General features: G+C 35.9%; 1 protein-coding gene, 1 long non-coding RNA gene and 1 pseudogene across 4 annotated transcripts; 2 read left to right on the top strand and 1 right to left on the bottom strand.

Moving 5' to 3' along the window:
* Window positions 1-234: 234 nt before the first annotated feature.
* LOC118680458 (uncharacterized) lies at window positions 235-1,719 on the bottom strand. 2 transcript variants are annotated; one of them, XR_004975986.2, is made up of 2 exons: window positions 1,487-1,719; window positions 235-1,313 (listed from the first exon to the last, which is right to left on the bottom strand). It is a non-coding gene; the product is annotated as an uncharacterized lncRNA (long non-coding RNA). The 2 variants fall into 2 exon arrangements; XR_004975985.2 differs by having other exon boundaries at window positions 235-1,318.
* A 1,855-nt stretch (window positions 1,720-3,574) lies between these two features.
* Window positions 3,575-17,452, top strand: FASN1 (Fatty acid synthase 1). Of its 2 annotated transcripts, none has more exons than XM_014241818.3 (7): window positions 3,575-3,754; window positions 3,897-4,113; window positions 9,338-9,753; window positions 9,819-13,949; window positions 14,010-16,528; window positions 16,610-16,705; window positions 16,777-17,452. In XM_014241818.3, exons 3-7 carry the CDS (start codon window positions 9,534-9,536, stop codon window positions 17,032-17,034), a joined length of 7,224 nt encoding a protein of 2,407 aa, XP_014097293.1. In that variant the 5' UTR covers window positions 3,575-3,754; window positions 3,897-4,113; window positions 9,338-9,533; the 3' UTR covers window positions 17,035-17,452. The 2 variants fall into 2 exon arrangements, with proteins under 2 accessions (XP_014097293.1, XP_014097294.1); XM_014241819.3 differs by having other exon boundaries at window positions 3,575-3,744.
* A 2,584-nt stretch (window positions 17,453-20,036) lies between these two features.
* LOC138856406 (uncharacterized) lies at window positions 20,037-21,003 on the top strand (annotated as a pseudogene).
* The last annotated feature ends 51,086 nt before the right edge of the window (window positions 21,004-72,089 follow it).

Consider the following 72,089-nt stretch of genomic DNA (forward strand, 5'->3'; position numbering starts at 1 on the left):
GCTCATATAAAACTATTTATAGTGATGAACTTTATCAGAAGCACGTGGTGGTTCAGAGAGGAGACAATAGAGAGAAGGAATATTAGTCCCGGTGGTATCACAATGGACCTCCTATGGGCCTAGGTGCGTCGTCAGACATCCACTCTTCCTACTTACCCAACTACCTAACATTGGATGTTATGTTTATTTAATATCCGAACTATCTGTCTTTCAGTTGAAACAAAAACATTATGGTTACACCTACTTGTAAACCGCCCAATATATTTTTAGATTTTGATGGTTTATATCATAGATTTCATATTATTTACCGAACACTGGGTACACTTTCATACCCAAGAAAATAACTATTAATACTTAACTAATTACACTATATGTAACTTGTACGAGGATACATTTAGAGTATTTAAAGAATAAGACATTTTTATTTAAAAAAGTTATTAAAATGATGTCAAAGTATTGATTTTCTTAGTTTTAAATATTTATTGAAGTATTAATTTATATAATATATTTTCCCCGGAAGTTATAGTAATAAACTACCCCAAATCAAATATTGTAGTTATAAACTACTTACTACTACTATTTATATAAAAGTATACATTGAAGTTATCTGTCGGTCTTACAGTAATTTGTGATTAGTGTAATTAAAAAAGATAAAACTGATCTAAGATATGTAAAACAAATTACTAATATTATTATTAATTAAACATATTTTCAATATTCTCGTGGATATGTACTAGTCTAATTTTTGTTACTTTATACCATACAAATTCTTGTTTTCAATTTAAAGGAAATAATTGTGATTGAAAATAGTTTACCATCAAACATTCAAACCAAAACTAATTAATTTTAGGTATACCTAAAACTGTTTTAAATCACATATCGAGATCGACAATATTACGGATATTATTACTTTGAAGTTTTTCTCACCGCCAAACTGAATTGATGCCAGATACATGCTATATATGTATCGTTTGTCAAACTTCAGGAGTAAAATAGTAAACAAATATCAAAAAAAAAAAACATACACAAATATGTATGTCAGAGAATTTACCTTCTATTATATACATACATATACTCATGCTTATCATATACATAAGTATATGCGAACAGATAATGCACTTACAATTTACTATTAATTAAATCGTTTACTTGTCGCGTGTCAATTTTAACTCAGCTACATGTTCCGATTCGGAGCATATATATGTTTTGATAATACTATTGTATTACTTTTTTGACCTTGATGCTTTTTGATTTTTTCGCTAACAATCCGCTATCTCCTTTTCCAAATCCATTTTAACGTTTCGCCCAGAAATCTGACCTTGAAAAAAAATTTCATTTACATGAAAAATAGGTGATCCTTGTATAAAATTAATAAATAAATAATTTCTTCTTTAAAGTATATCGTAATAATCTGTATATGTGTGCTTAACATTGGCATTAAAGTAGCCCTACAATAAATTGCTGATGGGTACCCCAATACACTCACATTTGTTAGATTAATGATTCTTGAGGATTGAAGAACTCTAAACACTCTAGTGATCAAGTTGTTGTTATTTTATTCGATTTTGACTTCGGGCGGCACCCGCTTTTCAATTGGTTCTGCATATTTACGAATGGTTGTTGCTCCCGACGTAGATGCGGATAACACACACACATTAAAAAAATATTATACGCATAGTGTCAAAACTATTTTTCTTTATATGTACAAACATATTTGATTCACGATAAATTTTTCACCTCAAAATGAAAAAATGCGTATACACTAGTTTAATCAATACTTGACAGGCGACGGTTAAAAATAGTTCAACCATTTCATGAAAATTTTTTTTTTAATATAAAAGTTCTATGTTTCTATTATACATAAGTAACAGAATCCCATAGAATCAAAGTATTTAGTTATTTATTACTCTTAATTAATAGCTGCATTACTCTCTAAGTTCGGTCTTTTGCAAACTTCAGTTGCTTTTTGCACGGTTTTCAGTTTTTTTTATTAAAATCAATATTATACATACAAGCGTATGCATATGTAAATAATGCCTGATACTCATATACTTTGAAATGCATATGCATATTTGAACCATTCTAACGATGGTTTGAATTATCCTCAGAATATTTTTCTTTTTAATGTGCTTATAATGGCACTTTATGAATATGCATGAATTAGAAATTGTAAATAGTTTATAGTATGTCATACATAATTCCTTATTCGGATTTTAAGTCCATTTTAACATATGTATGTATGTATGTACATAGTATGTAAGTGTATACTATGTTATCTGAGAGTTTTTAGTACATATGTATATATGTACATATAAATTTATATTGTTAAAAAAAATTATTTGGTTTTCTCAGCTCATCCAATATGAACAGCAGAAAGTAAAGAATGAATTAATAATTAAGAGTAAAGAAGATTCGATAAAGATTTTTTCTCTTACTTACCGTTGGGTGTTTGTTCTTGTTCTCTCATAAACACAAACATAATACATTTGTTAATATACATACATGCATATAAAATATAGGTATTCTATGTATGTATATGCAAGTACTTGTTTACTTAAGTTTATTATAACAACAAATGTGATTATTGTGAAAAAATTTATTGGCAAGAATATTCAACAAATGAATATGTTAAATTTTTTTTATTAATTTTTTACATGTTTATTGAAAACTACAGTTTCTAGAGTACGCTAGTCTGTAGATTTGTAAAAAGAGATACTTAAAATTGAGGCATTGTACTAATTTTTCTCTTACGTGAACAACAAACAGCTGAACATAAATCCCAGAGTAGCTTCTTTGACTTGGGCTTAAAAGAAAGCTCTTGCTCGTTCAATCAGTTATGGATTTTGGTTGGTTCCGCGGATGAGGTGATTCGACTTATTATTGTGGAAGCATGTATGTGTACTAAGTAGCGAGAGAGCGTTTTTAAGGGATGTATTTAACGCTTCGTTTAGTGGTACAGATATACATACATACATATATGTATGTACATTGTGCAGCGAGTTAGAGAACATTTTTTCTTTTCTATTGTATTACTTTAATTATACAAATGAATATTCTATACGGTTTTATAATGCAGTTTTATATATTTTGTTAGATTGTTACAATTATATATATATAATATATATATTTATTCAAATGACTTCAAATTACCACTTTTGTTGATTATTTTATGCGAAAATCACTAATACAGCTGTTGTGGAAAAGTAGTAAAGTGTTTAAACGTTTATAACAGGCATTAAAATATACTACCAAATATAATATGATGCAGTCTTTAACAAGTAACGGGGTAACTACTCCCCTTCGGTATGGATATTGGATAAATAGACCTATAGGTCTGTGCTAGTGTTTTAAAGCAAACTCTGTACAATCGAAATCTACAGACAAATAAATGCTTTTGTACATGTCTTTAAAATATTAGTAATCTTGCTCCACTGTAAATGTCACCTCTATGAAAGAGTATTTATTTCGTTTTCATTGTATACGATACGAGTCGATGTTGAATAGTGAAACGTCACTATTTCGCACATTGTCGCTGGGATCTCCCAGTCGTCCACCAACTGTTAAATGCAGGCAAGCATTCGCAAATCAGAAACAGTCTTCATTGACAATTCACAACGTCAAGACTTTCCTTTTAGCTACAGTCGGCTTTGAACTTGGCGAATAGAATTTTAAATTTTACTTGTATAATTTTGTCAGTGCTGGAAATACTTGAATGTAATACAAACGGAAATTTTCCATTTAACGGTGAATAAAAGTGGGTGTGCTGAAATCAATAATTTAAACGTTTTTTTTGTATACAGCGACCAAAAGAACTGGAAATATCTGTTCATTTTGATCCATAAAACTGTTTAAGTGTCCATTTGCATTGAAGTTTAATAAAATTTTTCAATTTCAAGGATTTTCGTCCGGCTTTGGTTAATTTGGAGAAAAACTATTTTAAATATAGAAAGGAATGCATTGCGGTTTTAGTGGTGTCACAATATATTGAATAACACATCGTAGAGTAACGGAATATCCCAAAGCACTTAACTTGGAAAGTGTATTGAGAACATATCATACAAAACAACGAGCATCAGAAGGAAAGGACATTTCTCACGAATTAACTGCATTTCGGTATGTACCTCAATATAAAGTTGTATATGTATGGTAAGGAAAATAACTTCAAAGTAAATACACAAGGGTTTAAATATATTCATCTTATGTATATGCATAAGAAAATACATTTTTTTTTAAATAAGTCACTTCTATGTACTTACATACGAACGCTTGTATGTATGCACTTATACTCATTTAATCTTTGCATTTATAATGTTTATCTTTTATTTGTTCCCCTATAAAAACGATTACAGTAAACTACTCTGCATTCAAAAAGCTGCTAATTAGCTACTATTTTCCGTTAAAAGTAAATTTATTATGTCAATATTTAATAATAACAAAAAAATTGTTTAAAGCCAAAGCTCCATCTTTTAAAAGTTCCATAATTTAATGGATTACATGCCTATATATATATATATATATATACAGTTACAAACATAAGTGTATATTATATGTGTATGCATATGTATTTGCCTTATTGTATTTAAGTATCCCATCTGGTATTTATTTCCTTGGCCGATATCTGTTATATATATTTAAAAGGATAACCCAATACAACACTTCAAATATGGCTTCTAAGTTTATCTAGATAATTTATAATTGATGAACTTTGATTTACTGTACTGTAGGTCTTCCTTTCAGCAAATATTATGTAGCATAACCATGTTCTTATGTATGGATGGGTATATTGTGTATATATACATAGCATATGCTTTTACAATCAAATGATAAGATGAAATGGCACGTTCAAAAATTTTTTGCCGTATGCAGTGTGATTCTTGAACAAATATATAAGCATACTTAATTTCATGCCTACGTACATACCTATGTATGTATCGCAACAAAGTAGAGAATAAATTGAAGAATTAAACAAGCTCTAAAATAAATGTAAATTCGATTTGTAAAAAACAACTGCTTAATTTACTTCGCCCTTCTTAACATACATACATATGCATATTATGTATTACGTAGGCACTATTACGATTTCTTTGGCGCCGCGATCTTAAGGTATGGACTGATAGAGGAGGTCCTTAGGATCAAAGATGTATGTACTTATATCTGCCTCAGATTTATAGTTCGAGATATTTATATTTAACGTTCAATAATTGTAAAAGTAATGCACGCTATTTTACTGTGTTTAACACACTCTGCACACCCTTTTCAATTTATATATTTGCAATTACACTGTATACATTGAAATATATCCAAAATATGGATTTATTGTTTGTTTTTTAAGAAAATAAACGTACTTTAAAAACAAGTAAGGAAGGGCTAAGTTCGGATGTAACCGAACATTTTATACTCTCGCAAAGTCAAATAGTATACTCGTTTGAGATTTCTTTGTGGATTGACTGATATTTTCGGTAGAAGGTCAACTATAGGTCCACATATTTAGTACTTAGGGGCTTAAACAGTTTTGGTTCGATTTAGACAATTTTTGGCCACAAGGTGGCATACTTTAATCGCATTATTATTCACGCAAAGTTTTATCCCGATACAGTCATTGTTGCCTTATTTGCATAGTGGAAAGTGAAAGAATCAGATGGAACTTAAAATGGTGTCAATAGAAGTCCTAAAAACATTTGCTTCCAGTGAATTTTGTTATTATAGCATTAGCGGTGCCCCTCCCTAATGTGATCCTGTGTACCAAATAAGAGTCTTGTATCTTATTGCGGAGCTTAGTTATGGCAATTTATGCGTTTTGTGGGCGTGGCAGTGGTCCGATTACGCCCATCTGCAATACCAACCGTCTCACGGTACCAAGAAACATGTCTACCAAGTTTCATAAAGATATCTCAATTTTTACTCAAGTTAGAGCTTGCACGGACGGACAGACAGTCACCCGGATTTCAACTCGTCTCTTCATCCTGATCATTTATATATATATAACCCTATATCTAACTCGATTAATTTTAGCTGATACAAACAACCGTTAGGTGAACAAATTTGTGTATTTACATTTATGATACATTAAAGATAAGTAATATAATATTTCGCACCGAATTCCTTTCAGCACTAGCGGGCTTCGGCCGCGCTTAAAAAAAATAACCCTGGTCGGTCCAATACCGGGGTGTCCATAGTTCTTTTGCGTCGAACTTATTTCTGTACAAATGTATTAATTTTTCCATTACGTATACATAGTATGTATGTAGGTTTTAATTTCCTTTTTTTTTTTAAAACCTTTGTATTTATTTGAGAGTAAATTGAAATTATTTATAAAAATATGTTTTCCCAAAAGAATCTTAAATTTAAATGCGCACTCAACAGACAACGACACATTGTTAAAAAGTTTAAATGTTCATGACAACATTTAATATACATTCACCTCGATTAGTGGACAGATAGCGGGATTGTGTTCTATAGGATTCACCTTTGGAATAACACATGAAGAAACATTGTACTTACATATGTACATGTGTTTAAATAAGCAAAAAAATTCCTATTTGTAATTTATATAATCAAAATCGTAATACTGTTTCGAATATGTCACATGAAGTTTTATTTTAATTAAGTATATTCGGACTAGGGTTTTTAAGGTGAATAAGGTGGTAATTTGAATTAAATATGCCTTTGGTTACTTACTAAATACTTATTTACAGCCTAGTTGCCTTGGTTTGATTATTGGTTAGCATACTTAAATGTACTTGTATGTATATATTTATACACAATATTATGTTTGATTATTGATAATCTATACATATGTACAATATACATATGTACATTTAAATAAATTTATATATGTGGAATGTATGCCCAATATATATACTAGATGTAAATATGTATATTTTTTGTATATATTTATAATGCAACTTGTTAAATATACATATATACTCAAAATAAAACCGTATACTAGCTGAGTGTCATTAGGTAAACTTTCAACTGCCCCAGCAAAATAAGTATAATGTTAACCTTCACTTCTACTAGAATGATTTTACCGAGCATTATGACTATATAAGTATGTATGTATAAACATTTTGGGAAGAAAGTGAATAGATTACGTTTTCGGAACTCATTCTAATGAAATACTACTAACTAAGGGGACACATTCTAATTACTTAATTGGTTTCTATTTTGAATTGATTACAATAATTGCTATTGCTAAAAAACATAATTTCTATCAGACAATGTCGACTTTTTTGTGTACCTTACTTATATCGATTTTATTTTATTGTTCTACACACAACCTTCTAACTGTGTGTCATGCATCGTCGTAATTGATTACACATTGTCACTTCCGATGGCGTAAACATGTTATTAGGTCTATCTATATTTCTAAATCCTTACACAGGCTATCAGAGTAAATCAAAGAAAAGCTAAATCCAAAATCACATTTTACATCTTAAAATCTTTGACAGCATTTGTAGTGCCTGGAGCTTTGAAGGGCTTACATATGTATGTACATATACAAGTCAATATTATGGTTATTAGCCTTAATTATGTAGATACATACATATGTACATAATATGTATGTATTTCTGCGTTACAGGGTTTTAAGTTCCACGCCTGTTATCATCCTTCAGACGGATCATGTACGAAAACATTTTTTCGTATTACTACTTTCCTTTTATATACAATATGACCGCATGAAATACTTTGCTAACAATTTGTTAAAATAAAAAAAATAGTTTTGCTATATACATACATATGTACTTATATGAATTTGCGTTTATAAAATTATTTTAAATTGTAGCAAATTCGACATAGATACATAAATATTTAGGTAAGATTATATGCATAATGAAATTTGAAAAAAAAACATCAAACTTACTAGATTAAAATAAATACGCTTTCCCCAACCCAACTATTCGTAATACAATTATCACTAAAACCATCAATGAACTTGAAATCACGCCACCTTATCTCACTTAAAAAAGAGAAAAGTAAAACTACAGAGAACAGCGAAAGAGAGAATTACTAGCAGGGGAAACAAATAAAAGAAAAAAGCTTTCATGCGTTAGATGACGAATAAACATTCTCTTGAGTAAGAGGCACACGAACTCGTGGTCTGATAATGCGTGGTCAATTTTTTTGTGTGGTAGTTATGAGCGTTATTACTACAATACATCGCCGGTAGGTATAAGGATTATTGTTTATTTAAAAATTTAAATTACTTTTAAATAAATATTGTGTGGAAAAAATCCAAAAACCTATAATTTTACTTTTATATTCATATATATGTACATACATACGCATACAGGTATAAAACTGCAAAATGCTTGAAATTTATTTAATATATAAATATATAAATTTATATATGCATACATATGTACATGTGCAACCCATATGTATGTTCATACATACATATGACCGTTATTTAACAGTACATTTAGGAAAACAATGTATAAATAAATATATCCCATTTAGAACTACATACATATGTATGTATTTCCTCACCAATTTGAATAATTTTTCTCTTTGTGTTTGCTTATTATTAGACATCATACGATTTTATTGTCGATTTTAATATACCGATACAAACAAACAAATTTATTGTAAGTTAATAATTTTCATTTTTGTTTCACATACTACAAAAAAATAGAAAAGTAAAATAAATATTGAAGTTAAAGTTAATGTTCGAAGTGTACTATTTGTACATTTTGTTATAATAACAATGTTCATAGGTACACTTTATAAATATGAATATAAGTAGCTATATAAGTATGTACATATAGTCGTATGAATCAAAACATAAGTACATATGGAGGTACGAATTCTATTTCAAACTATTAAAAAAAAGAGATATTATACTTTTACCCTCATCGATCTCACTGAAATATATAACAAGCTGGAGAGCATTTGAAGTAAACGCAAGAATCACCTGATTTTGGATTTGTATACCAATGTTTTTGTTAGACATGCGGCGGCAAACACGCCATTCTGTTTATACTTAATATCTACATTTACACATTTATAGACAAGCATGCATGCATGCACATTCTCGTACATAAAATTCCTCTTAGTATATAAATATATTCGCTCTTAGTTTCTCATCTCTCTTTTAACACATTTCATCTGTAATTTATTGATACAGTAAACCTCATAAATAAAGACCCTTTGTGGTTGAGGTAATTCTAGTCAAATGCTGTGAATTGTTTCTTAGGTGATACGTAATAGTGTTAATATATTATATATGTACATATATTGATATACTTACAAAGTATGTTTAAGAGATAAATATTGATAAATAAAATTACCAGACTAGTTTTTATTATAATTTAACTAAGAGGATTTGTACTTTTAGTTCCATCAAGCTGATACAAAACACCAGTAAAAATAATACTTCTAAAACTGGTGCTGTTAACAACATACCAGCGTCATTACAAAAAAAAGGAAACTCGCGTTCAAATCGTCGAAAAAGACGCAATAAACATCAGCAAAATTCTGCAGAATCAACTTGTTCACAACAATCGAAAGAGCATATAGTAATAGCTCACGAAATGCCTGCCCGTTTTGCCGAAGACGTTATAACCGACAATGAGCGTAGTGTTCCTTTGAATTTAGGTGGACACTACGACCATCATTCAGCTTTAAATGACGATATCGTAATAACTGGGTTTTCTGGCAGACTCCCTGAGAGCTCTAGCATTGAGGAGTTTAAACGAAACCTCTATGATGGTGTGGATTTGGTCAATGATGATCCAAGACGTTGGGAACGAGGTAACGTAACAAGGTTTAAAACATTATTTTTGCTATGTTAGTTTTTTTCATATTCTGAATTGCAGGTCTTTATGGTTTACCTGATAGAATCGGAAAAATCAAAGCTGAAGATTTGGAAGTTTTCGACCAACAATTTTTCAGTGTCTCTGCAAAACAAGCTGAATGCATGGATCCTCAAATGCGTATGTTGCTTGAAGCTACATACGAAGCTATTATAGATGCGGGTCTCAATCCTGCAGAGTTACGTGGTTCTCGCACCGGAGTTTATATTGGCGTTTCTAATTCTGAAACCGAGAATCATTGGTGTGCAAATGCAGATCGAGTAAATGGATACGGTTTGACAGGTTGTGCACGAGCAATGTTTGCAAATCGCATTTCATACACATTTGATTTCAAGGGTCCAAGTTTCGCAGTTGATACGGCCTGCTCTAGTTCATTATATGCACTATCTCATGCCTTTACGGATATGCGCGCTGGAAGATGTGATGCAGCCATAGTCTGTGGTTCTAATTTGATTTTGAAACCAGAGATGTCATTGCAGTTTAAGCGGTTAAATATGTTAAGTGATAGTGGTATGTGCAAAGCTTTTGATGCTACAGGAGCTGGTTACGTACGTTCCGATGGATTGGTAGTATTGCTTTTACAAAGAACATCAGTGGCAAAGCGAGTTTACGCATCGATTTTGAACGCTCGAACAAACACTGATGGTTTTAAGGAACAGGGTATCACTTTTCCTGACGGACGTATGCAAAATCGCTTAATTCGTGAAAGCTATGAGGAAATTAACTTGGATCCTAATGAAGTCATATATGTTGAAGCGCATGGTACTGGTACCAAGGTTGGAGATCCACAGGAAGTTAATTCGATTACAGATTTTTTTTGCAAAAATCGTCCAACTCCATTATTAATTGGTTCTGTAAAATCGAATATGGGACACTCAGAACCCGCCTCAGGTGTTTGCTCAATTGCTAAAATTTTAATTGCTATGGAAGAAGGCGTAATTCCTGCAAACTTACATTATAGTGAACCGAACCCTGATTTATACGGTTTGAGCGACGAACGACTGAAGGTAGTCGACAAAAATCTTCCCTGGAACGGTGGCATTATTGGACTTAATTCTTTTGGTTTTGGGGGAGCTAATGCGCACATTATTCTCAAATCAAATCCGAAACCAAAAACTATTACTCCTCGGGATGGTCCACCAAAACTGGTTATATGTTCCGGTCGAACAATGGACGCTGTTCAAGACCTGCTTGAAGACGCTGCCACACATCGTGACGATGATGAGTATTTAGCTCTAATCAACGGCATACATACTAAGCCTATCTCGCTTCATTATTATCGTGGATATGATGTGCTAACCTCTAAGGGTTCTGTGCAGCGGGAAATAGTAGAGTGTTCTGATGAAAACCGTCCTATTTGGTTTGTCTATTCTGGTATGGGCAGTCAATGGGGAAGTATGGCTAAAGATCTCCTCCAATTTGATGTGTTCAATAAATCAATTCATCGGTGTGCAGAAATTTTGCGTCCTGAAGGCATTGATCTACTGGAAATTCTAACACGTTCTACTGACGAAAAATTTGCAGACATCGTTAGTTCATTTGTTTCAATTACGACTATGCAAGTTGCTCTCACCGATTTGTTATCTTCACTTGGTATCCACTCCGCCGGTATTGTTGGTCATTCCGTTGGTGAGCTTGGTTGTGCATATGCAGATGGTGCTTTGAGCGCTGAACAAGCTGTTTTGGCTACATATTATCGAGGACGCGCAATTACAGAATCAAATTTACCCAAAGGTAAGATGGCTGCCGTAGGACTAGCCTGGGATGATGCTCACAAACGTGTACCATCTGATTGCTATCCAGTTTGCCACAATAATCAAGATAATTGTACGATTGCTGGTCCGGGCGACTCCATTGATACGCTAGTAGCACAACTAAACTCTGAAGGAGTATTCGCCAAGGCTGTTAGTTCATCTGGTTTCGCCTTTCATAGTAAATATATTGCTGGCGCAGCACCAAAACTAAGGCAAATGTTGGAGAAAATTATTCCAACGGCTAAAAATCGCTCTCCACGTTGGGTAAGCAGTAGTATCCCAGAAAGTGCTTGGAACACGCCTGTAGCCAAGCAGTCATCAGCAGCTTATCATGTAAACAATATGCTTTCACCTGTCCTTTTCTACGAAGCTCTACTGCATATTCCAGCAAACGCCGTTTGCATTGAGATAGCACCTCATGGCTTATTGCAAGCCATCCTCAAGCGAGCTCTTGGTCGTGACGTTTTAAATATTAGTCTTGTAAAACGAGGTCATCCGAATAATGCGGAATTCCTTTTGACCAATATTGGCAAATTATATGCAGCTGGGGGGCAACCACAGATACAAAATTTAGTACGGCCGATTTCCTACCCTGTTGGGCGTGGAACCCCTATGTTGAATTCAAAAATCGGATGGGATCATTCTCAGAGATGGGTAGTGCCAAAATATGGAGCTGCGAAATCTTCAGGCGATACAGTTATCGAAATTGATTTGTCAAGTGATGACGATTCATTCATTGTGGGTCATACAATTGACGGGCGTATCTTGTTCCCTGCCACTGGTTATATGACTTTAGCTTGGATGACATTCGCAAAAATGCGTGGTGTCGAATTCAATAAGACATCTGTAGTTATGGAGGATTTGATATTCCATCGTGCAACTATTCTAAACAAAGAAAATGTTACTAAATTTGGCATTAACTTTTTCGATGGCACTGGAGCTTTTGAAATTTGTGAAGGCGGCAGCTTAGCCATGTCGGGAAAAATTAAAATCGTCGATAATATTACTTTGGAAGAATTGCCTTTGAAATCACTCTCCCCTCAGTCTGTTGCCAGAGAATTGGTAGCAAATGACGTGTACAAGGAATTGCGTCTGCGTGGCTATGATTACGGAGGTATTTTCCGTGGAATTATCTCATCAGATATCTCTTCTCGTACTGGTAAATTACAATGGGTGGATAACTGGATTAGTTTCATGGATACAATGTTGCAGTTCAGTATTTTGAGTAAGGATTTGCGTGAACTTTACCTACCTACTCGTATTGAAAAAGCAGTAATTAATCCAGCCAAACATATAGAGATTTTATCACAATTATCAGAAGAAGATCTTATAAAAGTTGGCGTACCTGTCTATATGTACAGCGACATTAATGTCATAAAAAGTGGAGGAGTTGAGTTCCGTGGGCTGAAAGCTTCATTAGCACAGAAACGACCAAATGCGCAAAAACCTCCAACATTAGAGCGCTACACATTTGTTGAGAATTCCGGAAACGCTGGGGCTCATGCTCTTTCTGTAGCTTTGCAAATTGTCATTGAAAATGCGGAACGTTCTTTTAAAATCAAGGGAGTGGAACTCGCAAATGGACGCAGTCCCGACTCTTTGGTGGCTGGAAAGCTAGTGCAGTTGATTGAAGGGGAACCTGCTGTTGCTGCTGATGTAGCTGTGGCCACTGCAAGCAAGGATGAGGACAGCATTAAAACAGCTTTCAGTGATTTTGGTATTCGAGTGATTTCGAAAAATGTGACCAAGGAACCAGTTGAGCAAAACTGTAACTTCTTATTTGGTAGTGACGTACTATCCCGCCCTGATACTGCGGTATTGGAGAATAGTATTGCAAGTATCAAAGAAAATGGATTTCTAATTTTTGACGAAAACGTGAATTCTTACAAGAAATCTGGGTCGGAGTTATTGACCAAATATGGTTTTGTTGTCGTTCAAGAATTATCCAAAAGTGATTCTAGGATTCTTATAGTATCAAGGCGTGCCATAGATTTGCACAAACGAAAATCAGAAATTATTAATGTAACGGACAAAAACTTTGGTTGGTTAGAGAAATTGAAACTTGCACTTTCGAACGCAGCAGAAGATGAGAAGTATATATATATTGTCAGCCAAGGGGAAGAACTTTTTGGAGCTGTTGGCTTAACAACATGTGTCACTTACGAAAATGGTGGTAAATATGTTAGAACCGTCTTCATTCAAGATGCTAACGCCGAAAAGTTCTCTTTGACTTCTCAATTTTATTACGAACAACTACGTAAAGATTTAACTTCAAATGTACTTAAACATGGTAACTGGGGTACATTCCGACATTTGAAATTGGAAAAAGAACTTGCAACATTGCAGGTGGAACACGCTTATGTAAATGCGCTTGTAAAAGGTTAGTAAAAATATTCATAATTTACAATATAGCATTGATTAATAATTGTAACGTATTTAGGTGATCTCGCATCATTAAAATGGATCGAGGCGTCGACTTCTCAAAATGTGAAAAATGAAAGCTTGGAGCTGTGCTCTGTTTATTATGCCCCATTAAACTTCCGGGATGTTATGTTAAGCTCGGGAAAATTATCCGCTGATGCTCTTCCTGGTGATTTGGCACAACAGGATTGTGTGCTCGGTCTTGAATTTTCCGGAAGGGATTCTTTCGGTAGACGAATTATGGCAATGGTACCTGCAAAATCTTTAGCAACCACATGTTTGGCTAGTAAGAATATGATGTGGGAAGTCCCCTCAAACTGGACCATGGAAGAAGCATCTACTGTGCCGTGCGTATATTCTACAGTTTATTATGCGTTAATTGTACGAGGAGAAATGAAAAAGGGAGAAAAGATATTAATACATGCTGGTTCTGGTGGAGTAGGCCAAGCTGCTATTTCGGTTGCGCTGCATCATGGTTTGACCGTTTTTACTACTGTAGGTAGTCAAGAAAAACGTGATTTCTTGAAACAACGATTCCCCAAGCTCGAAAATCGTTTTATTGGTAACTCACGTGATACATCTTTCGAACAATTGATTATGAGGGAAACACAAGGCAAGGGTGTTGACTTAGTTCTTAATTCACTTTCCGAAGAAAAATTACAAGCTTCTGTCCGTTGTTTGGGTATTAATGGACGCTTTTTGGAAATTGGAAAGTTCGATCTTAGCAATAATAGCCCTCTTGGTATGTCAGTATTCCTGAGGAACACATCATTCCATGGTATTTTGTTGGACAGTGTAATGGAGGGAGAAGAGGAAATGCAGAACCGTGTTGTCTCCTTAGTTGCTGAAGGTATTATAAATGGGGCAGTGCGTCCACTGCCCACATCAGTCTTTAATGAATTGCAGGTAGAACAAGCTTTCCGTTTCATGGCCTCTGGAAGACATATCGGCAAAGTCGTTATAAAAGTTCGTGATGAAGAACCTGGCAAACAGACATTAAAACCAAGTTCACGACTAGTTAACGCAATTCCACGTACCTATATGCATCCAGAAAAGAGTTATATACTTGTAGGAGGATTGGGAGGCTTTGGTTTGGAGCTCACTCATTGGATGGTTTTACGCGGAGCTAAATATATTGTTTTAACTTCAAGATCGGGTATCAAAACCGGATACCAGACGCTTATGGTACGCCGATGGGAGGACCGTGGAGTTAAAGTGGTTGTGGATACTAATGACGTTACAACTTCTGAAGGCTGCAAGAAATTATTGCAAAATGCAAAAAAGCTAGCACTGGTTGGCGGAATATTTAATTTGGCTGCTGTACTACGAGATGCTCTAATTGAAGATCTAACTGCTGAAGACTACCAAACTGTTTGCAAACCCAAAATTGATGGTACAAAATACCTGGATTTGCACTCTCGTACACTTTGCCCTGAATTGGACTATTTTGTGTGTTTCTCTAGTGTTTCATGCGGCCGTGGAAATGTTGGTCAATCCAATTATGGTTTGGCAAACTCCGCTATGGAACGCATCTGCGAAAAACGGCGAGCTAATGGACTTCCTGGCTTAGCCATACAATGGGGAGCAATAGGTGACACAGGACTAGTATTAGAGGGATTAGGAGATAATGATACTATTATTGGAGGTACACTGCCACAACGTATGAATTCTTGTCTTCAAACAATCGATCTATTCTTGCAACAACCACATCCAGTCCTGGCCTCAATGGTTGTGGCGGAGAAACGGAGTAATGATCCATCTGGTGGTGTAAGTATAGTAGCCGCCATCGCCAACATTTTGGGACTGCGGGATGTAAAAAATATCCAAGATTCTGCGTCGCTCGCTGATCTCGGCATGGATTCATTGATGAGTTCTGAAATTAAACAGACCTTAGAACGTTGCTTCGATATAGTACTATCACCGCAAGAAATTCGAGCATTAACGTTCGGAGAATTAAAACAACTGGATGGTGGCGTTGGCGAAAGGTCTGCTTCAGCAGCTAGCTCAGCTGAAGCTCGCTCACCAACACCTATTGGTGATGGAACGCAAGTAGTTTTTGTAACAGAACTAATGCCGTCTGAGGCTATTATCCGCCTAAAATCAGCTGCACCATCAAACTCAACGAAAAGGCCAATTTTCTTTGTTTCTCCTATTGAAGGTTTTGTGGACGCCTTGAAGGAAGTGGCAGAACGTATGGATTGCCCCGTCTATGGACTGCAATGCACAGCTGATGCGGAACAGGATTCTATTGAATCCTTGGCGAAATTTTATATAAAACATATACGTAAAGTCCAACCTAAAGGTCCATATTCAATTGCTGGGTATTCATTTGGCGCAACCGTTGCTTTTGCTATGGCTGTTGAGCTGGAGCAGAACAAAGAAGAAATCAAATTAGTGTTAATAGATGGTGCACCTAAGTATGTAAACTGGTACACAAAAGCCTTCAAGAAGCGTTATAATACATCCGATGATGAGGATCAGAATCAAGCGTTTGCTTTGGCATATTTTGGCGTTGTTGCAGCTAACACCGGTTATAGTGTAAGTAGTTGGAATTAAGAAAATTGAAGACAAATTCCACTACATATAATTTTTGATTATTATAAATATTTTACCTATTAGATGGCAAAACTACTCGTGGATATTCCAACGTTTGAAGGCAAAGTGGAGAAGTGTGCGGAAATTGTAGCGGACGAAATTGATAAGCCAATTGAATTGGTATATAATTTCCCTTCCATATATATGAATCTCCTTATTTTTTTTTATTACACAATATTTTTGAATTTTAGGTAAAAGCGGCAGCCGCCTCGTTTTACTACAAACTGGCTGCATCTGATAAATATTCTGTAACGCATAATTTGCAATGTGACGTAACATTGATTAAGCCAACTGAAAATTATTCAAAGTTGGAAATTGATTATGGCTTAAATGAAGCATGCGATGGCAAAGTTGATGTTCTAATTGTAGAAGGTAACCATCGTACCATTTTGCTGGATGAAGAACCGTTGCAAACAATCGAGGCATCGTTGAAGCGTCTCTTGAATTAGTAGATTAAAACAATAGCCAACACTTTTATTATAACTATGCCACTATGCTTATTTTAGACATTTTATAGGTCATTCACTAAATGTTAAACTATTTTCCTTCGCAACTTATTAGTAATTAAAACTTTAGTCAAATCTTAATGAATTGCTTTTGGTAATTACACAGACTCAAATACACTGAAGGCATGTAAAAATCATAAATTATAATACATTTTCTAGTAATATTGATATTAGCAAGCCTTCACATACATATACATATATGTACATGCGGGAGCGTAAAAATGAATAAAAGCATAATGACTACATATAGTTTTAAAAAAGCTAATGAAGATGTAAACTATGTATGTACTTGGATATTTTTGCATTTTGTTAGTCTCGAATGAAGTAACATAGTTAAATAAAATTGTAATTTATAAACATATGTTTGTAGGAACATTACTCTCTTATTTACTCATGATATACATTAATATTTGATAAGATATATGCAATTTAGTTCTGAAACATTCCTTAAACTAATGCTATTTAATAATTTTCTTATAATATGTAAATATAATTTGGCGACAATAACATATATGCACTTTAATATTACATAAGAAAACTTGTATGACTTCAGCCCAGGTTTTCATCGCGTACCGTACGCGCGGAATTTTGAGTGATATTCTTCACAAATCGGACAGCGTTATTGTCTCTAAAAAGGTATGTATTAAGTAAGGCTAGACGAATCATAGCAAATTTTCCATCTATCTTTGAATCTCGTTCCACGCTGACATGGATAACCATCCTTGACCAGTGGAAAATCTTTAGGTACAAAAATGCCTACCAAATCGACAAAACTACAAAATTTTCTTATCACCAAAACATTGGGCTTTATTTCACTCCAAATTTGTAAAAATATGTACATACACATAAACCTTAGAGGTCTATTAAATTTAATAGAATGCACACCCTTTTCTCGAGGAGATTGCCGGCAGGTGTCTTATTACGAAGTAAGCTCTTAGGCTCAGCGAAAAGTATATGAAGACGTCTGAAAAAAGACCTGATTCCATACCTCCTAGGGATATGTGGATGGGAAGGAGTTGCTGGAGAAGAGCTGCAGTAAGCTTTTTCACGGATGGGTCGGAGCTAGGCGGGAAGGTTTTTTGAGGTGGAGTTTTCTGCAAGAAGCTCTCCGTCAATGTTAGCTATAGGCTACCGGACCACTAGTGTTTTTTAAGCCGAAGCAATGCTTCAAGTTGGCGGTTCTCGTACTGCTAGGAAGTGGAGCCGCTTTCAGGGCGGTGAGCAATTACTCCCACAGCAAAACGGCTATACTCGCAGTGAGCTCGCTAACTGTGCGCGAAAGGTTTGGCAAGAAATATCTGTAATCACTAGAAATAGCATCAAGCAGCTTCAACATCAGATTCACTTGGGTGTCTGCTCATAGTGATTCAATGGACCTCGCGAGCGGTTGGAAGGCACTGGTCGACAACTAACTCCTGTATGACTGCGAGATCGTTGTGACCTAGAGTAGAGCACAGGAGATCTACTGAACTACTTGCCCTTAGCAATCTCTTCTTGCCGCAATAAAAGGGGTTTTTACTGGACACGGTCCGTTTGCACCCATGCGGTGAGACTAAAAATCTTGCCGGACGCTAGTTTTCAAAGTTGTATGGTGAAGGGAGGCACTTTTTCCTCCATTGTCCAGCCCTTGCAAGACTGAGGTTGAAGCATTTCGGCAAACCCACCTTCGGTGAACCAGGAGATATAGCCGTAATTGACATTAGCCGTCTCAACAAATTCGTGATTGTCTCAAAGCGCTTTGCCAAACTGTAAGAGTCTTATGATCTATTATATTGGAGTTTTAGGAACCAATACAGAAATGCGCGAGTATATCAAATTCTTGACACTTTACATCTCAATTTTACAGTTCAACGTAAAACACTAATGGAATTGTACTTAAGTCATTTTGTACACATTGAGCTGACAAGATAGTATCCAATTTTGAGCCATCAAATCTAAAGAGTATCTTTCATGGGCATCTCTTTATCTCTGCCCAACTCGTCTCTCACTGGAAATGAGAGCGGAATTGATAAACGTCAAAACCTACTGAACTCAAGCAACTGTCAAAGTTCAGTAGGTCTGACGTTTAGCAATTGGTAAAAGAGGGACGGCCAGATTGAAATCCTGCAAAATTGTTATTCGAATGGAGACATTTTTCATATTTTGCTCTTCATTTGTAACGGCCGTTATTTCGAAGAATAACATAAGAAAAATAGCACGCAGCTTGTGTACATGTAAGTATATTTTAATTTTTATTAAATAAATTAGCATTTATTTAATAATTTTTAGCTTTATTTTACAGCCGAAATGCCAAAAGTGAATTGGAAGAAGTGTGTTGCTGGCTGCAGCGAGGAAGGACGTACATTCAATTTTCCGAATGAGGGAACGGATCTCGAACGGTCAGTAAATCAAAAAATCAGTTAATTAAATAGTGCAAAAAGTGTGTTAAATGTGTGATAATATTCCCAAAAAGTGTTTAAAAAAGTTTAAATAATTGTAAAAAGTGTTAAAATATAATTCGATAGTTTTCGATATATTAAAATTTAAAAAATTAATTTTTTGAAGTAACGACTGTGCGCATATCATAAATTATTTTGGATGTGCTATTAAAAATACAATTTAAATTGTAGTTCTGCATATATTTAAGTGCAAAAGTGATCAAAAAAGTTTTTAAAAATAATTGTAACAAGTGTTAAAATATGAGGTTCGATAGTTTACGATTTATCTAAATTTAATTCTAAAATTATTTTGAAGTAACGACTTATCGTTGAATATTTATGATAATTATAAAATAACTATCTAAATTAAATATCGGTACGTCTTTATTAAAATAAAAGTTTACTTGTTTTGCCATTTTTTGCACTATTATAATTATATATATTTTATATTATATTATTTTATAACTTACGTATATAATTTTTTTTCTTTTAATAGGCGTAAATGTTATCTCAGACGTTTAGGTGTTTCTGAAAGATTTAATGAAGAAACACCTAAACACATTTTTGCATGTGAACGACATTTTTCCGAAAAAATGCGCCACGCAAAAAAATTGCGTCCGAGGGCCGTTCCCGACATTAATTTAATTGTTGAGCCTACATTTAACGCCTCAAATTCTTTTTTTGAAAACCCCATAGAACTGGGTTTTGAAGATTTCGCTCCCCAAATGGAAGAATCTGCCTCAAATGCAAACGGTGCAGCGAGGCAGCTTCTTCCGCTTTTAGAAAGGGAAGACTGCGAAATAATTTTAGAGCCTCTTCCATTTCTTGAGGAGGAACTATTAAATAGTACCGATAAAGCCGCGCAAACAGGTAGGGGTCTGACAGCAGGGACAGATAGGAAGAAGAAATTGAGGGAAGAGAATAGGATTTTAAAAGTAAAATTAGATGAAAAAGAAGTTTAAAGGCTCAATTGGTCCAAATGGCCACTGAATTAGAAAGATGTAGGGAAATGTTAAGAAGTGGTTCATTTAGGGAAGAGTCAGATCCTCTTGAGATAGTTTGCAGCAAAGTTCCTCCTCAGTTAGGTGCTTGTATTAGAAGTAGTTTTATAAATAGTAATCGCCGTAACCACGGTCGGCGTTATGATAATTTTCTTAAAACGATAGCTTTGGGTGTATTTTTTTTGTCGCCAGTTGCTTATCGTCACTTAAAGCACCAGTTAGATTTTCCCTCCAAAAGTACTTTGGAAAATTTTGTTACCGACTGGCCTCGTTTCCCAGGTTGCACCCAAAGCAGCATAAAATCGTTAGAGATTAGGAGTAGGGGATTCTCTTTTGAACAAAAGTTCGTGTCGATTTCATGCGATGAAATGTCATTGAAATGTCATTTGCAGTATGATAGGAAATTTGATAGGATAATAGGTATTGAAGATTATGGTGATGAAAATCGCACTTCGAGATTGACAAAAGTGGCAACAAAGGTTTTATCGATTTAAAATATTTCACAAATCTAAAATATTTTTCCGTGGCTCGCAAAAATCTTCGTCAATATGTAGGCATGTTCATGTAAAAACATACATACCTACAATGATTTGTGGGCAAAGCTGTTAGAGCTTCAAGGGAAGCGATGACAATCGGCGAGCGTTCGTTTATTTTTCGGCACATCTCGGATTTTCTACCAACAACACAATGTTGTGACGCTTTGTCGTCGCGTCAGTCCTTCGGCAGATTGACTCTTTGACATAAAAGCAAAGAACGTGAGCTTCGATCATTGGTTGACCGTGTCATATCTACATACATATGTTGTTTGTAGACAAATTTACAAATATTTTTACACATGATATGAAAATGCCGACGGCAAAACACAATTCTGTACTTTTATGACTCCATAATGGTGTCAAGCACTTGAATTATTTTAAGAAATATATCAAAATACCTATGTTTAAATTATTATTAATAACTCACAAGAAAGTAAAAATGAATTAACATAAAATAATTTAAAATCGGTCGCTTCTGGTAAAGGAAACTGTGAGCTGCCTTTAGAACCTGATGCTACAGTAATTTCAGAACATAGTAATAATGTTCTACTTAATGTGTGCAATGATTTACTTTAGAACGACCTTTCATGGCAGGATTTTCAAGGCTTACCACGGCCTGAACACTTCCTCATTAGATCAATTTCTTTAGATAGTACTTTAGAAATTAACTTTTTAAAAGAAAATGCTTTTAGTTATTTTTGCGGCTATCTTTATTTAAAATTTTTCAAAATGCACTAATGCTCCCTTCCATTACCTTATTTAGGAGATGAAATTCCTTTGGACGAATTCATCTTCATTTATCAAAATCAAATAGACAAATGCAATTTAGTGAAGCCGCCTCAGAAGTTTGTTGCATTTGTAAAAGTCTTGGAAACAAAATTTTTAGAATTCGATAGTAATTGTCATAAGATAGGAATAGGAGACATTCTTTTTAATGAAATGATGAACAAAAGCAAAAAACAAAAGATAACAATTCACAGATTAATCCATATAAAATAAAATATCACCTATACAATAAAATATTTAGTAATATAAAAATATACATATATACATATGCCTACATTTAAACCCCAAATTCTAATTTTACTTAAAAAAAAATTGAATTATAATTTTAGAGCCTCTTTGTTCTAGCCTATCTGTTTAAAAAACTTGTTTGGTATAATATTGTATATTAAGTTCACTTATTGTAACCACTAAAAAATAAATATAAAAACCTATAGGTGTGAAACACACAAAATTTTATTTTTAAAATTAGGGATAGAAAGGTCTTTATTTAAAAATTTTATTATAAAATAAATTCTTATTCGAATGAAAAGGGCTATAACTATTTTCGGGTCACAATTTTCACAACACAAAAAGGGCCTAACATCTTTCATTTTATTAAAAAGAATGTCTCCTATTCCTATTTTATGGCAATTACTATCGAATTCTTCTAAAAATTTTGTTTCCAAGACTTTTACAAATGCAACAAACTCCTGAGGCGGCTTAACTAAATTGCATTTGTCTATTTGATTTTGATATATGAAGATGAATTCGTCCGAAGGAATTTCATCTCCTAAATAAGGTAAGGGAAGGGAGCATGAGTGCATTTTGAAAATTTTTAAATAAAGATAGCCGCAAAAATAACTAAAAGCATTTTCTTTTAAAAAGTTAATTTCTAAAGTACTATCTAAAGAAATTGATCTAATGAGGAAGTGTTCAGGCCGTGGTAAGCCTTGAAAATCCTGCCAAGAAAGGTCGTTCTAAAGTAAATCATTGCACACATTAAGTAGAACATTATTACTATGTTCTGAAATTACTGTAGCATCAGGTTCTAAAGGCAGCTCACAGTTTCCTTTACCAGAAGCGACCGTTTTTAAATTATTTTATGTTAATTCATTTTTACTTTCTTGTGAGTTATTAATAATAATTCAAACATAGGTATTTTGATATATTTCTTAAAATAATTCAAGTGCTTGACACCATTATGGAGTCATAAAAGTACAGAATTGTGTTTTGCCGTCGGCATTTTCATATCATGTGTAAAAATATTTGTAAATTTGTCTACAAACAACATATGTATGTAGATATGACACGGTCAACCAATGATCGAAGCTCACGTTCTTTGCTTTTATGTCAAAGAGTCAATCTGCCGAAGGACTGACGCGACGACAAAGCGTCACAACATTGTGTTGTTGGTAGAAAATCCGAGATATGCCGAAAAATAAACGAACGCTGGCCGATTGTCATCGCTTCCCTTGAAGCTCTAACAGCTTTGCCCACAAATCATTGTAGGTATGTATGTTTTTATATGAACATGCCTACATATTGACGAAGATTTTTGCGAGCCACGGAAAAATATTTTAGATTTGTGAAATATTTTAAATCGATAAAACCTTTGTCGCCACTTTTGTCATTGATTTCTGTGTTTGCAGGGTTGTTACTTTTCTCTTCTAGAGGGAACATCAGAAATATGTTCAATTTATCATTTCTAGCTTTTGCCATCGTCGCGAAAAGACGCTTGTGGGCAAACGCATGCTCGGGGGGATGTGTAAGGCGTTTGCTTTTATGAATGAAACGACTTAGCTTATTGATTGTGCGCCAGCGTTCATGAATGAAAATGTTGTTGGTATGTGATTTACTACAAATTTAGGATTTGTCAATTTGGTTGCCATATTGATTTCTGGTGCTAATGTTATTTGAGACAATTGTTGTTTTTGTACAACAATGTTTGTTCTTTGCCTATTGGCTGACGTACTTACATTTGTACACTTAAATGTATGTAGATTTGTGTATGCATTACTTATTTTGCGCGGTCATACGCATATTTCTACATACATACTTCCATATAGAGCAGTGCGCTCACATGTTTTTATTGATAATTGATAATATTAGGTTGGCCGTTATCTCCCTTCCGCTTTTTTGTCTTTTGAATTTCGCGGCTATGTACAAAGCGCTACAGAGCTCTTATCTGGCAACACTATACATAATTTGAAAGGTCTTGACATAACCTACAAAACAACGCTATGCATGATTAGTTTTGATATTGCGTTCAACAATTATAGACGTGTAAACATGGAGTTCACTAACGCCGAAATTCGCGCTATTTTAAAGTTTTCCTTCGTTAAAGGCAAATCCGCTAGAGAAACGTTCCGTGACATTAATGGTGTTTTGGGGGATGGTACTCTATCACTTCGAACCACGGAGGAATGGTTTCGACGATTCTGGTAACCGGAAGGCGATTTTGGTATCTAGTTTAGCCGAGAAGACACCGCCGCCTACTCGGTTATCCAGCTTGGAACCATCCGTATAGAAGCTTATCCCTGCTTCCTTGTCCACTACATCCCTTTCCCACTCCTCTCTGGAGGGGAAGGCAATATTGAGGACCGGATTTAGGTTCAGCTCCCTAGGATTGCGAAAATCCGTAGTTATGGGAAGAAACGGGAACTTCCTAAGTATCATAGAATGCCCCTTGTTGCTGGCGACTAATAGGGAGGATTCCCTCAGTCTCAGAGCTGACTTCGCTGCCATTTGCTTGCAATACAAATCTGTTGGCAGCAAATGTAAAATTATGTTCTGTTATGTAGTTCTGAGAGCTCCACTGATGCAAATACTAGCTGCTCTTTGTATACTTTCCATGCTTCTAATCGCATATTTCTTTCCTGTTATTGGCCACCATACATTGCTGTGTACAGCCAGTGAGCCACCCGAGGTGTCAGTCGCCACCTGGGCCCCACCATTCTTTTACATGTGTAAAGCGCTGTAGCAGCTTTCTTTACCCTCGCTTCCAAGTTTTGTTTCCAAGAAAGCTTCCTGTCCAAAATTAGTCCCAAGTAGGTTGCTTTATCTCCTATCGTTAGCCTGGTGCCATTTAAAAATGGCGGCGTGATTTCGGGAGTACTGTGTTTCTTAGTGAACAATACTAGTTCTGTCTTGCTAGCATTTAAATTCAGTCCGCATGATACGGCCCATCGATTAATCTCGTTTAATATTGTCTGCATAAGACTAGCGAGGGTGTTCGGGAACTTGCCCCTAACCGAGACTGCCACATCATCAGCGTAGGCCACAACATGTACCCCCTTCTTTTCTAGATCCACAAGCATTTTATTCATTGTCAGGACCCAGAGAAGTGGGGATAATACGCCTCCTTGGGGTGTACCCCTTCGGACAGATCTGTGCATCGTTGAAGCTCCCAGCGTTGAAATAATTGACCTGCCCAAGAGCATCTGTTCAATTAATTTCCGGAGAGGCTCAGATATGCCCAGATCTTTAAGCGCGCTCAATATGGCCTTCGGCTGGATGTTGTTGAAGGCACCTTCTATGTCTAGGAAGGCTACGAGGGTGTATTCTTTTATTTCCAGAGACTTTTCAATCTCTGCTACCACTGAGCTTAATGCCGTTTCTGTGGATCTATTCTTCGAGTACGCATGCTGCGAAACTGCCATTTTTCTTGGGTTTAGTATGTCCTTTATATGTATTTCTATTAGTCTTTCCAGCGTTTTTAAAAGAAATGATGAAAGACTAATTGGTCTAAAATCCTTTGGATTAATATGTGAGCTTTTGCCAGCTTCTGGGATATATATCACCTTAACTTCCCTCCATATCGAGGGAGTATAGTTCAATTTCAGTGCCCCTCTAAACATGGTTGTTATCCAGTTTGTTGTGTAGCTCAGGGACTGCTGTAACTGAGCCGGGAATAAACCGTCTGGTCCCGGCGTTTTATAAGGCTTGAAGCTGCCTATTGCCCAATAAACATTGTCATCTGACACTATGTCTATTGTCGATGTCATTACAAAAAGATTTCCACGAATTTCTTTTTGCTTTTCTTACCTCCTTTTTGTATGCCCGAAGGTGGTTATGATAGTTATCCCACTCTATATCTTCTTGGGATAGTTTGGCAAAATTGAATTGCTTCCTGCAATTTTTCTGCATGTTCTTAAGTATTGGGGACCATCAAGGAGGTCTAATTCTTCCCCTACTGTTTGTTAATGGACAAGCTACCTCTAGTGCTTGACGACAAGAATCTGTGAATCGTTTAACGAGGATGTCTAGGTCCTATTTCTTTTCCGGTTGGAATGGTGGAATCATAGGCTTTTTTAGCTCCTGCATGTGCATCTGCCAGTTCGTTTTCCTATGATTCCTAAATATCTCTTTCCTAACTACATTTTCTTCAATTATACATTCAATGTAACGGTGGTCTGTGAAGGAGTGTTCTTCCAATACCCTCCAATGTGTTATTTTATCCACCAGTTCTTCCGATACCAGTGTTATATCTAATACTTCCTGTCGGTTTCTGGTTATAAATGTTGGCGTACTACCTTTGTTACATAACAAAAGCTTACTTCCTATTAAATAATTAAAGAGCAACTCACCCCTTTCATTAATATCCTTGCTTCCCCATAGAGTATGGTGCGCATTGGAGTCGCACCGAAGTATAATCGAACACTTGGATGCTTCGGCGTCTCATACCAGCTCTTTGAACAGCTGCGATGGTACTGCTACCTCGTCGTACGGCATGTAGCATGATGCCAGCCGGTATTTCTTCTTGCCGTCTCCCAGCTTACCACCGTAGTGTCGTTACTACTGTAACTGTGTAATAAAAAGACATTAAGCTTTTTGCTAGCCAATATACATGTCCTAGGCTTAACTACACAACCATTCGCGTATAGATTATATCCTGGTGTCCTCAGACCGCAAATACGCCCTCCGTTAACCCATGGCTCCTGAATGAGGACAAAGTCAGGCCGTTCTTCTGCCATGCGGTTAACTAGGGCTAGTTTGCTGTAGTGTAGATTAATTTGGAGAAGGCGCATTAGTTATTGTCTTCTCTGCATCATCATGAGAGTCGCTTAAAAGCTCACTCTCAGTGTAAAGTTTAGAGAGTCTGTCCGCAAGCACAGACCCCGAAGTACACTCACCTTGATCTGTGATCTCTGCGTCGCTCGAGGACTCCACTGGATCTCCTCGACTTCGCACTCCGATTCCGATGCCAAGTTTTCTCCTGCATCGGCGTCTGATTTGTAGGTCATGACCTTTACTTTTGTGAATCCGTAGTTGATCTCTCCGCCACTTTTCGCTAGCGGTTCTACGGATTCTTTTGTTAGAAGCAGCAGAATCTGCATTGTGGCTCGTTTCGTCTCCACACCAGATTCCGCTGCGGGGTCGTCAAAGGCCTTGACGAATCTCCATCCCACAGTTGGCAGATTTGGGTTGCAGGCTCTTATGAGCTTTAAAACTATAAGGACCGAAAAGAAAATAAGAGCTTTGAAAATAGCTAATCTTCATATATTTACATATATGGGAAAAAAATTCAAAAAATTAAGTTTACACACATATGCTTCCGTAGGGATTTGAAGATATTTTACCACCTACTCCTAAAAGCCTAATCTACCTACCACGCTCGTAGTGATGGTCCCAGACTATTCAGCTCTGTTCCTATGGGTTCCCACCTAGGTTTCGCATGCGTCTTCCCACAAATCCCTTTCCCTAAATCATGGCGGCATTGCATTAGCTGCACCAACCGAGCAAGTAGTATTTTATTGCTTACAGTATATATTTAAACTTATTACAACATCAAATATAAATAACTTCCTTTTTATCCATTATTATCGCCGATTTTATTTTAAACTCTATTTCAGTTTAAATGTCTTCAGACTTTAGGCAATTTGTAACGATTGAAAAAAACTGTAGAAAGATAAGCGTTTGAAAGGTATTCACAGTCGATGATTTAGCGAGTGACCGACACTTACAATAGCACTGAAAATTGATAATCGCTCAGTAGTAGCTTATCTACTACTAGTAGACATTCGCAATAGTGTATGTTAACAATTTTATATGCGTTTCTGCTAGACGGGTTTCTGTTAGCAAGTTAAAAAATGTGTTACTTTTGTTCAGCGAGTGGGCTCTACGGCTGTAATAGCTTCTTCAATCGACGAAAAACGCTTTCCACGAAATAATTGTTTCACATATCTGAAGAGGTAGTAATCGCTGGGTGCCAAGTCTGATGAATACGGTGGATGCTCAATCAATTCGTACTTTAATTTATTGAATTTTTTCTTGGTTAAATCACCTTTGTGAGCAGTTTCATTGTCTTGAAAAAAAATGTATTTTTTTGTGCTGCATTCCAGGGGAATCAGCCACCGGCGATCGGAGGACAACGTTCTGCTGCAAAACCCAACCCGGGTGTTGGTGGTCAGCGCAAATAGTCGGAAACCCTTAAAGGTATCCGGATGGCGGTGCTGCCTCACAATTACCCGGCGGAGGTCTTGGGGCCAGAAGAACTGACAGCGCTGCAAGATAACATCAAGGATGAGGTATATAACGGGTGTGGGTACACCGGCTCATTCCATGGTGTATACTTCAGGTCAGGAATGCTGCTAGTCGACTGCAAGGACGAAAAGACGGCCACCTGGCTTGCGGAGATCGCTCCGAAGCTGGACGGATGGAGTGGCCCGGTCCTATGCGCGAGGAGGGGTGAAGATATACCGCTTATGCACAGTATGACGGTGTTTCTACCCAGAAGCGTAGGTAAACCCTACGAGTTTGCTCTTGGCCTCGTAAGGAACCAAAACGATGGGCTAAGTACATCGGCGTGGAAGGTTGTAGACAGCAGTATTGAGGACGCCGGATGGAGGCTCAAAATCACCATCGATGATGAGTCCTATAAATGCATCCAAAAGGAGCGGTTTAGGCTGAACTTTAGGTTCAGCAGTGTGGTAATGAGGACTTGGAGGCCTAAAACCACGCCGGCGGAGGAAGCAATGCTGGTGGATGAGGCGCCCAGTCCGACCGGTACCGACACACTCGAGCAGGGCTGAAAGGGCAGGACCAGCAGGAAAAGAACGAGGACAGCGATGACGATGATCTGTCGCTCCTGGAACCAGTCCTGTGACCGCCAATGTCGAGATAGAAGTTGCCCAGGTGAACCTATACCACGCCATGGCACCATCGGCTGTTAGCGCGAGAAGGTTCCTTTCGGATAACCTGGGTATCCTATGAATCCAGTAGCCGTGGGTCTTTAGAGGGGAGGTCAGGGGCCTCAATAAAAGAGAAAGCAAGGTAATCTGGGATCTCTCATCTGAGAGACCCCGGTCTTGTGTAGTGGTTCGAAACGATATTAATTTCTTCTGTATTTCAGAGTTCCTAACGCAGGATCTGGTCGCGCTGCAGGTGAAGGACAAGGAAGGTGCAGACTTCGTCCTTGCAGCGGCCTATTTCCCAGGGGAGGCAACCTTTAGCAGAGTGAGGCAGGAAGGAAGCGATGCTACGCAGCTAGGACTAGAGAGCAGGCTGGCTGCGACTAACCAGGTCATAATAGACCCGGACCATTGCGGTTGCCCACTAAAGACAACCACCAAAAGGCAAGGCTATCCTTGGTGGTCCAGTAAACTCTCGGAGCTCAGAAAATCGGTTCGCAGGCTTTTTAACAAAGCCAAAAGAACCGGCGACTGGGAGGTATATCGGCAGCACCTAACAACTTACAATAAGGAAATTAGGTCTGCAAAAATCTGTAGTTTCAGGAAATTCTGTAAAAATGTCTCCTCAACCTCAGAGGCAGCCAGACTGCACAAGGCTCTGGCCAGGGGTAAGACTGACACAGCATTAGCCATAAAAAGAACTGATGGGACCTATACGACCACCGCAGATGAAAGACAATGGCACTCTTGCTTGATCACTTCCCGGAGACTATTCGGGACGACCAAATTCCAAGAGTGGTCGCACATAAGCCAGATCGCTCAGATTGGTCAGCAGCAAAGAATCTATTCAATGTAGACTCAATCAAGTGGGCACTGGCTTCCTTCTCGAAATATATGACACCAGGGGCTGGCGGCATCTTTCCCGCACTTCTGCTACAAGGAAGACAATCTCTATTGCCGTATCTTGTTGGGCTGATGAGATATAGCCTTGCGTTGTCGTACATCCGATCAGCGTGGAGACTAGCAAAGGTAATCTTCATACCTAAAGTAGGAAGGAAGGACTATTCGCTGGCCAAGTCCTTCAGGCCTATTAGTGTTACCTCCTTCACGCTTAAATATATGGAAAAGATTATAGACAACCACATAAGATCGAAAGTGCTAAAAGTCGCACCTCTGCATGCAAATCAGCACGCGTACAGAGCAGGTAGGTCTACTAACACTGCTCTGTACCAACTAACGGCTGAGATCCAGAAATCGCTGGAGAATAATAAGGTTGCGATATGTACTTTAAAAGACATTGAAGGTGCTTTTGATAATGTTTCCACGCAAGCGTGATCAGAGCACTGGAGAAAAAGAACATGGAAGCTCCTATATGCAGATGTATTAAGGCCGTATTGCATCCAGGATTGCAGAAACTTCGGTGGGGGAGAGCAAGATACGTCTTGGTACTACGAGAGGCTGCCCTCAGGATGAGGTATTGTCACCCCTTCGTAGAGCTCACACCGCTCTACTTAGTTCTTAATCAGACTGTGAAGCATACTATGCTACTTATGACAGCAGAGGGGTATGGAAAAGGGAAGTTAATCTAGTCTCAACGAATGAGGGCCTTAGAGGATAACACGCCATTGGCCCTTCTTCCAAGAGACGGAATAACGAAGAGAAGAAGAGAAAATTATTAGAGCTGGCATTGCGGGACCGCATACCAAGCTTTCCATTCCCATGGGCTGTTTTCCGAGCATTTTTCAGGCAGAAGTATTTGCCATAAGTCAGTGTGCAGTAATAAATCTCCAACGCAACTACCGAAATAAGAGTATCACAATTCTCAGCGATAGCCAAGCGGCGCTAAAAGCGATATCGGCCTATGAGATTCGATCGCTACTAGTGGAGGAGTTCATAGGAAGGCTTAACCGCCTATCAGCTTGCAACCGTTTACACCTGATCTGGGTGCCGGGGCATATAGGGGTACCCGGTAACGAGTTGGCAGACGAACTCGCCCTTTCTGCTGCTGCTTCCAGAACCATGTGTCCCATACAATAAAGGAGCTGATCCGCACGGAGGAGAGAGCGAGCAGAGATAGTCACTGGCAACAAGCAACAGGGATGCGTCATGCTAAACTGCTACAGGGAGGGTTCAATCTACTCAGGTTCAGAGCAATGATAAACCCCCCAGAGACAAACTTTGGCTCCTTGTCGCGCTCTACACTGGGCACTGCAGGCTCAAGAAACATCTGGCAAACATGGGCATAGCTTCTTGTGGCAACTGCCGGTTCTGCGACATGGGGCCGGAAACACCAGAACACCTGATTCTAGACTGCACCGCAATTTGTAGACGTAGGCTCAAGGCCCTCGGTTCCATTTATGTGAGGGCACAATAGACCCTAGGTCGCAGTGCAAAACCTCATATTCTAATCTAATCTAATCTAAGGGCACCTGATATTAATTTCAATTTTGTTTAGATTCCTATATCTCTACAATGCATTCTATCAAATAACCCTATTTCTTCCTGTGCTCCTTTTTGCCACTGATGCTAATAAAATTAAATTGTTGGAGATATTGGGCGATTCCGCAGCAACTCATAAAATAGGCGACTTGTTTTTAGCAGGTGCATTAAATGTGTCAAATAGGTTCTTTGCTTAGTTTTTAGACTTTGAACAAAAGAAAATAATTCATCAATTGGAATTAAAGGGGGTAGTTTAAGAAATCTAACATTACAATCAGATTCAGTGCCATTATCTGTTGAATTTTCACCATGCAAGTACGGAAAATTTATATTTGGGTTTATTTCAGGAAATGCCAAAACTCTGAACTAATTTTCCACGATAGGTAGTTCATTTTGTGCACTTTCCTCTAAGTCTATTTCATTATAAAGACATTTTAGAACACTTTCAAGTTCTCTTTGCTCAAAAACATCATATTTTCTTTGATTTTCCTCAATTAGAATACGATGTGTTATGCAAGCCTGCTCATTATCGTTTTCAATGAGATATTGCTGTTCATTCCGCCATGGATAGTAAAGCATTACCATTTCGCGGAAATACTCAACTCTGGCCAAATCTGGGTTAAACCTTCTATACCGAATAATACAAGGTTTGGTACGTTTTTTCACAAAACCGCTACCGTCTTTAAGAGGCATGACAACCCAGCCGTCTGGTAAATTATCGTCTTCCCTCTCTTTATCTTCATGATCACTATCTTGTGCTCTTCTACTAGATTTAAAATATTTATACCTAGATGCAAAATCAGCTAAACAAAGAGTTTTTAACTGATCGGATCTTTGAACATAACGGTCTAAAATAGTGGCTACGAATATTTCAATCGAACCTGAAGGAAGGTTCTGAAGTTCCGCTCTAGGTTTTACCATTCGAACACGTTCCTCAGGTCGAAAGGTATTTATAAATATTTCTGCATTACTTGCTTCCGAAAGATGGAGCCCAATGCAGCAATATACTGCTTCTTGTGCAGATATTTCTGTGCCTGATATAAATTTGTGACCTATATGTTTAAGTGTTTGCTTAATAGTATAATTTCCAGCATTTACCTCTGATATAGCTTCATTTAAGAGCCTAGAAATTCCCCTGTTAGACTTGTTAATATCATTAATTATATATGAACAGCAAGCGTATGCATCCAGTATATATTGGATATCCATATTTGCTCTATGGAGTTCCAAAATCAGAGGATTATAAGCGTTTATAAAACGATCCTGTAATTTTATTTTTAGAAAAATTTTGGGTTTTGTTAAACTTGACCTAAAGGCTAACAAATAGTCATCAAAAGACATATTTATTCTAATGTGCAGTAGAGAATCTAACACCTTTCAAAATCTGGTAACCATCATTGTGTTGAATCAAGGTTTGAACAAAGTTTTTGTTTAAAAGAAAACTTTCTAATGACAAAATCCCGGAAGCGTCCGACACAGTTTAAAAGGCTTACTGGACAGCGTCTGTCGTTAGGTTAAAAGCGGCTGAACAAACCATTTTTCACTAGGTATAAAATAGTACGCGTAAGACACCCAAAATTAAAATAATGTCAAAAACTTTCGAAAGAGTTAAAGTTACAGTGCACGGTATAAAAATCCCAGGGCCGGCGGCTTTAGAGGAGTGAGCAAGCAGACTTCCTCTATGAGAGTACTCCTCAACGCGACCTCAAAGCTGCCTAAAACAAGCTTGCAAACCTTAAGAACTCCAGCTCCAATAACCAACTATTATTGACTGCGGTAGAAACCAAAAAGGCTACGAGAAGGAAATCAAGTCAGTCGAAAGACGCCATCAAAAAGGTCCAAAACATCCCACGATGAAGCGATGCTGAGGGAAATTCTTAACAAAGATTAAATAGGAGAAATTTGGATGTAGAGCAGGTTCGCCTCCACGCTGTGCATCCTGAGTAACGCTAAATGACATGCGGCCTTCACGGCCTTTTTAAACTTCCTACGGATTTGACCGCTGCTCGACACGGACATAGCTTGGACTATTAGATGGATCAGTTTGAACGCTGCGTTGGTGGTTCGTGGTATTCTGTCACCTGAGTGGTAGGTGTTTGTTGAGATGAGTACTTCTTTGCGCTGGTCGACTCTGATCGCATTGCCTTATAGTGGAGACCCAATTTCAATGAATAGTAAAAACATCACAAAGGATGAGGGAGGAAGCAGGTCGAAACCTACCTCTGCTGATCGGTTCCCTGGGAGGACACCTTCACCTAGAATCTGTCGACAGAAACCTTGGGCAGGGCGGAAGTGCGAGGCAGAATCGCCCGCACTAGCTGAAGAACCTCTGCTAAATTCATGGGAGGCACGGGGTCCTCAACGAACGCTAAGGACCTCGTGGGCAAGCGCGTGACCTCAGCTAAAAAGCTGAACGGATCATCGGTGGGCTGCCAAGATTTCGAAGTGTTACGGTGGTAAGTAGGGTGATCAGAAATCTGATCAATATGCTAGCACACTTGAGTGGGCCAAAAGGGTGCTGAGCGACGAGAATGACGGGAAAGTAGGACAGAGCGAGCCCCGCACCGATGTTTAGCGAAATCGCTAAACTCGCCAGCTTAGTTGAGCTTGCTGTGTACGCCCACAGCAAGGGAGAAGGAGTCATCTCCCATGATGAGTGGAAGCGTGTAGCGGCTGCTATCTCTGCTTTCTTTATGAAGGTGGTCAAATGAAGCCCTGGACGACCCCTAGATGTGAAAGTGCCGGGTGGAACCTCGGCGTGCATAAACTTAATGGGAAGTGGCTGCTATCAAGGTGGCGGTAGAAGTACTGCTACGAATTGCAGCATCGTTTGGAGAAGTGAACATTCACTCCAAATCAGAGCGGCAATACTAGTTCTAGGCGCGCGAACCGTGCAATCAAAGCTAGTCAAGGGGTGTCTATCTTCACTAGAAATAGCATCTGGTTACTTTAACATCAGATCCGTTTTGGCCAGGAGGGGCACTCTTGCCCGCTCTCATCGGAATGGATCTTCGAGTCGAGTTGGATCTTCATTAACGTCTTGCGTTCTAGCTCTGGACCAATAGACCACGCGTGCACTCAGTAGACGACGGTCGACGGCCAACTCCCGTGCGAGATCCTTCTGGCCAAGAGTGTTTCGTAGGAGGTCAGGGGAACTTCTCGCCTTAAGAAAAGTTCATCTCGCCGCTATGGTAGGAGTTTTCACTGGGCACTGTCCAATGGGCACTCATGCCTTACGACTTAGAATACTACCGGATGCTAGTTGCCAAAGTTGTATGGAGGAGGGTGATGTGGAAACGTCCCAGCACTTTCTCCTGCACTGTCCGGCTTTTGGTAGGCTGAGACTGAAACATCTCGCCAATCACACTTTCGGCGGACCAGAAGACTTACCCGAAAAGAATATTGGCCGTCTCAACAAGTTTGACACAGGCACAAAGCGCTTTGTCGACATGTAAGGGTCTTTTGATCCAGCTTAAAGAAGTTTTTAGGTATCACAACGGACCGGCACTTAAGTTGACCAAGTGTGATCCTTCATAGGATCGACCTCCTAACCTAACCCAACATTTTGCTACAGAGTATAATAGTTATTTTGTTATTACACAGCTTACGTACTTTCGTAGTCCTGTAAATTACTTAGATATTCACTAACATAATAATTCATAATATTAAGCTATATTTATATTTTATAAATAAGTAGTTTACTTCATTGTATTGAAATAGTGTTCGGAAAAGCTCTCTGTTCAATTGTTGCCTGTTGTATATCATACAGGACTTTTTCATTTGGCTCGAGCTCTATCCGGCTCGAAGGACCAATGAATAAAACTCAATGAAGATTCTTAAATGTCTTACCGCTCTTGGGGGACAGAAAAGACTTTCATTGAGCTGAGAAATATGTCATTCTAACTTTATTTTATTAAATTCATCTCTTATATACTATTTACAAATCTTACTATTTAATTATAACTATATATTAGTAGACCCGACAGACGTTGTCTTGCACACACGTCGTTAATTCGAAGATTTTAAACATTCTTTAATAAGCCGTTAATAACCGTTTTGATGATAATTATTATTCAAGAGTTATTTTAATATCTAACTTCATTACATGCACACTAATCCAAATTCGACCGATCAGTAGCATGTGAGTATATACTGTATGTGTAAGTATGCATACACTGTATGAATAAAGTGAAATAAAGAAGCTGTGTTAACTAAAAAGATGCATCTATTACCACACTCCACGTATAAGCAGAGAACGTATATCATAGAGAAGGTTCATGCAGAGAACTTAAAACAACGAGAAGGTGCAGGTTCGACAGCGAACAATTTGTAGGATTTTATCAAGGAGTTCACCTCACATGCACGAGAAACAAATAACATTTCTCGCTTTTATAACAGCGGTGAATCTGTAAACATACGCTCTCTTAACATAACCAAACGGCGAATATTGAAGAGAATATAATATGTATGCCAAACTGGGAATATTGATATGCTATTTGAAACATATTCCCTTTTATTGAACTATTATTCATTATTATTTTTAAATTATTTTATGTTAATTCATTTTTACTTTCTTGTGAGTTATTAATAATAATTTAAACATAGGTATTTTGATACATTTCTTAAAATAATTTAAGTGCTTGACACCATTATGGAGTCATAAAAGTACAGAATTGTGTTTTGCCGTCGGCATTTTCATATCATGTGTAAAAATATTTGTAAATTTGTCTACAAACAACATATGTATGTAGATATGAACACTCATTACTTCATGTGAAATCTCCGTTGACACGGTCAACCAATGATCGAAGCTCACGTTCTTTGCTTTTATGTCAAAGAGTCAATCTGTTGAAGGACTGACGCGACGACACAGCGTCACAACATTGTGTTGTTGGTAGAAAATCCGATATGTGCCGAAAAATAAACGAACGCTCGCCGATTGTCATCGCTTCCCTTGCCGCTCTCACAGCTTTGCCCACAAATCGTTGTAGGTATGTATGTTTTTAAATGAACATGCCTACATATTGACGTAGATTTTTGCGAGCCACGGAAAAATATTTTAGAATTGTGAAATATTTTAAATCGATAAAACCTTTGTTGCCACTTTTTTCATTGATTTCTGTGTTTTCTGTGTTTGCAGGGTTGTCACTTTTCTCTTCTAGAGGGAATATCAGAAATATGTTCAATTTATCATTTCTAGCTTTTGCCATCGTCGCGAAAAGTCGCTTGTGGGCAAACGGATGCTCGGGGGGATGTGTAAGGCGTTTGCTTTTATGAATGAAACGACTTAGTTTATTGATTCTGCGCCAGCGTTCATGAATGAAAATGTTGTTGGTATGTGATTTACTACAAATTTAGGATTTGTCAATTTGGCTGCCATATTGATTTCTGGTGCTAATGCTATTTGAGACAATTGTTGTTTTTGTACAACCAGAGAATTTAAAACAACGAGAAGGTGCAGGTTCGACAGCGAACAATTTGTAGGATTTTATCAAGGAGTTCACCTCACATGCACGAGAAACAAATAACATTTCTCGCTTTTATAACAGCGGTGAATCTGTAAACATACACTCTCTTAACATAACCAAACGGCGAATATTGAAGAGAATATATATGTATGTCACACTGGGAATATTGATATGCTATTTGAAACATATTCCCTTTTATTGAACTATTATTTATTATTATTTTTAAATTATTTTATGTTAATTAATTTTTACTTTCTTGTGAGTTATTAATAATAATTTAAACATATTTTGATATATTTCTTAAAATAATTCAAGGGCTTGACACCATTATGGAGTCATAAAAGTACAGAATTGTGTTTTGCCGTCGGCATTTTCATATCATGTGTAAAAATATTTGTAAATTTGTCTACAAACAACATATGTATGTAGATATGAACACTCATTACTTCATGTGAAATCTCCGTTGACACGGTCAACCAATGATCGAAGCTCACGTTCTTTGCTTTTATGTCAAAGAGTCAATCTGTCGAAGGACTGACGCGACGACAAAGCGTCACAACATTGTGTTGTTGGTAGAAAATCCGAGATGTGCCGAAAAATAACCGAACGCTCGCCGATTGTCATCGCTTCCCTTGCCGCTCTAACAGCTTTGCCCACAAATCATTGTAGGTATGTATGTTTTTATATGAACATGCATACATATTGACGAGGATTTTTGCGAGCCACGGAAAAATATTTTAGAATTGTGAAATATTTTAAATCGACAAAAGCTTTGTTGCCACTTTTGTCATTGATTTCTGTGTTTGCAGGGTTGTCACTTTTCTCTTCTAGAGGGAACATCAGAAATATGTTCAATTTATGATTTCTAGCTTTTGCCATCGTCGCGAAAAGACGCTTGTGGGCAAACGCATGCTCGGGGAGATGTGTAAGTCGTTTGCTTTTATGAATGAAACGACTTAAGTAGCTTTTTGATTGTGCGCCAGCGTTCATGAATGAAAATGTTTTTGGTGTGTGATTTACTACAAATTTAGGATTTGTCAATTTGGCTGCCATATTGATTTCTGGTGCTGATGCTATTTGAGACAATTGTTGCTTTTGTACAACAATGTTTGTTCTTTGCCTATTGGCTGACGTACTTACATTTGTACACTTAAATGTATGTAGATTTGTGTATGCATTACTTATTTTGCGCGGTCGTACGCGTATTTGTACATACATAGTTACATATAGAGCAGTGCGCTCACATGTTTTCATTGATAATTGATAATATATTACTACAAGTATATTATATAATATAACATATTGATGTACATATGTACATACATAAATAATTAATTTTGTAACAACTGAAATTAGAAAATTATGAAAATAGTAAAATATCATTTCTTGCATAATCTTTCACATTATATCAATGTAGCATTTGTGCAAAAAAATCATATTTTATCAATTTTTCATCATAAAAATCGTTTATATGGAAAAAAATAATCATGCATCTGTGTAGTGGCATTTGTATTTTTTGTTTTCTCATTCATTTCGCTTCATTTTTCTCTTTATATTGGGATATACGTAATTTGTCAGAGAACGTTGTTATAAAATCTCATTTCTGTTAAATAACAGCAAATATTACAGAAAATGGTGAACTCCTTGATCTCAATTTTTCAGCCAACCAATCGAGCATCATACAAAATTCAATTTGCACCTTCTCGTTGTTCTAAGTTCTCTGACTCGCCAACATTAGGGCATTTCACCACAAACAAATTAATAGCTGATTTCACCAGAATTTTACCCCTGCGGAGCGCAAAGTAACAGAATTGAGCATTTTGAATGTTAAATGTGAAAAATAATGCTAAATTCAATGTTAAGAAATGTACGCTAACAGATTCGTATATTTACAATGCGCAAACGACTTTGCATATAATTTTAAGATATTCTGCATATACAGGGCGGCTCACGAATCGTTCTAAGTTTCTAAACCGTAATAACTTTCTATTTATCAATTTTTTTTGTATTGTATAGAAAATTTTAATTTTATTTTATACAATTAATTATTCCTCCGTGCTCAGCCATGCATAAGCGACACCTAATTAGAAAATTAATGCGTTCTGATGGGTTGAGGTAGGGATTGCCTCAAATATGTATTTAATTGACTGCTTCAGTTCACTCAGATTTCTGGGTTTGATTTTGCCACTTCTTGCTTGACATAACCCGATAAGAAAAGACCAAGCGGTCGCAAATATTCTTAAACATATATACATATATGTATAATTATGTATGCATGTAAACAAATATGAAAGTACCCATTATAATTGTTAATTTGTCTACATGCAACTATGTATGTAAATATGTACACTCATTGTTTCATGGGAAATCAGAACCATACACACTCTTACAAAAAGACATCGAACATGGCAAGTGCAAAATCAACCGCTATTCATATACAACGTGGCATGCGTAAATGGAAACAAAGTCAAAAAGTCGTGTGCATATATACGGGCAGATGTGTGTACAAAAAATGCAAATATTTAAATACGCACTTACGTACATTTTTTGACAAATTCAGTCAATCCCGGCTAAGTGCCAAAACCAAAGTTGCAGATTTTTTGTGCTTTGTAGGACATAAGCGATTGTGGTATTTAAGCGAGCGGTATCAAAAAAAATAATTTCTATGTATTTAAAAAAAAATTACCGTTTTCCTTAAAAAATTAAGAAACAAGAAAAAACGTTAACTTCGGTTGCGCCGAAGCTATAATACCCTTCACAAAAACAAAGGCCCCTTACGAGAACTTGATTCCGAACGTTCAATTTGTATGGCAGATATATGATATAGTGATCTGATCTGACCAATTTCTGTGGAGAATAATTTGTTGCCTTAAGCAATAACTCGTGCTTAATTTCGTGAAGATACCTCGTCAAATAAAAAAATGTTACATGCAAGCACTTTACTCCGATCGTTCAGTTAATATGGCAGCTATATGCTATAGTCATCCGATCCATACAATTTCTTCGAAAATTAGATTAATGCTTTAAATAATAATACATGCCAAATTTCGTGAAGATACCTCATCAAATGAAAGAGTTTTCCATACAAGCACTTCATTCCGATTGTTCAGTTTGTATGGCAGCTATATGCTATAGTCATCCGATCTGAATAATTTCTTCGGAGATTACATTGTTGCCTTAACTAATAATCCGTGCCAAATTTCGTGACGATACTTCGTCAAATGAAAGAGTTTCCCATACAAACACTTGATTCCGATTGTTCAGTTTGTATGGCAGCTATATGCTATAGTGGTCCGATATCGGCCGTTCCGACAGATGAGCAGCTTCTTGGGGAGAAAAAGAAGTGTTCAAAATTTCAGATCGATGTCTCAAAAACTGAGGGACAAGTTCGCGTATATACAGACGGACAGACGGACAGGCGGACGGACGGACAGACAGACGGACATGGCTAAATCAACTCAGCTCGTCACGGTGATCATTTATATATATACTTTATATGGTCTCCGACGTTTCCTTCTTGGTGTTACAAACTTCGTGGCAAAATTAATATACCCTGTTCAGGGTATAAAAACGTGAGATGCAGCAAGACACAGGCAGATAAGAGGGATTGGAGGAGTGATACTTAACCGGGGTTTACTGTATACATAAATCAGAGGAATATTGAATATTTTCTTTAAAAAGTTTCTTGAATTGAAAATCGACAAATATACTATGTTGTCACTTTTATTCTAAAATATTTTAATACTCTATTTGCGGGGTTGTCACTTTTCCCTTCTAGAGGAAATATCAGAAATTTGTTCAATTTATGATTTTTAGCTTTTAACATCGTCGTGAAAATACGCCTGCGTTCATGAATGAAAATGTTGTTGTGTAATTTACTATAAATTTGGGCTTCGCCTATTTGGCTGACATATTGACTTGTGACGATTGTTGTTTTTGTAGAACAATGTTTGTAGTTTTTGCGGGTGACATATTCACGTGCGTACGCATATACATATGTATGTATGTTGGTTTGTGTATGCATTATTTGTTCGACAATTTTATGTATACATAGATATATGCGTGTACGTATATAAATCAATGCGCGCACATATAGTGTATTGATAAGTGATAAAATCATGATTTGAATTTCTGAATGTGTAAGTTAGCACCAAATAAGCTATCCCTCCCTAATAATATCAAACTCGCAAACTAAACGTAAAGTGCAATACGACTCTTCACCTGAAGGCCATATTGCACGCGCATTTAAGAAGTGCTGACCGAACACTTGTTTCCCGTGGGAACGGAATGTCAACCGTTTCCCGTAAACAACATCGGCAGCGCTGCTTTAGAAGTTAAGCTTAATGTTAAGTAAAAATAGAATTAAGATTTAGTGTAATTACTATACTCATCAATAAAGGAGTTATGCTCCATTGAAAAAATATTTTGTTACGGGTTTTATTAAAAGAAAACCTAACTGGCGCCCGAGCAGTTAGTTTCGGTAATTCCAATGAAGAAAAGCGGTCCGCGTGTGAAATAAAATATATAAAGTGCCACAAAAAAAAGTGCCACGTAAATAATAAGGAACCTTTAAATAAAAAGAAAAAAAAATTAAGTGCCACAAAAAAAGTGCCACGTAAATAATAAGGAACCTTTAAATAAAAAGAAAAAATATATAAAGTGCCACAAAAAAAAAGTGCCACGAAAATAATAAGGAACTTTTAAAAAAAATATATAAAGTGCCAAGAAAAAAAAGAGGAAATAAAATAAACCACCGTGGGACAAGTATTGTCACTTCCAAGATAGAGGATAGCGAATCAACAAAAGAAAATATTACCGACTAAAAAGTGTGAAGAAGGAGGCCCCTGAGTAGCAGACGCAAAAAGGACGACGAGGGAAAAGACGTCAGCCGCTTCACCAGAACGATGATCCTATTATTGTAAGTTCTAAATTTATATAAATAATAAAATAATAAATAAATTCAGAAAAAAGAAAAAAAAGCTAGATCTATAGCTCTAATAAATGTAAAATCTTAAGAATTCTATACCATAATTCAAATTATGTTTGCAACATTGTAATTGTTTTACCACTTACAAATATTATTACTACTATATCAATTCATTTTAAAATATTTGTGACTAATTTCAAAATATCTAAACATAAAACCAGGGTCGTACACCCTATAAAATAAAAAATATATTCAAGCTGCGATTCACCCCCTACGGGGGGATCCTCCAGCTTATAACAAAAAATAACTCTGCGATTCACCAAAAACGGGACCCTCCAGAGATTATTAACAAATAAATAAAAAAAAAAATATATATACTTATAAACAAAGACTTGTACAGTCTATAATATTGAAAGAAAAAAACATTTATAACAAAAAAATAACTCTGCGATTCACCAAAAACGGGACCCCCCAGAGATTATTAACAAATAAATACAGGAAAGAATATATACTTATAAACAAAGACTTGTACAGTCTATAATATTGTAAGAAAAACACATTTATAACAAAACAATAACTCTGCGAATCACCAAAAACGGGACCCTCCAGAGATTATTAACGAACATTAATTCAAAATGACTAACCCAAATAATATAATTAGACCCTCAGTGCTAAGCAATAACCCTACACCCACTCAAACAACCACTCCTGATCCTGCTCCCCAAGTATCACCTGAATTGAATAATCTAATAAAAAACATGGTGAGTCAAATTCTACAAACAGACGGACAAAATATAATCCAATCCTTTTTAAATAATAATCAAAACCAAAATTAACAGACCAGACGATAGACGAACGATTTAGGAATGACATGAGCGACATGGATAAAATTCCCGACGTGGTACGTTCACTAAGAGATTTTTCAGGGAACGCTTCAGAATTCAGTTCCTGGAAAAAAAGCGTAGAACGTATCCTTAGGATATATGAACCTACAAAAGGAACGCCTCGATATTTTGGTATACTAAATGTTATTAGAAACAAGATAATAGGGAAAGCAGACATAGCACTAGAATCGTACAACACACCTCTAGACTGGACGGCAATATCTCGTTGCCTAACAACCCACTATGCTGACAAACGAAACATAGGTACATTAGAATACCAAATGACCTGTCTTGTTCAAGGTAGATTATCCATGAACGAATTCTACCAAAAAGTATATTCGCATCTATCTTTAATTCTTAACAAGATAGGATGCATGGAGGTAGGAGAAGAAGCAGTACATCTTCTGACAGAAAACTATCGTGCTAAAGCACTAGATACCTTCATTAGAGGACTCTCAGGAGATCTCTCCAGACTTCTTGGAATTAGAGAACCAAAAAGTCTTCCCGAAGCCCTACATCTTTGTTTGAAACTCGAGAATCAGAGTTTCAGAGCACAATATGCCAATAACCAAAAACACAATTACCCACAGCCCTCTCGACAACAACAATATCTACAACAACAATTCGATCAATCAAAATATTTCCAACCAAAATATACCCAAACAACAAACCAAAAATTCCTCCAAAATAAATTCCATCCCGAACTAGCTCACATTCCACCACCAAATCAAAATTTCAATCCTTACAACCGTTTTCAAAATAACAATTTATTCAACCAACAACAACAAAGATCTCCCCCTCCAAGACCACCAAAACCTCCTCAGCCAATGGATGTAGATGTTAGTTTAAGAACGAACGCTATAAACTATACAAACCGACCACCAGCTCAAAATTTCGGCAAAAGACCATATCAGACATCTATAACTAACCACCCACAACCGAAAATTCAAAGAAACTTCCATGTAAACTCAGAACTCGAACCGAACAATGAACAAAATTATCAATACGGTAATGACTGCCAAAATAACGACTACTTAAATAGTGACTATAATTACAATCCTTCCGATACAACACAGAGGTATGAGAATGAACCATTCCTAGATCTGACAGATGTACATTTTTTAGGTTAAATAGCTCTTCGTTGCCTTATTTCAAATGCAAAACGAAGAGCGGACAAATTTTAAAAATATTAGTAGACACAGGCTCCAATAAAAATTATATCCAATCAGATTTAGTACCGAATCCTAAAAGAAATGATAACCATTTTTTTGCAAATTCTGTTGGCGGTAAAATAAAAATTACGCATCACACTTTTTTAAATTTATTTAATATAGACGAATGCAAATTAAAATTCTTCTTATTACCAGCTCTTTCAACCTTTCATGCAATACTTGGAAGTGATAGTCTAAAAGAATTATCAGCAGTAATACATACTAGAGAAAATTTTATGATTGTAGCAAATAGACGGAAAATTCAACTCCATCAATATAAGGCTCAAGATGTTAATTCAATCCAAATCCCTGATGAGCATATGAAATCTTCAGAAAAGAACGAAATTAAACAACTTATACAAAAACACAAACACTTATTTTCAGAACTCAACGAAAAATTAACTTATACAACAAAAGTAGTAGCAGAAATCAGAACAAATTCAGACACACCTATTTATTCAAAATCTTACCCATATCCGATTAGTTTAAAACAAGAAGTAGAAAAACAAATAAATAAATTACTAGAAGACGGTATTATTAAGAAATCCAGATCACCATATAACTCACCCATATGGGTTGTACCCAAAAAAGACGACGCCTCAGGCGAGAAAAAATTCAGACTGGTTATTGATTACAGAAAACTAAATACGGTTACTATTGCAGACAGATATCCCATACCAGAGATAAACGAAGTACTATCACAATTAGGGGAAAATCGAGTATTTTCGTTAATCGATTTAAAAAGTGGTTTCCATCAAATTCCTCTTAAGGAATCTGACGTGGAATCGTTTCGGTGAACAACGGAAAATATGAGTTCACTAGACTACCATTCGGACTAAAGAATGCCCCATCCATATTCCAAAGGACATTAGATGATATACTCAGACAACACATTGGAAAATATGTTATGTCTATATAGACGACATAATAATATTTAGCAAAGACGCAAAATCACACTCAAAACATATAGACACAATCTTCGATACACTCCGTAAAGCTAATATGAAAGTTCATGCAGACAAATGCGAATTCTATAAAGATAAAGTAGAATTCTTAGGATTTATAATTTCATCTGCTGGAATTTCCACAAACCCATTTAAAGTAAAAGCCATAGAAAATGTCCCATATCCCAAAACACTTAAAGACCTTAGATCATTTTTAGGACTCTCAGGATACTATAGACGCTTCATAAGAGACTACGCAAAATTAGCAAAACCACTTACGAACTTACTTCGTGGTGAAGAAGGCAGAATTTCGAAAAATATTTCAAAAAAAATTAGTATTCAATTAACAGAAGAATCCAAAGAAGCATTTGACAAAATAAAATCCGCCCTCATTTCAAAAGACGTCATACTTCAATATCCGAATTATAATGTAGAATTTAATCTTACAACAGACGCTTTAAAATACGCCATAGGCGCAGTACTAGAACAAAACGGTAAACCCATTACTTTTATTTCTAGAACCTTAAACAAAACGGAAGAAAACTATGCAGTTAACGAAAAAGAAATGCTTGCCATAATCTGGGCACTCAATTCTCTTAGAACTTATCTGTATGGTCAAGCTAAAATTATAATACATACTGATCATCAACCACTAACCTATTCACTTAGTAACAAAAACAACAATTCAAAACTAAAGCGATGGAAATCAATTCTAGAAGAATATAATTATGAATTAAAATATAAACCTGGAAAATCCAACATAGTAGCGGATGCACTCTCTAGACCATTTCAAATAAACTCATTATCAATAGCTACAAACTCAGATGACAGCTCATCTCATAATCTAATTCCCTCAGTAGAAGCCCCAATTAATGTTTTCAAAAACCAAATCTTCCTATTAATAGGAAAAGAAAATAGCTATCAATTTAAATTACCCTTCCCAACTTACCATAGACATATAATAATCAAACCAAATTACTCAACAGAAGACTTGTTAGCAATTTAAAAAAGAAGACTTAACCCTTCAGTAATAAATGGAATATTTACTTCAGAAGAAATAATCGGCAGAATTCAAGAAATTTACCCAATACATTTTAGTAATTACAAAGTTAGACACACACAAACAAAAGTTAAAGACCTAGAATCGAATGAAGAACAGGAAAACCAAATATTAATAGAACATAAAAGAGCTCATCGAAATGCAATAGAAAATAAAAAACAAATTTTAGAAAAATTTTATTTTCCAAAAATGTTACAAAAAATCAAAGTAATAGTTAAACAATGCAGCATTTGCGCAGTAAACAAATACGATAGACACCCTAATAATCCAGAAATTCAAGCAACCCCAATTCCAGAATATCCAGGACAAATAGTGCATATAGATATATACATAGCCGACAAAAATTTAATATTAAGAGCAGTTGACAAATTTTCCAAATACGCACAAGCAAAACTAATAAAATCAAGATCTTCAGAAGATATACGAGAACCACTTAGATAAATCATTTTCAATTTTGGGGTACCGCAGAATATTATAATAGACAACGAAAAATCTTTAAATGCCAACTCAATAATGTTTATGTTAAAAGACCAACTTAGGATTAATATACATAGAATACCTCCACACACCAGCACAGCTAATGGACAAGTTGAACGTTTCCACTCCACTTTATCAGAAATAATAAGATGTTTAAAATCAGAGAATATAGAAAGATCCTTTCCAGAACTTCTAGATAGAACAGTTTACGAATACAATTATTCCATACATTCAACTACAGGACAAAAACCTGTCGAATCATTTTTTACAACACAATCCGGCAAAATAGTCCACAAAAGCCTTATAAAAGAATAAAGAATAATAATAATAATAAAAAAAAAAATAAAAATAAAAAAAAAATACTATTTTAAAAAAAAAAAAATTTTTTTGCTGCGGTAACTACAGCAAATGTGCAAATTCTAGATTACAGTTCATCCCAATTAATAACAATAGACAACGGACCAGCAAAATTGCAAACAGGGAATTTTAAAATTATTCATATAATAGAGACAGAACAGTACGAAAATATAATTAATACTCTTGAAACAATAGTATTGGAAAAATTAATGGCACACCCTCTTCATCCCATTCTATCATCCCTACTAAACCAATCCAAAACCTACTTAAATTCAATTAAAATTAATAAAAAATTACAAAAGAGATCACTAGATTTTATAGGTACCGCGTGGAAATGGATAGCAGGAAATCCTGACCATAGCGACTATGAGATCTTAACTAACAAAATGAATAATGTTTTAGAAAATAATAACCAACAAGTTATTATAAATAAATTAATGAATAACAAAATAAATGAATTAATTAATATCACAAATAAATTAACAAAAGCAATTGAAGAAGACAAAAAGATGGAATATGACTTAGTTCTAACCATCAAATTCAAACTAGAAATTATAAAAGAAGAATTAATCAATACGGCTTACGCAATTCATTGGGCCAAAGCCAATATAGTAAATTCATTTATATTGTCAGTTAAAGAAATGAACATAACAAAAAAAAGTATAGAAAATGAAAATATACCATTTTTTAATATAGACGAAGCGTTAGAATTCGCTGAAGTCAAATTAGCAGCAAACGAAAATTGTTTAATTTATATAATAAGTTTACCGACAACGGGAACTGAAGAATGTAGGTCTACAGAAATACGACCAAGAAAGAAAAACGAAGTAATAAATAAAATAATGTTTAAACTAATATTATTATGTCCAAACAAAGTTTATGGCATATATACCAATTGTAAATCATAAAACAGCATATCAATTTGCCCTAAGAACGCAGTAAAAGATATATCAGATGATGCATGTATCACACATTTATTAAATAGTAAAACGGAAAATTGTACGAAAATCAATAATGAACATATAAAATCGGTCGAAGAAATTTCAAGCGACTTAATATTTTTAAATCAATTTAATGATGTAATAAAAATTAATAATAAAATATCATAATGCTAGCTTAGAAATAGATGGAATATTGTACAACTCTAATATGATAACAGAAAAAAAGCCATTACCGGCAATATTACAGCAACTATCTAAATATAATAATTTAGAAGAAATATTGTCATTAGAATCAATAAAAAAATTTCAAACTAACGAAACTATACATTTGAATCTATTAAAAAAACAAAATAATGTATTTTTCTCAATAAATATATTGTCAATGTTTGTAATATTAATTTTAATAATATTAATGTTCAAAAAAATGAGAATTAAAAATAATTCTAATGTAACTGAAACCAATACAAATGAAATTGGTATTCAAAATTTGTCAAGATTTTTTGTAAGAGCGTCGAACGAGGACGTTCGAATTTAAGGGCGAAGGAGTTAGCACCAAATAAGCTATCCCTCCCTAATAATATCAAACTCGCAAACTAAACGTAAAGTGCAATACGACTCTTCACCTGAAGGCCATATTGCACGCGCAATTAAGAAGTGCTGACCGAACACTTGTTTCCCGTGGGAACGGAATGTCAACCGTTTCCCGTAAACAACATCGGCAGCGCTGCTTTAGAAGTTAAGCTTAATGTTAAGTAAACATAGAATTAAGATTTAGTGTAATTATTATACTCATCAATAAAGGAGTTATGCTCCATTGAAAAAATATTATACGGGTTTTATTATATAATACGGGTTTTATTAAAAGAAAACCTAACTTGTACATTCAAATACATACGTACATACATATGACTATATAAGATTAATATGATAAAAGATGTACATACAAGGTACTTTTCAAAAGTTAGAGGACTTTTTAAACAACGCGGCTTCTAGTGGCGCCATCTGTCTAAAATTGTTATCCCTCAATTGTGTACTCTTCAGTGTTGTCGTATAAAATTTATATAACTTATCCCTCAATGTTATCCCTCAATTGTGTATTCTTCAGTGTTGTCGTATAAAATTTATATAACAGCTGACTTGTATAACAGCTGAGATATCGCGCTACATGTGACATTACATTTGTAGTGTCGGTCGGAAAATGAGCATCGAACAAAGAGCCAACATTAAGTTTTGTTTTAAACTTGGTAAAACTTTTACCAAAACTCATCAAATGATGAAACAAGTTTATGGCGATGATTGTCTATCCCGTAGCCGTATTCACGAGTGGTTTAAACGTTTTCAAGAGGGACGGGAGGACTTGGAAGACGACGAACGTTCGGGCCGGCCAAAAGATGTTGTGAATGAAAAAAACACGGAAATTGTGCGTGAATTCATTAAAAAAGAGCCGAAATCATCGCTTAAATATATGGAATCGGAATTATCAATATCCGCAGCGTCGATTTATCGAATTTTGACAGAAAGTTTGGGCCTCAGAAAGGTTTGTGCTCGATTTGTTCCGCACACTTTGAAACAACACGAAAAAGACCTCAGAATTCAACATTCAAGAGACAACAATCGCATTCATATCATCAACCATTCACTCTATTCGCCTGATATGGCACCCTGGGATTTTTATTTGTTCGGAAAACTACATTTGGCCATGAAAAGAAACCGCTATGCTGACGTTGATGCCATCTAAAAGGCGTGTATATGTTTGCATATAAGCGTATAAGAATATAAGCCAAAAGGCTAACATGCTGCTGTAATATCAAAGCAAGTCTCTGAGCATGATTTTTTTTGAATGCTCAGCTTTGTTCACTTGCTAATGTTAAAATTTCTACTTCCGAGCCAGATGTGGTGAAGTTCACTAATAAAATCTCGTAAGGTTTTGACAATTCACACGCTGGTCCGCAATTGAACCTTCTCTATGATATACGTTCTCTGCGCCAACTCTTAAGGTGATCAAAGTGATGAATTTTTAAATTTAAAATCTTACGTAATATAAAGTTCACTACCCTCCCTGCCCATGGTAAGATGTTATAATATTCACTAAGCATCCCCCCTCCCCTAAACGCCTTACATAATTTATGAATGCCCCTTATGCTATCTTAGAATATTATCTCAGCTCCATCTACCATTCGCAACTACAACTCAAATATACTTTTGAATATCTGACACAACTGCAGCGCAGTCTGCCGGAATTCTATGTAAAACGTTCTAACATCAACAACAATATGAAAAATAAATAAATTCATTTTTAAAACATTATCTAGTTGATTAAATTGTGAATCTAAACCATTCCCCACGGCCCCCTACTCACAAGAAAAATTTCATCAAAATCGGTCCAGCCGTCTAGGAGGAGTTCAGTGACATACACACGCACAGAAGAAATATATATATAAAGATATATATAAGATTGCATGCACCCCATATGGGGTTGTTTTTAAGTACACAACTCATTACATGTGTTTTTTGTTTTTTTTTGTTTAGTTTTTTGTTTTGTTTATAGTAGGGGGAAGCATCCTACTCCCAACTCATGTCTCTTCCACGGAACCACTGGATTAAGTATTACTTCATGGGAGAGAAAAGGACATTTAAGTCTCTTCTACAGTATGGACTGACTGACTCGTAATCTGTTGTAAGTATCTCAGTTTTGTCATAATTAGAGCTGACGCTTCGCTGACAGCTTTCCATTTATCAGAGGACTGACACATATGTGCTGTCAAGGTTTCCACCGTTAGACTACCGAGTGTAGATTTTAACTTTTCCTTAAAATATAAAAAACGGGGGCACTGAAAAAATACTTGTTTAAAGTCTTCTATGCACTCTGTACACGTCGGACAAAACTGACTAACATCATGATGAAATTGGAATAGATACTTTCTAAAGCATCCATGCCCACTCAGTATTTGGGTTAGGTGGAAATTCAGCTCCCCAATGTCGTCTGTCTATCCACGAATGAATGTCCGGAATCAGTCTGTGGGTCCATCGTCCTTTAGATGAGGTTTGCCACCGTTGCTGCCACATTGTTAGGCTCTTGGTTCTCTCCTTTTTTACCCCTGACACGGCACTGAAAGCTGGTACAGTCGCGCGAATTCGCCTCCCTGGATGTCAATAGGCTGCATTCTCGCTAATACTTCAGCAGCATCACTTGATATCGTTCGGAAAGCACTTATTATTAGGATTGCAGAAAGTCTATGCACTGCGTTTATTTGTCTAGCATATGATTTTATGTCTACCGCTTGTATCCATATTGGTGCTGCATATAATATCACCGAACTCATTGCTTTTGCTATTAAAACCGCCGGCTGGAGCGCAAACAGCCTCTATTGGCCATCATTCTCGATAGAGCATTAAAAATTTTATTCTTTAAATTTTAATTTGGAGTCTAGTATTACTCCCAGATACTTCATCTGCGGCTGTAAAGTAATCTCGCACTGCCCTATGGTGAGTGACAGCCTTTCTTCCTTTTCTTTTTGACCTTTATAGCAGTTTTTAATGCTCCGTTTGGAATGCCATCCAAGCCAGACGCTTTTACATTACCAAAACGTTCCGATGCTTGCACTATCTCATTGTCATCGACTGGTAGAAAAAGGGGGGGTTCTGGGTTGTCAGAGGGTTGTTCCCCCCTTGCTTGCGTTTGTTGTGCTGGAAACAGGGTTTCTACTACAGCCTTTAGTAATACAGGGCAGGTCGGCATTTGCCCTTTATCGCCTCTAATTTTTGACATTACAGCCTTATACGCTCCACCCCATGGGTTTTCATCTGCTTTGTCACAGAGTCCTTTAAAACATGTGGATTTGTTTTTCCTAATTGCTGCTTTAAGTTCTTTTCGTTTTCTTTTAAAACTCTCGCGTAGCCGCTCATATCCCACGGTACCTCTACTTCTTTGATATTGTCGCCTAACTCTGTGACAGCTACACCTCAAATCAGCGATTTCGCTATTCCACCAATAGACTGGGTTTCGACGGCTGTATTGCTTTTTCCTTGTCATAGCAGCTCGCAAGCTCTGCTGTGATGATCAATTAATAATTTTGCTTGTTTATTCGCGTCATTTACGTTGCTTATTTCTTTGTCCAACATGAAGGTAAATACGTCTTCGTCCATGGTTTCGTGTTTCCATCCTTTACTTTGTGCTTTTTTCACCCACACGCTTCTCCCTTGGCGTTCGTCATTATTGCCAACTTCTATCATTATGGCCAATGTTTTCATTTTTACTACCAATTTGGTGGTTTGTATTTGTCCTTCCAGCATTTTTGCAGGATATACAGTAAGGTTCCTTGCTACAGCTTTTAGCAAAGTGCCCCATTTCTCCGCACTTAATACAGCATCCTGTCTTCTGGGTTAGTGCATCTTTTGGCTACGTGCCCATATTCCAGACATCTGAAAAATTTTTTAAGGTTTGACCTTTCCCGGATTCTGCACACAACCCACCCAACTTACATCTTTCCCGTGTCTAATAGCTGCGATGCTTCTCGCACCGGAAGACCGGAGGAAGTAAAGTTGCGGTTTGTGTTCCTGCATACGCTTTCCGTATGCTCTTGATGGAATTTTCACCGAGTTTGAGTTGCTTGAACTGCGAACTAATAGCTTGGACTATATCGTCTTTTTTGGTGACATCATTTAAGTCCCGAATTTCTAATAATTTAGTGTGCCGCCTTATTGCCCAGCACTGTGCATTTTTCCTCCTTGTACTCATCGGTACTCCTTTTTTTTTTACTCTCATTAGCTCAATCACAATCTCTCCTTTGGCTGTCTTTCGTATTCGTGACACATTCTCACCCAATTGATGCAAAGTGTCATCTTTTTTTACCGCCTTGAGGATATCACTGTAAGACGTGTCACCGGTTTTTTCTATTAACAGGGCATCCGGTTTCGGTGGGGGTCTGTGGTTAGTCTTACTCTTTTCATTGCTCTTCTCCTTGATTTTTTTCCCTTTGTATTTAACTGTAACCCAATTTTGTTCTCTTGGCGTTTTTTTTTTCTCATGACCGGGGCTAATGCCATACTTTTTTCCTTCCTCGTTTGTCGACTACACTCCATTGGATACTTTACTTTTCTTTGGGGGAGTTTTCCGATAATTTTGTGTCTCCTCACGCATTCTCCTTGGTGTTGCTTCTGCAACCACTTTAGCGAGAGTGGGAGCTTGATCGGCCTACTTTGCGTTGACGAGCTCTTGTGCTCGTGCGTACAATCTGGAAATAGCACTTAAGAGCTCCCTCATACCATTGTTTATTGAGCGTTGTAGAGGACGCATCAAACTTACCAGCTTGTTTATGTTATCCCCTAACTCTGCCATATAATCTCTATCAGAGTTCACTATTTCCACAGGAGGCGTACTTCCTTGTTGCAATGTTGGCGGGGACGATCTTGCTCGTGCAGGTCTTCCCATTAGGGTTGCCTTTTTTGGGGTCCGGGCTATTTTCGAACCACGTTTAAAGGGGTCTACTGCTGCGCTTTCTATGTTGTTCGTGGCATTATCTGATACGCTGGCCAAGTGTGTCACCAACCAATACATGTGTGTGTGTGTGTCCATATGTATGTAGCACATTGTTATGCTGCATGATATGTATGTTAAATATATTTGAACATACATATAATTTTTATGATTAGTGGACTGCATATATTCTTACATGTTTCTTATCTTTTCTTATATTCTTAATATGCAGAATAATAAAATAAATTTGCTGATGTATACTGAAAGTGATGCCCTTTGGCATCAACGCACATGTTCATTTTTAAACACCCTCCGTAAATTGCTTTTGTCTAACGCTTTTTAAAACAGGGGGATCTATGGTATCTATTTTGAAAGGTCTGCTCATGAAGGCTAAATTAACAACAACTTACATATAATTAAGTAAGGTATAAGTTAACACATAATAAATTACCTATCATTTTGCCTTTGCTTTAAAATTACATACTTACATATTTTCGGCAATCGCCACAATAACTTGCTTACCTTTTGTTTCCGCTGAAATATAACAAATTACATATTTACATTCTTACTCCGCAATAAAAATTCCCACAGGTGAAATTTTAATTGCTGACTAATATTATTTCACATTTCCTGTTTTTCAATCGAAGTTGCACTAATTCAAAGAATTAGCGCAACAGCTAAATTATTGGTTACCAACCAACTGCACGCGCATCCGGTAGAATGCTAAGTGCTGATGTCAGCGTTTAGAACAATAGGAAGAGGCAAGTTGTTGTTGCCTTCTGCAACTAAATTCAAGTTATATTAATTTAATATTTCAATTAGAAAATTCAGTCTCATTTCTGCCGTGAAATCGGTTCGGTTGCGCGTAATTACAAAAATTACAAATTACGCTATTTGGCGCCCGATCAAAAAGAAATTACCCGGTTAATAAAATTTAAGTCTAAAAAAGTGCTACTACAAGAATAATAGTGCCACAAAGTTACTAAAATTTAAGTCTAAAAAAGTGCTACTACAAGAATAATAGTGCCACAAAATTAATAAAACTTAAGTCTAAAAAAGTGCCACTACAAAAATAATAGTGCCACAAAATTAATAAAACTTTAGTCTAAAAAAAGTGCCACTATAAATAATAGTGCTACAAATAATTAAAAATCAACTCTAAAAAGTGCCACTATATAAATAATAGTGCGACAAATAACTAAAAATCAACTCTAAAAAGTGCCACTATAAATAATAGTGCTACAAATAATTAAAAATCAACTCTAAAAAGTGCCACTATATAAATAATAGTGCCACAAATAACTAAAAATCGACTCTAAAAAGTGCCACTATATAAATAATAAAAGTGCCACAAATAACTAAAAATCGACTCTAAAAAGTGCCACTATATAAATAAAAGTGCCACAAATAACTAAAAATCAACTCTAAAAAGTGCCACTATATAAATAATAAAAGTGCCACAAATAACTAAAAATCGACTCTAAAAAGTGCCACTATATAAATAATAGTGCGACAAATAACTAAAAATCAACTCTAAAAAGTGCCACTATATAAACAAAAGTGCCACACAAAAATTCAACAATCAACTCCAAAAAATTCACCAACCGAGGAACGAAACATCCCAGGAAGAGGCCTAAGTAGCAGCGGCGAAAAGGAACTACACTCACAGGATAAAAGCAGGATGCAGACTCACATAGTAACGTAAGGCTAATTAGATTAATATAATAATAATAAAAATTAAAGGAAATTAAAATTTTAAACTAAAATTTTTTTTTTTTTTGAAAAATTGTAATAGATTATAATTGTAAAAGAAAATAGAAGTTTCCTTGCTTTTAGACCTTCATAAAAAAAAATATAAATAAAAAAAAAAAAAAATATATATATATATATATAATTCAATATGGCGAACCCCAACAACCTAGTAAGGCCATCTGTATTAGGGAATTTAGACCAAAACCCACAGCCAGGCGCAAGCCCTGCCCTACAACCCACACCCGCACTGCAGAATCTAGTAAAGAACCTAGTGACGCAGATACTTAATACCGACGGACGTACTATAATTCAAAATATAGTAGGGACAGATGCCAACTCAATACCAGTTACAGACCAAATAATAGACGAACGGCATAGGAACAATCTCACAGAAATTGACAAGATCCCCGACGTAGTTAGGTCACTGAGGAAATTCTCTGGGAAACCAGCCGAATTCAACTCTTGGAAGAAAAGCGTAGAAAGGATTCTCCACATTTACGAACACACAAGAGGAACACCAAGATACTTCGGAATATTAAACGTTATAAGAAATAAGATTGTAGGTAGCGCTGACATCGCGCTTGAATCATACAATACGCCACTAGATTGGAGGGCAATTTCAATGTGTCTCACAACACATTACGCGGACAAAAGAGACCTAGGTACATTAGAATACCAAATGACAGGTCTGATTCAGGGCAGAAACTCAGTTCAGGACTTTTACCAAAAAGTATATTCCCACCTTTCATTAATCTTTAACAAAATTGGATGCATGGAAGTGAGCCAGGAATCCATTAGACTCCTTACGGAAACGTACAGGATAAAAGCCCTAGACACATTTGTTCGAGGCCTTAACGGCGAATTGGAAAACCAAAAATTTAGGAGTGCTCACGCTAACCAACAGAACGGATTCAACAATTACAACTTTAGACCACCACTGCCACCTCGAAATTATCCGAAAGCACCACAGTTCTATCCGGAACTTGCACATTTACCACAACCTCAACAACGATTTATGTCTTACCAAGTAGCTCAAAGACCACAACTACACCCTCAAAGACCAAATATTTTCAACAGACCACAATACCAACATGGACCGAACCAACCAACAGGATTATACCAATACCCACAGGGATACCACAATTATAATCAGCAGCAGACACAGAGAAATCAATACTATAACCCACCTCCTAGGCCTATAGCCCAGAAGCCACAACCAAAACCGGAGCCGATGGACATTGACCCTAGCATTAGGACAAATGCCATCAACTATGCAAATAGACCCAACTTCAAATACGCTGGGAAAAGACAACCCGATTCAAACCTAACAAACCCGCCTATGAAACTTCGTTCGACAATAAAGATAATACTCCACCTATCACCTACGAACAATACGAAGTCGAAAATCCCAATTATTATCCCTATAACTACGAAAATGCAGATTTTACTGACATCCATTTTTTAGAATAAGAAACTCTTCGTTACCCTATTTTAACTGCAGGATGAAGAGTGGACAAATTTTAAAAATTTTGGTCGACACTGGGTCAAACAAAAACTACATACAGCCCCAACTAGCAAAGAAGAAAATTCAAAATAACAACATTTTTTTTGCAAATTCAGTAGGGGGAAAAATAGAAATTACCCACCATACGTATGTAAATCTTTTTAACTTGCCAAATATCAACTCAAAATTCTATCTTTTGCCATCCCTCGTCTCATTCCATGCAATACTAGGTAATGACAGTTTGAAGGAATTGTCTGCAGTGATTCACACGAAAGAAAATTTTATGACCATCAACGATTCATTTAAAATACGCCTTAGGCAACTATTTTCACAGGATGTCAACCATGTGCCCATACGAAACGAACACATGAACAATTTTCAAAAACAAACAATGAGCTCAATAGTGCATTAAAATAATGACCTTTTTTCTGACCCCAATGAGAAATTAACTTATACCACCAAAGTTGTCGCGTCTATTAGGACGAACTCAAACGAACCAGTTTACACAAAATATTACCCTTATCCCATGTCCTTAAAAGGAGAAGTCGAAAAACAAATTCAGAAATTATTAGACGATGGCATAATAAGACCTTCACGGTCCCCGTATAACTCACCCATATGGATAGTCCCAAAAAAACAAGATGCTTCCCTCGAAAAAAAATACAGACTGGTAATAGAATACAGGAAACTTAACTCAACCACAATAGCCGACCGTTACCCAATCCCCGACATAAACGAAGTCCTATCCCAACTAGGTAAAAACAGCCTATTTTCAGTTATAGATCTGAAAAGCGGTTTCCATCAGATTCCGCTGAAAGAATCTGACATCGAGAAAACTGCTTTCTCAGTGAAAAATGGCAAATACGAATTTACACGTTTGCCTTTCGGTCTCAAAAACGCTCCCGCAATTTTTCAAAGAACTTTAGATGATATCCTAAGAAAACTTATAGGAAAGATCTGTTATGTTTATATAGACGATATAATCATATTCAGCAAGGACGAGGAAACACACGCCCAGAACATCCGTGAAGTTTTTGAAACCTTAAGGGAAGCTAACATGAAAGTACAAATAGACAAGTGCGAATTTTTCAAAAAAGAAATAGAATTTCTAGGATTCCTAGTTTCATCCGAAGGTATTACCACAAATCCCACAAAAGTTCAAGCAATAGTAGACTTTCCAAGCCCAAAAACACTAAAAGATTTGAGATCATTTCTTGGTCTCTCTGGTTATTACAGAAGATTCATAAAAGATTATGCCAAAATAACCAAACCCCTCACTAATCTCCTGAGAGGAGAAGCAGGAAGAATTTCTAAAAACCAATCAAAAAATGGGCTCATCCAATTGAACAAGGAAGCCATCGAAGCTTTCAATGAAGTAAAAAATTCACTGATATCAAGAGAAGTGATATTAACTTACCCAAATTACCAAAAAGAATTTCATTTGACCACAGACGCTTCAAAACATGCTATCGGTGCAGTTTTGGAACAGGATGGTAAGCCAATCACTTTCATTTCAAGGACCCTAACAAAGACAGAAGAACATTACGCAACGAACGAAAAAGAGATGCTCGCCATCATCTGGGCATTAAAATCTCTCAGAAACTACTTATATGGGACTGCCAAAATAAAATTATTCACAGACCACCAGCCCTTGACCTACGCCCTCAGCAATAAAAACGACAACTCAAAACTGAAAAGATGGAAGGCAATTTTAGAAGAATATGACCACGAACTCAAATATAAGCCAGATAGAACTAACGTTGTAGCCGACACTCTTTCCCGACCACCAGAACTCAATACAGTAACAATAGCGACTCATTCAGACGAAAGCTCAGGACACAACTTAATACCAACAACGGAAGCCCCGATCAACGTCTTCAAAAATCAAATTTGGATAATGGTTGGCCAAGAAAATTCAAAAGACTTCAAAATTCCCTTTCCAACATACCACAGACATACAATTACCAGACCACAGTACTCCATGGACGATCTACAAGACTTACTCAAACAGCATCTAAATCCCTCTGTCATCAACGGCTTATTTACCTCTGAAAAAATAATGGGTCAAATCCAAGAACTATACCCTATTCACTTTAGCAATTTCAAAATTAGATTCACACAGTCACAAGTCAAGGACTTAAACACAATCGAACAACAGGAACATCAAATTTTAGTCGAACATAAAAGAGCACATAGGAACGCAATAGAGAACAAAAAACAAATTATTCAAAAATTTTATTTCCCACAAATGCAGTCAAAAATTAACAAAATCGTGAAACAGTGTAAAATTTGTGCAGAAAATAAATACGATAGGCACCCTAATAAACCAGAAATACGAAAAACACCTATTCCAGAGTACCCAGGACAAATCGTCCACATTGACATTTTCATAGCAGAAAAAAATCTAGTGCTAACAGCCATAGATAAATATTCAAAATACGCACAAGCGAGAGTTATTAAATCAAAATCAACAGAAAACATTCGTGAACCACTAAGGCAAATTCTCTTTACATTTGGAATACCCCAAATGATTATAATTGACAACGAAAAATCCCTCAATTCGCACTCAATAGCTTTCATGGTCGAGGACCAGTTTAGAATAAAAATTTACAAAACCCCACCACACACTCATACTGCAAATGGACAGGTTGAACGCTTCCATTCAACCCTTGCAGAAATTCTAAGATGTTTAAAAAACGAAAAAATAGACAGGACCTTTGAGGAATTGCTTGACAGAGCCGTTTATGAATACAACTTCTCAATCCACTCTACAACTGGACTGAAACCAATAGAGAACTTTTTTGGACGCAAAGTCTACATTAACCCCGAACAGTATGAAGCAGCTAGACAAAATAATATACAAAGACTAAAACTGAAGCAGGAAAAAGACTTAGAACACCATAACAAAAACAAGACAATCTGTAAGAACTACAAATCTGGACAGACCATCTACGTAAAAATTAACAAGAGATATGGAACAAAGCTTACACCTCGCTACAAAAAAGAAATAGTCAAAGAAAATAACTCATCAACAGTCCTAACAGAATCGGGTAAAGTGGTTCACAAAAGCCTAATAAAATAAAAAAATTAACAAAAGAAAAAAAAAAAAAAAAAAATAATAACAATAATTTTTGATTCCATTTTTTAAAACAATTCAACATTTTTTTTCCATTTTTCCTTTCGAAGCAAAAAAGGGGAAAAGAAATATTGAATAAGCATAACGTAGAAAGTAAGAAAAAAAAAGACATAAAATAAGAAAAAATAGTCAAAATAATGAATATTGCACATTATTGTATTATTTTTACTATGAAATTTTTAGATTGATTGCGATCATAACGATAACCTCAGCAAACGTACAACTTCTAGACTACTCATCATCCCAACTCGTGACAATTGATTCAGGACAAGCAAAACTACAAATAGGAAATTTTAAAATCATACATATAATAGAATTAGAAGACTATGACAATACTATCAGACGCTTAGAGACGACAATTAACGAACAGCTCCGAAATCATCCCTTAAAACCCATCCTTCTATCCCTCGTCACTCAATCAAAAAATTATCTACGTAGAGTTAGTGTAAACAAAGCACATAGCAAAAGATCATTAGATTTTATAGGATCCGCATGGAAATGGATCGCGGGAAATCCGGACCATAGCGACTTTAATATAATAGTCGAGAAAATAAATAACGTTTTAGAGAATAATAATAGGCAAGTAATAATAAATAAATTAACCAATGAAAAAATTAATGAGGTAATAGAGAATACTAATAAAATATCTAAACTAGTTCAAGAAAAGAAAGAAATTGATAATGAATTACTACTAGAAACAAAGTTTAAACTAGAAACAATAAAAGAAGAATTAATAAACATTGTTTATGCCATTCATTGGGCAAAATCAAACATAATAAATTCGTATATTCTATCTGATAAAGAAATGGAAATAACAAGGAAATTCTTAGAAGATGAAAATATTGCTTTTATAAATATTGACGAAGCACTAGAATTCGCCGATATAAAAATCGCCTCTAATAAAGAGAGCTTAATTTACATAATAAACTTACCTAAAACAAGAATAGAAGATTGCAAATCATTAGAAATTAGGCCAATAAAGAAAGGAAAATTCATAAATAAAATCGAATATGAATCTATACTAGTATGTAAGAACGAAGTATATGGAAAAACTAAAAATTGTAAATCATATAATAATTTATCAATATGTTCAAAAGATTCAGTAGAAAATATTACAAACGGCACATGCATAGCACATCTGCTTAAAAGTAAATTAGATAATTGTACAAAAATAAATAATCAGCATATAAAAACTATAGAAGAAATGTCAAATGATTTAATCTTTTTAAACCAATACCAAGGTTTTGTTAAATTCGAAAATGAAAGTATAGAAATTAATGGAACATACTTAATAAAATATGTTAATACAACTATAGAAGTAGGTAATAAGTTTTACTTTTCTAAAGACATAACAGGGAAAAAACCCTTGCCTGCTATTTTACAGCCTATGGCCGAACATAAGAAAATTGAAGAAATGTTATCATTAAAGTCAATTAAAGAGTTGCAAACAAATGAACTAAGAGAACTAGGAATATTAAAAAACCGTAATCAATTATATTTCGCTATTAATGTAATCTCCATAGGAATTATTATAGTAGTTATTATTAGCACAATGTTAAAATTAAGATTTTTACGAAAAATAAATAAAGAGAAATTACCCAACCGAAACACGATAGAAATAGGAGTAGAAGACGTACCAAAATTTTACGTTAACTCATCGATCGAGGAGGCTCGATTTTAAGCGCGGAGGAGTTAACACATAATAAATTACCTATCATTTTGCCTTTGCTTTAAAATTAAATACTTACATATTTTCGGCAATCGCCACAATAACTTGCTTACCTTTTGTTTCCGCTGAAATATAACAAATTACATATTTACATTCTTACTCCGCAATAAAAATTCCCACAGGTGAAATTTTAATTGCTGACTAATATTATTTCACATTTCCTGTTTTTCAATCGAAGTTGCACTAATTCAAAGAATTAGCGCAACAGCTAAATTATTGGTTACCAACCAACTGCACGCGCATCCGGTAGAATGCTAAGTGCTGATGTCAGCGTCTAGAACAATAGGAAGAGGCAAGTTGTTGTTGCCTTCTGCAACTAAATTCAAGTTATATTAATTTAATATTTCAATTAGAGTATTCAGTCTCATTTCTGCCGTGAAATCGGTTCGGTTGCGCGTAATTACAAAAATTACAAATTACGCTATTTTATACATATATGTAGAGCAGGTATGTAGATTTTCTTCTTTCTGTCTTTATTTTTAAACCATTCACAAGCTGCCAACGGCACTGGTAAATCCCAAAAAGTACTTAAATGTTATATTCTTGAGTTTACGCTTCACTCCATGACCTTCATATTAACAGGTGTCGCAAAACTGAAATAGTAGGCCGTAGAATTTAAACCGATGGGGTCGCAGTTTATCTATTACCACATAAAAAAAGGGTCGTTAGCCCTTTTGATACTACATACTACATATTTATTTCATACGATTTTTTCTATAAAGATATTTTTACTCTATACATTTGTTAGATTTCATATAATATGTTAATGAGATTGCTGTTGTACCAAAGGAGAGGAAATCAGTATATTAGAGTTATAAGGTTTAAACAAAGGTCTAGACCAATGTCATTCATATGCAGCGATAAACCACACTATTTTTAAGAAAAACTGTCCATTTATTTACATTAAATTATCACATCAACAAAAAAAAAATATTATACCCATAAGTAGTACATGTGAGCTGGGGAAATTCGTGGACCAATTTCACATATTTTCGGCATTAAACTATTGTATATCTAATATTTTACGTTTATACAAAGCCAAATTGGTTTGAATTTTTTACATAAATTATGTTAGCTCCAACAAAAGTGGTCAATATATATATATATTGCTAAACGTCAGACCTCCTAAACTGACTTGACAGTCACCTGAGTTGAGAAGGCTTTGACGTTTAGCAATTGTTCTCTCAATTCCAGTGAGAGATAAGTTGGGCATATTTGAAACTGTTCAATAGAAGCGGATTTCTAGACGCATTGTAATACTTTGGCGTTAATATCTGCTCTAGAAAAATTAATGTAGTTTCGAGAACAAGATGTTCTAAAGTAGTTTCGGCTGATAACAATCAGCAGCAGACCAGCAGTTCTTCTTAGTGACATAATGGAACGATACTACTGAGTTTAGAAAATGATTTGTGTTTCAATCACTGCGGCAATATTGCAAAGCATCATATTCAACGCAAAACTGTTGCACCATTTAAACAAGTCAAGCGTTCGAGCAATTAAAATTTTGACATTTCATGAGCGCAAAACTGACAAAATCAACATCTGCAAAATTTATGATGGAAAAAGAAACTTAAACAAAATCGCGGTTTATTTTAGTTTATAATAAATTAATATCATATTATATATTACGTTTTAAGTACATATTCTAATGCATAATATAATATATTAATTTATAATGCCTTTTCAAAACTAATTTTAAGTCAATATTTAACTTTGGTTTAAATTCATTTGTTGGAGCAAGATGCGTTTTTCTTGCCTTTTTTAAAATATTATAATAATTGGGGATATGCAGTCAACAGCGACGTGCAAAAGAACCAAAGTGGAAAAACCGTACTATATTTCCATCGACCGACCGAATAACGTACTCTGATGTTCTCCTGTTAGCAATTCATTAGCAAATCATTTATTTTAATAGTTGATCATATGTATATTCATATTGTTCTCTTTACAAACTGTGAGAAAATAATAAAAACATATTTACGAGTAATGTAAATGTAAGCAGTGAATTTACGAATGCTATCAAATGAGAACTATGACAGGTTTTTATGCGGAGCACAAGTAAATATCATTAGGGTGACCCAACACCCCGGCCCCGTTGTAATAATTATCTTTCAAGAAATCGGAAAAATGGTTAATTTGTGTATTGGCCTACAAAGGGTTCTATTGGCAGTTCGTAGATTCACCACTCCAACATGGCCGTCTCGTCCAAGCAAGGTTTATTTGACTCGACCTAGTCTCCAGCGTTGCGGTAGCAGGTGTTGTCCATTTGGTACGGGCTCGCAGTTCATTCAAGCCCCGCAATGAATCCCCGACCAAAAAATGTCCAGCTGTCAGTGCCCCAAAGTCATTAAGATCTGATGACATTGCGCATAGAGGACGTGAATTAAGAATGTCTTCTACTCCTACAGCAAAAGTGTTTAGATCTTCGAATGTTAACTTAATGTTTGCCAATGTGCGATTTAACAACCCGAGTTTATAACCGGTTACGTTTGAAAAATGTTGTTGCTGAATATTGAAGATAATGCAACATGATGCGCGTCGTAATTCGTCAGAAGATGGCGATATGGTGGTTGTACGTTTCTCCATTGTCCATTTACAGTCAGTTTCTGTATGTCACATACCCTGTTGCCCACGAAAGCTGACCAATAAACTAATTGCGCGTCAGTCCAAAAGAAAGTAGTTACGGGAACAGAGGTGAATATATGCTTTACCTTAGCATACAGGCGAGCGAGAAGATAGGCACCGCAAAGTTCGAGTTTGGTAGTAGACAATAGCAAGGCAGATCGAGTTATGGAAGCGAATTAAGAGTTGCTATCAACTACGTCAGGCTTGATGTATATGTTGAGCACCGACTTATGTCATCCTAATTTTAACAGCCATAATTCATGCAAAATTATTTTTGAGGTTATCACGACAGTATTGTGCGCTTTGTAACAGACTTGTGCACTTGTTTTGGTGTGAATGCAAACAACAACGTGTCGCTGCGTTGTATCCATGTCACGCCAAGTGTATGTGTAGAATCATCGATAATACTTAGCTCTTTTATAGTTTGGCTTTCCATGAAATCTGGATGATTGGAATGCCATTTGGACAGAGGAAACTGACCGCGCCGAGGTATCACAATAACTTCAGCCTTTAAGTTGTGTAAGGTAAGTCTTTACAGCCGCAGCGCCCATAAGAAATTCACTCATTTGATTATCTGCTAAGTAGTGAAGGCTTCGTACTGCTAGATATGGAGCAGGGGCAGTGCCATATGTCAAAGTGTTGAGCTGGTATGTGAGAATGATACTTGCCTGTATATTTTAGTGATATCTGCGGTGATAGCGTAACGATACAGACGGAAGCGCAATAGCAACATGTACAGCTCTGTTTGGATCGTTGGTCCAGCCAAAAGTAAGTCGCTTAGCGATGTTTGTGGCGTAGTTCGGCAAGAGGCGTCGAGCACTACTCGTAACTTTGTTGATACGCTTGTAAGTTTCAGTACGCAGTTATGTGGAATATAAAAGTGGGGTTCATCTAAGTTTGGAGTCTTTACTACAGACATGTGACCAGGCCGTTCGTACTCTTCCATGAATGAAAGGTACTGGGACTAAGTGATTGGCGAATGCAAAAGACGGTGTTCGATTACAAGGAATCGTCGACGAGTGATGTCGAATGAGGCTCCAAGTGCAGCGGGATTGTCTTTGAATGGCAGCCTCTCAATTATGCGTCCAATAGAATCTTGATGTGTTGTGGCTAAAAAGTGACGTTTACAAATCCGATGATCAGGTTGAATAGGTTGGGTGGCAAGTCGACAGTTTCGAGCTCGCAAAGGCGTTGCGGGCTTGTGTCGATAGAGTCTTCGCTAAAGAGCAGACATCACTTTGAAGGTGTTTCGTATTTCGACTGGTATCTTCCAGAAACCACCCAACCAAATAATGTCTTTTGCAATGTAGGTAAATTTGGGCCAAGTTTAAATTGACCAACAGCTAGGGCTGCAAAAAATGCCTCTGTTCCATGCAACAGATCAATGCGTCAAGGTTTGAAAAAGGCTTCGTCGGCCAAAGTTGTATTGGCTGGCATTCCAGTGTACTGTTTCAATTACAGCGTCAGGTTGGTATGCAATATGTGGTGTGATACCAAACTGGAGCGAAAGTTGAAATACTGATGTGCGTGATTTAATTGTTGAGATGGTTCGAGCATTAAGATTGCTAACTGAATCCCCTAAGCTGCGAATGGCAATGTGTTACTTTTCTCGACGAAGGTGAAGCCTTTGTGCGTATTCTTGTCCTTAACTTGAGGACAACCAATCATTTTGTGTTTATCGCTAGACCAAAGAACACAAGAAGGCTTAGTGATTGCAAACGAAAAGTTTTATCTACGGGTAGTGAAACGAATCTGTTTTGGGAAATCGGACTTATCGTGGGATGAGAAGTCGGATGAATGCAGAAATTGACAGTGGTGTTCTAAAACTTGGGTGCATTGTACCAAAATTGGAAGCGATTTGTAGTCTAGCGATTCGTTCCATTTGTTACGAATTTGCTCATCACATTTATCAAAGTCAATGTAAATCAGCATTGCTTGAGCGATATTGGAGCTTGTGCGCAACGATTCTAACGAACTGAATATAGCTGATGCCTTGTCGATCAAACTACGCAATTGTTGATAGTTTGATTTATCGGCTGGTTGCAGCGTAAATAGCGAAGAAATACCTTCAAAAAGAATCAGAGTGGGTTTATCGAAGCGTTACCTGAGTCTATCTAAAGCCTTCGGGTAATTTCTCTGAGACTGAGAGAACCCTTAAGACATTACAACAAATAATTAAATCGTTCTGTATTTGAAACTCTAGGTTCAAGAGCCATAAGTTGAGTGAAAGATGCAATAAAATTTTTGTACTCTGTATAATTCCCAGCGACAACCTTGACAAGTGTGATGGTGTGGAAACAGGAGATGGAACTGTTGTCTCGGTAACTGTAAGACTTCCTTACTCCTCAAGTTGTGCTTGAATGCAAATTTTGGAAGGTAACCAAATTGTTCCAATCGGTAATATAGCTAATATGTATGCTTGTAAACGGGAATACGTACATATATATGATAATAAAGTAACTTTGTTTTTATACGTACCCTTTCCAGTTAGCTGTAAGTTCAGCAACAATACAAAACCTTAGCATCTCATCAGACAAATCATCCGATTGCAAAACAGTAATGTGCAAATTGAACGGAAATCACTAATCCAGGTGACCTACCCACAATTGCGAGTATAACTGCAACGCACTTATGAAATGTTATCGATACGATCATGAATATGATAATAACGCATTCAAGTTATGTTTTCATTAATGCACGAATTATTTTGATTTTCAGAGTATATAGGTATCTATTTTTGCAATTGATGCAACTAATGATCGATAAGAACAATTACCTTTTTCAAAGTTTTTCACAGTGTTCTTTTGCACATGAATTTAGTCTCTTGTTGTTCATACCTGCCCCACGTTGGCGCCAAAAATGTTAGAGAAAGAAGCGTTTTTCTTGCCTTTTTAAATATTATAATAATTGGGGATGTGCAATCAACTGCGACGTACAAAAGAACCAAAGTGTAAAAACTGTACTTCCATCGACCGACCGAATAACGAACTCTGAATGCTCCTGTTAGCAATTCATTAGCGAATGATTTATTTTAATAGTTGATCATATCAGAAAACGTATATCATAGAGAAGGTTCAATTGCGGACCAGCGTGTGAATTGTCAAATCCTAACAAGATCCTATTAGTGGATTTCACCTCAGCAGCATAAGTACATATGTATGTACATCTTTTATTATAAAAATCTTATATGATCATATGCATATCTGCACAAGCGCATTTGGATGTACGCATTCAGAAATTCAAATCATGATTTTACCACTTATCAATACATTATATGTGCGCTCATTGATTTATATGTACACACATATATGTATATATAAAATTGTTGAACAAGTAATGCATACACAAACCAACCTACATACGTGTATGTATATGCGTACACATGTAAATATGACCCGCAAAAACAACAAACAATGTTCTACAAAAACAACAATCGTCACAAGTCTATGTGTCAGCCAACTAGCCGAAGCCCAAATTTATAGTAAATTACACAACAACATTTTCATTCATGAACGCAGGCGTACTTTCACAAGCAACCTCGCTTCATTCATAAAAACAGATAACCTCACATCTCCCCGAGCATGCTTTTGCCAACAAGCGTCTTTTCGCTACGATAGCAAAAGCTAAAAATCATAAATTGAACAAATTTCTGTGTTCCCTCTAGAAGGGAAAAGTTTCAAATATGAGTATAAAAAAATGTTTAGAATAAAAATGACTACATAGTACATTTGTCGGTTTACAATTCAAGAAACTTTTTATACAGTAAGCCTTAAGTACCTCAATCGCTTATGTACTACAAAGCACCAAAAATCTGCATCTTTGGTTTTGGCACTTAACCGGAGCTGACTGTATTTTTCAAAAAATGTACGTATGTAAGCGAATTTTTTGTACACGCATCTGCCGGTATATATGCACATTACATGTTGACTTTGTTTCCATTTACGCATGCCACATTGTATATGAATAGGGGTTGATTTTGCACTTACCCATATGCTATATATTATGTTTGTATGGTTCTAAATTCCTATGAAACAATGAGTGTACATATTTACATACATATGTTGCATGTAGACAAATTAACAAATATAATGAGTACTTTCATATTTGTTTACATGCACACATAATTATACATATACATATATATCTGTAAGAATATTTGCGACCGCTTGGTCTTTTCTTATGGGGTTATGTCAAGCAAGAGATGTACAAAATCAAACCTAGAAATCTGACTGAACTGAAGCAGTCCATTAAATAGATAATTGAGGCAATCCCGACTTCAACCCTGCAGCCCGCAAAAATTTTTTAATTAGGTGTCGCATATGAGTGGCTGAACATGGAGGAATATTTAATTGTATAAAATAAATGAAAATTTTCTATACAATAAAAACAAAATTTAATGCATTGATTAAAAAGAAAGTTATTACGGTTTAGAAACTTAGAACGATTCGTGAGCCACCCTGTATATGCAGAATATCTTAAAATTATATGCAACGTCGTTTGCGCATTGTAAATATACGAATGTGTAAGCGTACATTTCTTAACATTGAAATTAACATTATTTTTCTCATTTAACACTAAAAATGCTCAATTCTGTTCTTTTGCGCTCCGCAGGGCCAAAACTCTGGTAAAATCCGCTTATGATTTGTTTGTGGTGAAATCCTCTTAAGTTAGCAAGTAACCCTCCGTCAAGCGGATCATTTTGACAATCGGCACACCATGTACCTCTATACCTTCTCTAGTCTGGTTAGCAACCATCTGTCAGTTAAGTTCTGGTTAAACATCCGAAAGAAGGAGTCTTGGATGAGACATTGAGAAAATGGTCCTTAGAAGGAAACGTCGGAGACCCTATAAAGTATATCCCGAGCTGAATCGATGTCCGTCTGTCGGCCTGACTGTATATACGCGAACTAGTGTATACTACAGTATTTACCTGCCATAAAAACTGGCCCATCAAAATCAAGTTCTTGTATGTAATACTTTTTCATTTTATATATGTCTTCACGAAATTTTGCACGGATTATTGTCCAAAGCAACACTTTAATTTCCAAAGATATTGTTCAGATCGGACCACTATAGCATATACAAGAGCTGCCATACAAACTGCAACCGAAGTTAATGCTTTTTCTTGTTTTTAATCATGTTCAACATTCTGAAATAAGCAGAAATGTAGATCATTCAAATACACATTTGGGAAAACTTTAAAATACCGTCCAAGGATTTCGGAAATAAAATATAATAAGAACAAAAAATAAAAATATAGCCACGAGGATTCCAGTTTTCGAGATATATGCGTTTTAAGTTAAAAATTTCAACAATTTAAAGAATGAATTTCGATTTAAATTGAATTTTAGATTTACATAATTCACTATATATCCACTAACACTTCACTTCACATTTATTTTACATTATATAGTGCACAAATAGCTTTATTTAAAAATTTAGTTTTATTGTTTAATTCTATTAATTCACACAATAAGAAAGGGGTTGCAAAATGACAAATCACCAGTTTTACCTTATGGACATCTTTTGTAAATGAACTGAAACAAATAAAGTAAACAGATCCCCAAATATAGGAATCGAAACCTAAAAAAAGAATATATAATATTAAGAAATTATTCCAATATAATAAAACGAAACTGTTTATATTTTGTTTCAAAAGTAATAATACCCGTTACAGAACATTCATTTTGAAGATGATGTTATATCCTCTTTGACAATATTATTTTTTTGCGTAGAACTCCTCTTTGAGATGGCGGCCTTCGGCCGCGCTTCAAAAAAATAACCCTGGCCGGTCCAACACCGGGCGCGCTTCAAAAAAATAACACAAATGGGTCTAAAATTAGGGTGCTCATAGTTCTTTCGCTTCGAAATCCTTTCGGCACTGGCAGCCTTCGGTCGCACTTCATAAAAATAACCCTGGTCGGTCCAACACCGGTGTTTCTTAAGTGAAGGAAAATACTAAAAGATTTATTATTGTCTATCAACGATTATGATTTCTGTATTTGAGGTATCATATTTCCGTTTTATTTTGTTTTTTTTCGTTTGCAAAATATTCTAGTATGGTAACACTGATTATTTGTCATTTCGCAACCCTTTTGTTATTGTGTGAATGAATAGAATCGAAGATCAATAAGTTAAATATTGAATCTAGGCTATTTTCCGACCCACGCATTTATTGATGCACAAGTATTTATATTTTTATTTTTATTTAATTTTAGGGGCAAAATTACGATTCTTTTGGTGCCAAGACTCATAATTTTCGAGATATTTGTATTTAAAGTCCAAAAGTATGTTAAGGTAATGCATAATTTATGTTATGTCTATTATATCCGTATTATTGGCCCAGATACGGAATTATTTTGCCCTGCAAAACCACTCAAAACCCATTTCATCAATTTTTTCCCATCTGGTTTCACGAACGATCTCTTTATTTCAACATTATAACCCGACATTCATTTCATTCGAATAACTTCTTTATTTTTTGAAATGAGCGCAGCCTGGGTTTTTCCAATTTTGAATTTGATAACAAAAATCAATTCGTTGGTATATAGCCACATACTAACTAAATCGATCTTCCAAGTGAGAGTCCGTATAAGAGAGGGTCATTTGTTCTGAAAATTACACTTAAAACTTGGTGCATGAAAAACTGCCCGCTCAAGGGAGATGTCCGTTAGGAGAGGTCTTTCTGTATTTACACACGCTACATTTATCATTAAAATATTAACCATAGATATAAACATACATATGTATAATATTTAATTAAACGTACATATGTCGACGCGAAAGAAAATGTACAAAAAAATTAAAAATTTCCAAAAATTGATTTTCCGCTCACGGAATTCTCATCTACGCGTCAAAATAAGACGATTGAAAAAAAATTATAATTTTCGCGGCCTCCTTCGTTGAGAGACCTAAACTATACATTTACCAAAATATGTATTACTCGTTGCAGTTCTCTGCAAGGTTCATATCGATATCAATAAAGTTTGGTGCTGGATGTCATAATGCTAATCGAAATTTAAAGCTTTAATTTATTGAGATATCTTGAGCTTATACAAACGAAATATGTTATAAGCAGAGTGCATTGCAGAAATTGTTTTACCTTTCTGCAGATAATCAATCAACCAAATTCTTTTTGCATCTCAAAAAACTGATGCCATAACCTTCTTTGCTGATCGTTGTGACTTCACCTGCTTTGGAGCTGAACAACCAACTTCAGTTCACTGTAAACAGTCTTGTTTCAATTCAGGATCATGGTGATAGATCCAAGTTTCATAGTTATAAAACGACGCAAGGAATTTGTTAACTATGCTTAAAACGCCTCAAATTATGCTAAGAAATTTGTTTTCTATCCAGATTTTGTACAATTGTTAACGTGTGCGTTTCCAAACAGCTTTTTCATATGTAATTCTCCATGTAAAATATGAGGTACTCGTTATCTGAGATGCCTATGGCATAAATAATTTCACGCTTTGTCACACTTCACTTACAATATTATGAGCTTGCTCAATGATTTCTGGTGTGCGATTTTTGCTCGTCCGTCGCGTGGATCGTCTTCAAGCCTAGTACGACCACGTCTAAATTCCCCAGCCTAAAATTCAAAGGTGCGTTTTGAAGGTGAGGACTCCTTATACACTTCTAACAGTTTTTCATTAATTTCCTTTGCCCTAAAGCCTTTGAAAACTAAGAATCTAATTAGTGCGCCATACTCAAATATTTTCCATATTAAAAAAATACTCTGACACGTCAACTTCAAATGGCTTGTAAACAAAGAATTAATTGACAGAATGACTTGTAACTTTGCATGTGTTTTCACGACAGATGTACCAACTTGAGAAAAAACAATTTGGAGCTAGTAGTGCTATATCTTGGTGTGAGTGTTGAGGTGCGGGAATGACCTAGGCCCAGTGAGTTGGGAAATTCTGTCTTTGGCGGTAGTCGTACGACAATTATCTGATCGAGTAGTTGTGGCTTTATAAAATTCTTCACAATACTGATCTTCTGGGGTTGTAATTGAAGCTTTGTGATCTAACTCCAAAACTGCTATAATTGTAAATTAAGGTATTCGTTTGAAATTTCCTCACCTAAGTTGTTAATATGGAAACTGTTTCTATAACTTGTCTACTTAGTATCCAACCGAAAATAATATTTTGAGCACAAAGGGTGTTTGAAATTTTTTTTAACACCTTCAATTATGATTTGCGGTAAAAGGTCGTTGT

The sequence above is a fragment of the Bactrocera oleae genome, chromosome 3 (genome assembly GCF_042242935.1).
Source record: "Bactrocera oleae isolate idBacOlea1 chromosome 3, idBacOlea1, whole genome shotgun sequence".
NCBI lineage: Eukaryota > Metazoa > Arthropoda > Insecta > Diptera > Tephritidae > Bactrocera > Bactrocera oleae.

Coding starts and splice junctions, on each gene's coding strand:
- FASN1 (XM_014241818.3), top strand. CDS start 9,534: ATGCCTGCCCGTTTTGCCGAAGACGTTATAACCGACAATGAGCGTAGT. Junction 16,529..16,609: donor CAGCTAACACCGGTTATAGT/GTAAGTAGTTGG, acceptor TTTACCTATTAG/ATGGCAAAACTACTCGTGGA. Junction 16,706..16,776: donor TTGATAAGCCAATTGAATTG/GTATATAATTTC, acceptor TTTGAATTTTAG/GTAAAAGCGGCAGCCGCCTC.